Source organism: Arabidopsis lyrata (assembly GCF_000004255.2).
Source record: "Arabidopsis lyrata subsp. lyrata unplaced genomic scaffold ARALYscaffold_5, whole genome shotgun sequence".
In the NCBI taxonomy this organism is placed as follows: Eukaryota; Viridiplantae; Streptophyta; class Magnoliopsida; order Brassicales; family Brassicaceae; genus Arabidopsis; species Arabidopsis lyrata.
The window spans coordinates 2,407,881-2,470,924 of NW_003302551.1; the positions used below are offsets into that span (position 1 = coordinate 2,407,881).

Here is a 63,044-nt window from a genome sequence, read left to right on the forward strand (position 1 = left end):
GCACTTTTTGTGACGGGTGGGTAAAAAAGCTTTCGGATATATCGGATATCCGACCCATTTTAAAAATTCTTTCACAAAAAATTTGTTGGGTCGGGTTATATTTAACCCAACTCATACACCGGATATTCTATATTTAATAATTTAGATTTTTAGAAGATTTGATTAAGATTTATAATTATGATTCTCCTATCATCTTTGTTTGATTTGTTTTTAACTGTTTTGAATCATCATATAATACATAAAGTAAAAAAAAAATCAATTTTTTTTCTGCATATACTGTGATTCGAAATTTTAAAAACGGACATATATTATCCAATTGACGAAAATGTGTGTTCAACGTTCTACATCGATTAAAATATTTAGACAATGATTCAGAATCATATCATAAATAAGAACATTAATAAAATAAATGAGTTTTTTGGCGGGATGGGTTTGGCGGGACGGGTTTTTGAATCAACAATAATAAAAAGATTAAAATATCATTAATCCGCCGCTTCAATGCGGATTTAATCCTTATTTTTTTTAATACAAATCACATGACGGGTTAAGAAATTACGGAACGGGTTATATTTCGGAAATGATTTATATGGCGGACGAATTTGAATCAATATTTATATACCGCTTTAATACGGGTTAAATCCTCAGTATATTAATAATTATCTCGTGGACTCGTGGTATACCGTTACTTAATAACAATTGTAAACTATAATATAAATAAATATGTTATAAGGAGATACAGTTTACAAAATATTTTTATACTAACTTTTAAATTAAATCATTCCGCGGTATACCGCGGGTTAAAATCTAGTTATCATAAATACATGCATGTGTTTATGGAATTGTGTTGAATAATATATTTATCAGTTCAACGGAGGTGCAAGAATAATTATTACCGCAGATTAATTAATGTTATTAATCATAGAGCAGAGATTATTGAAGAAATTTATGTTTATTAGTCGTATTCTTTTTATTAGTCGTATTTAAATATTTAATACATAATCGATGGCACATCTAGAAATTGTTATCTCCCTAATACTCGGTAGAATAACTAAATAACTTTTCAAGCATTTTTTTATCTTTGTTCTCTTGTTTTTTGTAACAATAATTTTTTTGTAAGCAATACTATGAACCAAATGTGGCTTGCAACATAAGTAATTTTTTTATAGCAGGCAACGAGTGCAAAGAATCGTTATGTTGTATGTTGTATGTTATGTTGTATGTTAGTATAGACTTCAGTTTGAAATGATGAGATTTTTTTTTTTTTTTTTTTGATAATCCAGGTATCTGGGCCGAAGCCCAACTAGCATCGGACCGTCCGAGTCCAATGTTTAGTGTGTTTCCTGGAGGCCCGAGGGAGCCAGGTGAAAACCTCGGTGGCCAATGGGAATCGAACTGCGGGTACCATATTAGGATTACTCCCTCAAATACTACTAGCCCAATCCAGGTTAATGATGAGATTTTAGAAAAGACTATTCTAAAATACTTGAATTCAAGCGGAATTGAATCTTTCAGATTCTAGTTTTTGTGGCAAGACAAATTTTGGTCAATTATTTTAATTGTCTCTGTATAGAAAGAAGATCACGAGTTTGTTTGTTTTTTATTTTTCACCTTGTGCACCAGCTCATTTAGGTTAATGGGTTTAAAGCATCAACAGCTAGCGGTAACGGTAAGAAACTCACTCGATACCTTAAATATACTAGTATTTTATTCATTTTTATTATTTATTTAATTTTTAAATCATAAATCACAGCTAAACCAATTAAACAATGACATCTGTCAAATAAGTATATTAAAAACTGAGAAACGTATCTCAAATGAGAAGCGTACCTCAACATCTCTCGTATTTTTTTGATGATTATATTTACTTTTTTTTTTAATTTTAATCATGAGAACTCAACCAAAAAACCTTTGATAGAGATGATCTTACAACAGTAGAAAGAGACAAAGAGTAGTAGTCAATACATTACACTCCTTAGCGCACCATTACAAAAACCTTAGATTATACTTTCATTATTAGTTTTCCTAAGAATAATTTATAGGCCACATTTAAATTTTTTGCCATAGGCCCTCTTGAGTTGTAGGCACGGCATTTACGCATAGAGATTAGAGACTGTAAGTCTGGTTTTTGTTCGCGATAACAATACGTTTTTGAGCTTAAAGAAAGTCAATGGCGTAACACACTGTGATTGCATAAACATGTCGGTCCATTTGTACTGTGTTACGTACATAATGTTCATGTCTGGAAAAATATGTATAGACCTAATATATATAGAGCTCGTTGACGGGGTTGACCTTAAACTTTAGTTTATCATGTGGTGACGCCACTGCGTTCGTCATTATTTATCGATTAGAACATAAATAAGTAAAATAATGGCTACATGTTAGTGGGAGTACAGGTTTTTGATGAGCTCGTTTACAACAGAAAAAATTCCCTAAAGAAATATCTAAAAAGGTAATGATATGCAAGTTGCTAAGTTAAATCAAAAGAAAGAAAGAGTTTGCTAAATTATAGTAATAGCTAGTTGGCTGTATTTCATTCATGGGTGTCATGTCGGCAACGTGAATCTACTTATTACTAATAGTCAAATACTACAGTATTAATCAAAAATTTGTTTATATAATACATTATATTCTTTTCCAAATCTTATTTCAGGGAAATTAGGTCTATTAACCACAAAACATATTTAATTAAAAAAAATCATATAAGTTAAGTGGTTAAAATACACCAAACTTAATTTAAACCATGACATACTGGAAAAAATAGTGTTAAAGAAAATAACATTTCATTTTATAATGGAATATATGAATATATGTCATTCAAAATAACAATTTATTTTATGTGTTTTTTTTTTCTTTTGAAGGTAATATATCATTTTGAAAAGTAAAATTTTAGACCACATGAGTAAATATGATTCAAAATACTCTCTCCGTTTCAGTTTAATTGTCGTTTTATAATTTAAATTTTGTTACATAATAGTTGTCGTTTTAGGTTTTCAATGCAAATATTTGGTGAAAATTCCAGTTTTATCTCTACTGTTTAAATGTTTTGGCCAATGATATTTTTTTATAAAATATATTAGTAAAGGGTAAAACAGAAAATTTAATACTTTTCTTAATTTGTGTGAAAAAAAACTTTAAACGACAACTAAAACGAAACGGAAAAAGTAATAAAAACATATTTTTTTGTCAACAACATACATTATGTGGATAGTTACACAATAACAACGTTACCATAAATTAAACTAGTAAATTACATGATACTCCCTCTGTTTCACAAAGAGTGTCATTTTAGAGTTTTGCACACAGATTAAGAAAACATTAAATTTTTTGTTTTTTCTAAACAAAAACATCATTAACTATATACCTAAACATAATCTGCCCAATAGTAAAACAATATGCAGAATACTAATAGTCATAAAACAGAAAAAAATCATTAAATTTTGCATTGAAAACCTAAAACGACACTCTTTGTAAAACAAAAATAAAACCTTAAAACAACACTCTTTATGAAACAAAGGGAGTATGAGTTTTTAATTCATTCATTTTACATCATCTTTGTAGAAATACATTCAAAAGTATCATGTAAACTTATTTAAAACTTATGACATTAATTACACAAATCAATAAATAAATTTTAAAGAAACGGAAACTTCATTAATTTATGACAATAATGTGGTTCCTTCTAATATCAGCTTCTCAACCAATGGTAATATAAATGAATGGGGTAGTTGATCCCATGGGTTCGACCAATTAGAATTAATTACGGATTTTGTCATTTTTAATAATGGCATTTGTAGATTTTGCTCTTTTTTAAATAATTTGTGCATTTTGCCCTTTTTTATGTTACAAAAATATGATTTAATATGCGTTTCACTCGTTATGTTTGGGTTTAGTCGGTTCCATTTGTTTTTAGGGTTTAGTATTTGGTATAAAGTACTTATTTTTGGGAAAAAAATCCTAAATACATACATTTTTAAGTGTTAAAAAAGGACAAAATCCGTAAACTATTAAAAAAAAAAAAAGACATTTTCGTAAATTTTTCAAAATAAAGAACATTTTAGACAATAATCCCGACCAATTATCTTCTTCTTTTTTTCTCTTTTTCTTTTTGGATTGAAACTAAGTCAACAAAAGCAACTTGGAGTTGGAGTGATAACACGAGGAACTAGTCGTTAATTAATTGATTAAAGTTAAAAGTATAACGAGCTCTTGAACTGAATCAGTCATTAAGTAATTGATTAAATCATTCTTTAATTACTGTTTTTCTTTTCCAATGACTCGATTTGATGACTTGGAATGAGGTGCATGACTACATCTGGACCACTAGTGGCCCATGCTCTAATATAGAATCTTGCAAAATCCGTGACTTGATTGATAATTTTAGTATTAAATTCAACATGAAGTAGTACCTAATTTAATGATGTTGTACAAATAGCGAAATTAGGCAGTTTTCAGGCTTCTCTCGTATTGATCAAAATTTTGATCAACTCATTTTTATGTCGATTTAATAATATAATTTCTTATCTATATATATATTTTAAAATTTTCTTATATTTTTATCTTTGGTACTTTTAATATTTTCACTCAAAATTAAAAAATCCGTTATACTTTTAAAGTTTTCTGATGAGTTTTTTTTTTTTTTGAATGGTTAGGAGTGATTATTCGAAGGAGAAAGAAAATTAGGGTTTTCAACAAAAAAATGGACGAAAATATACGATAAAAGAATGATATCTAAAAAGAAAAAGAAAAAAAGATTCATACTTGGGGATGTGCCTTTAGTCAAGTGGTTAAGTCCATTTGGCTCTGCCTTTCCCACCGGAGTTCGACTCCACTAAGTCGTGTTACTCCGCGTAGTAGGGATTCTATGGATTGGGCCTTGGCGATCCAAAAATGTCAAAAAAAAAAAAAAAAATTCATACTTGTACACGACGATTTTAAACCTGACATTAGATGGTAACTATGATCCAAAATATTAATTAAGCAGTCGTACAAATTTTATTTTTCGAGTCAATCCTTACATAGTTACATGTGAATACTGAAGAGCCTGAAAAAACAAGTTGCCTAATCAAAAACACAAATAGGAATAAAATGCGTGACATTGATATGCCACAAGCCCACAACGTTTCCATTTCTCCAAAAATACTATCTCTTCCCTTTTAAAAAAAAATTAGAAACGAAATTAATTGGCTCGTGAACAAAAAGATAAGATCTCTCCCACAAAGAATATTTAAATTGATTTCTTTTGCTGACAAGAAAACATTATTATTGTTGACAAATAAGAACAAGAAACATTATTATATTTACACCTAACGCTGCCACACCTTTTATAAGATAAATGTTTTCTTTTACAACTATCTGAAGTATCTGTATCTCTATGTAATAATATATGAATGGTGACATTGGCACCATGCACAACATTGTAAACATTTTCATTTTATTGTTCTTTGAACCTTGTATTTGTAAATAAAAACAAAATTCAACCTATGAAATTCATTGTAGTTAATTAATACATCAAAGAATAACATTCTAAACCAAGAAAAAGTTTATCAAGATTATTTTTTCTTATTCTCCCTATTGGGTTGTGAAAACAAGTAAAATAGCTATCCGGGTCTGTTCTTCCTAACAAAATAATCAAGAAAGCTCACTAGATTAGTAGATTATATTGAATTATCTTGATATACATTCACAATGTAAGATCCATACTTAGAATTGCATGTACTTAATTTTTAAAAACAACTAAATAGATAAGGTAACAAATACAAAATAATTTATTTTGTAATCTAATAATCTATATATGTATGTTGCATATATATCATTTTCGATTTATATGTACTGATATATTCATCAATTTTTATTTTCTTTCTAAAAGGTTAATTACTTAAATATTTGACAGGGATGTCAAAAATGAAGTTCAAGATATTATACACGCTACATTTGTGAATGATAGTAATCATCGTTATCTAAACTCTAGAAAAAAAGAGGGGTTATAGGTGATATTTTTAGTAGTTCTTATCCAAAAACTTATCTTAAATACTTCAAAGACACGACATATATACAAAGGACAAAGAACTGATATATATATATATATATACTCTATGTAAATATGTAATGAGATCGACCTTTGATATTCGTATTTGATCTGAGAAAAATGAAACGAGTTAAGAATACGATCGATCCCAAACAAAATAGATGTGTAAATTGGGAGTATAAATATATTACATTTATCTATAACAAAAATAGTATTATTTTAATATACTAAAATCAGATGTACAACTAAATATTTTAGCATATATTACACGGCTGCCGACAGTAGATGTGGGGTATGACTTCACGCAGACATATTAAGTCATCGGAGTGTCATTATATTAAACTGATTATTGGGATTATAGTTGATCTTAAACTGAGCGAGTTTAATGTCGCACCAAAAATAAACTATTGAGTGTTATGCCTAAAAAGAAGTTAAGATAATCTCGAGCGCTGTTAATTTAATCGAAAGAAGACTAATGTGGATAAACATTCCCTTTGCTTTTTTCATCACATTCCATCGATGACATAATTATATTTAAAAGAATAATGTGGATACGTTTTACTTTCGGGTCGGTAATTCACGTTTTTTTCTTATTGAGTTTTCTTATTTAAAAGAATATTTAAATAAATACATCTAACCAAAACGCTACAGAATTTGAAACTAAACTGAATTATTAGGATCATTTGGCCGTTGCTCGATCGACAAACACATGATATTATCAGATTTCGTGGGGGATTAATAAATATCAGCTTTCTCTTTTCCTTTATTAAAATGATTGTTTTTGTAAATTTAAACTGAGAATTGCTTTGACGTTTATGTTGTTTGTCTGATCCTTAGATCAGTTTCAATTATATCAAGACCTTGAATGGAGACATTAAAAGTGCGGATTTCAATAAAGTTTTTCCAAAAACGTTTTATGTCACCAATCATATGAGTTCCATATAATATGCGTTTTCCGAAAAAAGAAGAAAAATACTGTTTGCGTTTTTTAAAACAGGGTATTACACTATAGAACGCATGTACCTACAACAACTTCAAAGTTCAAATCTGCACTGAAAAGCAAAATAATGTTATTTTATTTATTTATTTAAGATTAATAAAGGAGTTTAATAACAACTACATATTTTAACAAATAACATACCTTTACTAAAAAAATGTTTTTAATTTAAGTTGTTAATAATTTCATAAATGATTACTTTTTAGTTTTTAAACATGCCATTTTTGAAAACAAAAATCACTTATGATGTATTTTTTACATTTAAAATGTATTTTCACGATTTTAATGAATAAAATCAGCTTAATTAATTCTAAATAGATTTTGTTTTTTAAAGTTCATAAGTAAGTAGATGAAAATATCATTTCAATAATAATAAATAAACAATTTAAATTTATAATTATATTATTATTTAGTTATAAATTATATATGTATCCCGCAAATTAGTTTTTCACCAATCAAACATTATTCCGCACCGCTTATTTTGTACAAACCGCACTTGTTCCGCAAATACTTTTCTTCCGCACGTATCGCAGTTGAACCATACCGCACTATAATACCGCTGTCCCCGCACAGCAAAAAACGTTGTTACCATTCGGACCCCAAGTTTCGTAGAAGATAATATAAATTACTCTTAAGTTGATGTAATGAGATTAGACTGTACAGTTGTAGACTTGTAGGGAAAACTCACAAGTGTGGATTATCATACTTAATTATACATGAAGAACAATCTGAATTGATTAGTCCTCTGGATAATTTTCACCAATGTTCTAACTTCTATGTGGAAGTTAAAAAAGGTGGTCTACAAATTCTTTGCTTTCATGTTCTGACAATTTTGATAAATAATAAAATTATATCCTCTCATTTAATGGAAATAGTTTTTAGTTTAACCGGAAGCCATAAATTTTAGCATGTAAAAGCGGAATTCAATGTTTTTTTTCTGGAAAGCCGCACTACGTCTCCCAATCAACACATTTTTTCTAAATTGCATTTTTTTTTAAAAAGAAAAAAAAAACGCAAATCAAAACACAGCTCTCAAATTTGTCTTGGACCGCATTTTTAAAGGGACGGAGTTATTTTCAAGCGGTTTTCAACAAAACCGCACATTTATTATTAATCTAGTCTTTTTTTTTTGTCAACTATTATTAATTTTTTCTTTTGAATAGTTTTTTCTCTAGTTTTAATTTTCTTTCAATAGTTTTTATACAAACAACAAAATATACATAACTCATAATATAAATTCAAATATTATAGTTAATTAAATCGATTGAAAGTTTTAATATTAATTTAAAGTCATTTATATTTTAAAATTTTCAAATAATTGTCTTATATATAAACTATATTTATTTAAATTTCACCAAAAATTACTCAATTATTACATTAAATTATTAAAATGGAATAAGTTATATATATACTTAAATCAAAAACAGATTAACTATATTTTTAAAACTTCAACATGTATCCCGCAAATTATTTTTTCACCAATCAAATATTATTTGGTACCGCTTATTCTACAAAAACCGCACTTATCCCGCAAATACATTTTCCTCGCTAGTACCGCAGTTAGACCGTACCGCATAGAAAAACCGCTTTTCTTATAAAGCCAAATATGCTGTCACCATTCGAACCCATATGTTTCTCATAAGGGAAAAAAAAAATAGACATTTCTCATTTCTGTAAGTATATATGAGTATTGACGTATATATGATCGTTATAATCTTTAATAATATTATAACGATCATTAAAGATTGGACATACAAGCGATGACGGATCTAAATAGGGAAAGTCGGAAGACGTAAGCAAATCCTAAAATGATTTTATTTTCGACCTATTACTAGTTAATACTAGTTCTGTTTGTAGATATTTAATGTTGTAGAATTTAAGTTTATTGCACAAAGTTTGATTTTTTAGCTTTTTGTTTTATTTTTATTGATTAAAATTAATATATCGTAAATTTCAGAAGATAATGATTAACTGTTTTCTAATACTTTTGTTTCAAAGTTATTAAAAAATATTTAATATAAAAAAGTAATTGACAAATAATTAAACAATTATTGTTTTTTAATATATGTGAAAACTCTTAAACATCAATTTTCTAGGAAGAGAGGAAGTACTAAAATAGATATTTGTTGTCCCATGCGCTGTAATAAATGGGTGTGACTGGAAGACATTAATAGAAGAAAAGAAAAAAGTAGAATTAATTTTCTTCTACATTTACACCAGTCAAGAAGAAAATGTTTTCTTCTCAATTCTTCTGAAAAAGCCAAAAAGTAGAGAAAACTTTCCCTCTACAAAACTAAAGTAGAAATAATTCTTCTAAAAATTTATTTTCTTCTCTCCTTATAATTCTTCTCAATTCTACTTAAATTTTCACCAGTCACACCCAATATTTTTTTTTGTGTTTTTGTTTTGACATCATCTTTTTTAATAAAGAAGCTAGATCAATTTGAAAAATTTAAGTTGATTATAAATTTAAAAGACTTCATAAATTCCATTACCCAAAATTAAAAAAGTCATGTTTCAATACAAAAAAAATGAGCTTATGAATGCATGGATTTATGGCTGTACTAGTTTTATACAGAAATTTATATATAAATTATTCATACTTTTTTTTTAGAAAAAAACTGAACGTAGGCAAATATTTATTTTCTTTTTATATAGGCACGGACATGATGTTAGGGAATCTTGCAAAATATACCACTTTTTGAAAAGTGACTTTCAAAATCTACCACAATTGGAAAAAGTTTTCAAAATCTACCACATTTCATTGCCACATACAAATTGTAGACGAAATTGTCCTTGATGGTGACAGACTGGTGTGTCAAATAAAGGGATAGACTGCTGTGTCAGATAAAGGAACAAGTTGCAATAAATGTTGCACGTTTACAATTGCATATAATTTTATTTAAATAATATGTTATATGGGGACAAGTTCAGATCGAATGAGTAATATAATTCAATCGCGGACAAATTCAGATAGAATAGGTAATAGAATTAGATCGAGGACAAGTTCAGATCGAATGGGTAATAGAATTAGATCGGGGACAAGTTCAGATCGAATGAGTAATAGAATGAGTAATAGTACTCGGGGACAAGTGGATCATTTTGTTATTTTGCAATAGAAGGAAAAAAAATCAATAATCTGGGTAGGTGAAGACAATAATGCTCAACTAATCGGGAACAAGCTCAGATTGAATGAGTAATAGAATTAGATCGGAGACAAGTTCATATCGAATGAGTAATAGAATTAGATCGGAGACAAGTTCAGATCAAATGAGTAATAGAATTCGATCGGGGAGAAGTTCATATCGAATGAGTAATAGAATGAGTAATAGTACTCGGGGACAACTGGATCATTTTGTTATTTTGCAATAGAAGGAAAAAAATTCAATAATTCGGGTAGGTGAAGACAATAATGCTCAACTAATCTATAGACCAAAATAGATGGTAAAAAATCTAAATAAAATTCGAAACCTTTAAATGAAAACTATTGGTGGACAAGATGTGGGATTCATGATAATAGAAAGATGATGAAATCGGGGACAAACTCTAGACGCAACAGAGAATTTCCAATCGGGGACAAGATTTGGAGACAAAAACGAAAGTTAATTGTTTAGTCTCAAGAGATATAATGTTTTTTGGTTAAAGTGCACATGTTTCGAGTGAGAGAGATAAATAGGGAAGCTAATGTTGTATGAAAGATAAATAGGAAGGAGAGATAAATTGGAAAGATAAATAGGGAGGGCAAATTAGTAATTCAAATACTAAATGTGGTATGAGTTGAAAAAAATGAAAGACTGTGATAGATTTTGAAAAAAATTGGAAATAAGTGGTAAATTTTATAGTTTTTCCATAATGCTATATATATATATATATATATTAAAAACACATAATAATAAAAAGGTATTATCTCAAGAGCATTGAACAATTGCATTTGTATCTACATGAAGGCTTCATGCTTGCAAAAAATATCCTCACGGAACAAAATTCATTGAGATTTGGAAGACAAACATATTAATTAGCATCTCTATAGTACCTAAAAAAGAAAGATTCTTCCATCCTCAACTTTGTAAATTAGCAAATCATAACATCAGGGGAGATGAACTTATCTAAAAAAATATTCTATTTCTCATGTGAATCTCTCTTTTATCTATTATGGTCCATTTGCCGACCCCACTTCCCCATGCAGCCCACAACATATTTATATCACCTTTTTTGGTCGTGAGTATCTATACTATTAATTGGGAATCACTAGAAAATAAAAAAACTTTTTTGTTGTAGAATATTACATGAAATGCCATTGATATTTTGAATTTGAAAAAGGAAAAAAAAATTGCAAAAATGGTATTTGTGTCCATTTGATATTTGTATTTTTTATATAAAAAAATCTGAAATTAAATCAACAAATTTAATAACTACCCAATATTTATGGAAATCGTTTAAAGTAGTTTCTATAAAATCAACAAATTAATAACTACCCAATATTTATGGAAAATTTTAAAGCAGTTTCCACAAAAAATCTAACTATTAATTTCAAAATTGTATATATGTAAACTTATTTAATTTCGTAATATATATTGAGATACTTCCGGAAAAACAAAATAAAAATCAATTTAGTATCATCATATAATTTAGATTTAAATCTATTTTTTAAGAAATTATACTAATAAATTCAGATTAGTATAGATGGAAAGAAAAAAAAGTTGAAATTTTCTATATGTTTACTTATTTAATTTGGCAAAGTAATGTTAGATATTTCCGAAAACGACAGTACAATTTAATATAACTAAAAAATAACAAAGGATAATTTATTTTTGATTTTTAAATTTCCATAATAAAATCATACTAATTAATTTTGATTAGTTTAGATGAAAGAAATAAAAAGCCAATTTGTTCCAATGTTTTAAAAAAAAGAGTTATTATATTTCCCAAAATATAATATAAACCAAATATTTTGTATTTTGAAATATAGAATATTCCTCGAATAAATTACGAATTTTAGATACATCATAATCTCAAAAATATTTTGTGATTTGAATGAAATGCATGAGCCATAGACAATCCAAACTTTCCTCTCATGTTTTGATTTATTTTTAATTAAATATAGTAATGTCAAAATATCAGTAAATATATATTCGGCTAATAAGACTCTATTAGTAGCCCATAAAATGTTGCCCACTACATAATAAAACCTATGTATCATTACACTAAAAGTGTGAGACCATAAAATAATATAATCAGTTTTAAGATTAATTCAGGAAATAATATAATTCAGGAAATTATTATTATTACAATTAAAAAATTATTATGTGTTTTCCCATGGTTAATACACAATTCTCTTAAAACATTTACATAGAACCCTTCACTAACCATAATTTTACCCATTTACATCAAACTATTAATAAAATACCTAAAATAAAATTGTTAATGTGACACTACTTTACATCAATCAAAACTATAATATTTTGACATTTCATATAACTTTTCACTATTTTTCAATTTAAAACTTTTAAGATTTGCAGTTTTATAAATTTTACTCCGCACGAACGTGCAGGTCCAGATCTAGTAATAACTTAACAATGAAATTATTCCTTTTAAATATTTTCTATGTTTTAAATCATCTAAGTAAAGGTTGACAACAACAAAATTTATCTAAAAAAAAAGTTTCGTGATAATTGGTATGTCAAATAGTCAAAGGAATGATATAATAGAGCAATCATAAAATCACAAAAAGAAAAAAAAAACTTAAGATCAAACAAGTTTTGCTGATTAATTATAAAATATAAAATAAATTTAGATTCATTTTTTGAGGATACTTTAAGTTATATATTTAATATGTGCATCATAGATATTAGAATCCTTTTCTTAAACGTAAAATTTTCTGTATACAATGAAGGATTGAGTTATTTTATTTTCTATTTGATACAGAAAACCTAAGATGGAAATGCGAATTTAACTTTTTTTTTTTTTTTTTTAAAGCATTCTTTATCTTTTGCATGAACCTTCCTATGTATTTAAGTTGACCCACAACATATATACACACAAACCCATACTATTCCCATACACCTACCCATATATTATACTTATCTCCTTAAAACACACTACAAATAATAAAAAGGAAGTAAATAAAAAAAAAATTAATAACATACATGCACACTTGATGTTTTCTTATTTCCCTCTTGTCTCTCTATATATACACGCATACATTCACACACGTTCACACATATACATTCACATTTCACATTACTAATCTCTCAAGATTTCACAATTTTCTTGTGATTTTCTCTCAGTTTCTTCTTTCGTTGCATAACATGGATGCCATGAGTAGCGTAGACGAGAGCTCCACAACTACAGATTCGGTTCCGGCGAGAAAGTCATCGTCTCCGGCGAGTTTACTATACAGAATGGGAAGCGGAACAAGTGTGGTTCTTGATTCAGAGAACGGTGTCGAGGCAGAATCAAGAAAGCTTCCTTCTTCAAGATTCAAAGGTGTTGTTCCTCAACCAAATGGAAGATGGGGAGCTCAGATTTACGAGAAACACCAACGCGTATGGCTTGGAACTTTCAACGAAGAAGACGAAGCAGCTCGTGCTTACGACGTCGCGGCTCACCGTTTCCGTGGCCGTGACGCCGTTACAAATTTTAAAGAAACGACGTTAGTTAACGGTAACGACGATGACGAGGTTGATTTCTTAAACGCACATTCGAAATCAGAGATCGTAGATATGTTGAGAAAACACACTTACAAAGAAGAGTTAGAGCAAAGGAAACGTAACCGTAACGGTAACGGAAACAAGACGACGGAGTTTGGTTCCGTTACCGTGGCGGTTATAACGGGGTTTAAAACGTCGGAGTTACTGTTTGAGAAAACGGTAACGCCAAGTGACGTCGGGAAACTAAACCGTTTAGTTATACCAAAACACCAAGCGGAGAAACATTTTCCGTTACCGTTAGGTAATAATAACGTCTCCGTTAAAGGTATACTGTTGAATTTCGAAGACGTTAACGGAAAAGTGTGGAGGTTCCGTTACTCTTACTGGAATAGTAGTCAAAGTTATGTGTTGACTAAAGGTTGGAGTAGATTTGTTAAAGAGAAGAGACTTTGTGCCGGTGATTTGATCAGTTTTAAAAGATCCAACGGTCAGGATCAAAAGTTGTTTATTGGTTGGAAATCGAAATTCGGATCCGGGTCGGATCAAGAAACAGGTCGGGTTGTGAGATTGTTTGGGGTTGACATTTCTTTAAACGACGTCGTTGTACTGAAGGAAGCAACGGAGGTGTTTTCGTCGTTAAGGTGTAATAAGAAGAAGCAACGAGTTTTGTAATAACAATTTTAACAACTCTTTTTTTTTTTTTTTTAATTTCTTGGTAAAAAAAAAAAACTTTTTTATTTTTATTTTAACTTTTTACTTCTTGCTGAGATTATTAATGTTGTAAGTTGTAACAAGTGGGAAAAAATTAATTAGGTGTTAAGCAAATTTGTGTGTTAATATGCAATGTACAATCATGAATCATTTATATGTAGATGAGCTAGTTAATTACTGTAATTTTTAATGGGCCTTACTCGTTATTTTAATGGGCCTCATTTATTTCTAAGTCCATTAAAATGTTTCTTCTTCATATTCTTTGGTCCGTTGCTTATTCACACCAGCGAAAAATGTTGCAGAAGATTTCTCAGTCTCGTTCTTTATTTAACGGCGATAAATTAACGCCGTCGAGATATTTCGCCGGAGCTCCGACTAACTTATTCTCTTTCCCTCTCTCAGGTTTTTCTCTACTTGCTTCTTTTTGTTTCGTCAAATTCATCTTTAGGTTTCGAGAAAATTGATTGAATTCGAGAAATTTTGGGAATCTCTGAATCATGATTCGAATAAGGTTTATGTATTTGTTTTATTGTAGTCAATAAGAAATCATCTTCTCTGAGGATTAAAAGGTATATAACAAAACTGAATTTAAATGAAGGTGAAATTTTAGTATATAGTTTTCAACAAATTTATATATCATAGTTTGATGCATTTTTGTAGGATTCAACAACTTCAAAGTACATTAGAAGATAGAATAAATCCACCTCTAGTATGTGGAAGAGTATCGCCTCGTCTTCGTGTTCCTGATCATATACCAAAGCCTCAATATCTTGAGTCTAGCAAAGTACCAATGATATCAAGTGAGTTACAGATTCCTGACTCTAATGGCATTGTGAAAATGAAGAAAGCGTGCAAGCTCGCGGCTCGTGTGTTAGACTATGCAGGAACTTTGGTTAGAGTAAGTATAAAGATTAGCTTTTGTTCTTGTGGATCTCTAAATTTGGTTTAATGGGTTTGTTTTGTTGCAGCCGTTTGTTACTACAGATGAAATTGACAAGGCAGTGCATCAGATGATTATTGAGTCTGGTGCTTATCCTTCACCTCTTGGTTATGGTGGGTTTCCTAAAAGTGTTTGTACATCGGTTAATGAATGTATGTTTCACGGGATTCCCGATTCTCGTCCATTACAGGTTCGGAGTATGAAACTGCTTTTTAACTATGAGAATTCTCTTTTGTAGTATATATCACTAATCAACAACCCTTGTTTTCAGAATGGAGATATAATAAACATCGATGTCGCAGTTTACTTGGATGTAAGTCTTCTTAGCTTCTTTTGCTAATCTGCAATAAGTTTTGGATGTAAATTTTTGGGGTTTAACATTCTGAATCAGGGATATCATGGAGATACGTCAAAGACTTTCATATGTGGAGACGTCAATGAAAGCCTTAAACAACTTGTGAAGGTTAATGTGTTTTCCTTTGTGCCTCTTACTTTCCAACTCTTATGAAACCATTAGAGGCTGACTTGGTTATTGTTCTAAACAGGTGACAGAAGAATGCTTGGAGAAAGGTATATCGGTTTGTAAAGATGGAGCAAGCTTCAAACAAATTGGGAAGATAATCAGGTAGTAAATAGTACTAACCGGATTCAATAAGATATATAGGGAAGTTAGGAGGATCAGTTTTGATTATTTCCAGTTTCCAACAGTGAGCATGCTGCAAAGTATGGCTATAATATGGAGCGTTTCATCGGTCATGGTGTAGGAACGGTATTACACTCGGAACCTCTTATATATCTTCATAGTAACTGTAAGTAATGAACTGGCTTTTCTGCAAGAACTCTTCCTTATGATGGAATTTTTCTGAAAAAACTCTGTTTTGTGCAGATGATTATGAACTTGAATATATGATTGAAGGTCAAACTTTTACGCTTGGTTAGTATTATTCTCTATATAGAAAATTTGATGAATCACATTATACTTTCTTACAAAATGATTGGTTCCTTTTTGCACAGAACCAATTCTCACAATTGGAACGACCGAGTTTGTAATGTGGCCAGACAAATGGACAATTGTGACAGCAGATGGTGGTCCGGCCGCACAGTTTGAGCATACAATTCTTATTACCACAACTAGTGCAGAAATTCTAACCATTTCATGAACTATATTACATCATTAACCATTTAAAAAGTGTAAAAAAAAGTAATTTATCTGATTAATTATTCTTTTCTTTCTCCGAATTCATGTTATCTATATATACATTTTTGGATGACTTTTAGCAAATAAATCCTGGAGTTGGAATGTATTTACGGATGAATGCCATTGGCATTAATTATTTTGATTAAAAAATTTAAATACAAGATAATGTGCTCAACAAACATTGCAAAAAATATCTCCAAAAATTGTCCACGGTTTCTTTCTAGAAATTTTTAAAAATAACGATTAAAAGAAATAATAAGGAAACCAGAATATATTTAAGCGTCCTAATAAATAGTAGTTACCATAACTACTATAATTAAAAAAACAATTCGAATAGTTGTTGGCATAACAACTAAAATCTTAATTAATTGATCTTAATAGTCATTATCCCTAAAATAATGCTCTGTTGAAATTGGAAATCCGTCAATCTTATATGTAACCATATTCCCTAAAATATTCTACTATCTATATTTACATTTTTGGAGTACACTTAGCAAATAAATCCTAGAGTTACTAAGTATTTACAAAGAATGTCATGGCATTAATTATTTTGATTAGAAAATTCAAATGAAATATATTAATTGCCAAAAAAATCTTAACATAATATCTTAACAATCTTACCAAAACATTTTTGATCCTCAAATATTTTTGGTATGATTTCTCATAATTAAAGATCCATCATTAATTGAAATGTAATAAATTAAAAAAAAAATCTTTTTATTTTAAAAACTTTCTAACGACAAATGTGCTGCAAAATAAATAATTTCTTAAAACAATTACATAACCTAATAATTGTTGGAGAATTTTAAGGAAAATAATCACGTATATATATAACTTAAAGATAACAATTACTCATCAAATCTATGTATTTTTTTAATATTGTATCATAACAAGACCTAAATCAATAAACTATTTATTCTCTATATATATATACATGAGGTTATTTAGTCATCAAATCAATGGGCATGGTTCCACTCTCGCCGTCCTTCAGCTCCTCAAATCATCTCCATGTGGCTTCATTTTGTACATGTCTTGGACTAAGGTTCTTCTCTATTCTTCTTTGATTTGAATCACTTTCATTTTTTTTTTTGTTTTTTTTTTTTGATAAATAACTCACTTTCGTCTTTCTATGGCTTTACATATGTTTGATAGCCTCACGTTGAATTGAGGAGCTTTCCAGTGCATTCAAAAACTGGTCCTTCTACGTTACCTTAATCTACAGGTTTTGGAAAAATTAGAAAAGGGTTTTGATTTTTATTGTCTTGGTAAGATGGCTCATGTTTGAGTGTGAAAATATTGGTAGAGTTAACAATAATCCGTTGTAGCTTCTTAACTTATATCTCTTAGTTACAATAGTAATGGTTGTTTGTTTTGTGTTTAAACAGTCATTTAAAACTAATTGTTGCCTCACTAATTTGGATACACGTCCTCTCGGTGGATCAGAGGATGGATTGGTTTTTTTTTGTGATTTGGTACGTATCAAAATTCCAAGCTCATTATTTAGAGGTAAAGATTCATTTCTTTTCTTTTAAACCTGTTTAGAACCTTTTTTAATTAGTATTGATTTAAAAAATTATTTGGTTTGTTTACAGAAAATATTTAGTGGTTTACCATCAAGTGACAAAATCAATTGTTTTAAGTAATTCATTTTTAAATATATTTATTTTAATGTACATTAATTAAATTATGGTTACTATTCGTTATTTGACAAACTCATTTTGCTATATTACTTATTATAAACCAACCTCATTTTGGCAATAAATAATTTGTTTAGTTATAAATGAGATTAACTCCAAAAAACATTATTACCAAATATATAAATATTATTTATGTCTACTGAATAATATGTTGTTTTAGATTATTATTATTTTATAAGGTTTCAAATATTATAAATATTTTAACTTTTTAAGAATTTTAAATATTATTAATATTAAAGCTTATAAGAAGTTTAAATATTATAAATATGTAAAATTTATAAAACGTTTAAAGTATCTATAATATTTAAATTCTATAAATAGTTTATATATTAATAATATTTGAACTCTATAAAAATTATAAATATATATACTGTAGAAACCATTTAAAAGCAAACTTTTAAATTGACTCGAATTATATGTATTCTAAACAAAAGAAAAATAACATGATGTTTAATTTCACAGAACGATATTATATGGTGTGACGGATTTGTATCGATATTAATACGGAATAATATACTACAAGTGAAATCTTATAGTTAACCATCAAAATACAATTATGAAGTTTTGGTCGATATTAACACTTTTATGAAGTTTCGAATATTATAAATATTTAAACTTTATAAGAATGTATAAACGTTTATAAGTATTTATAATATTTAAATTCTATAAAAAGTTTACAATATTAATGATATTTGAACTCTATAACAATTATATATATATATATATATATATATTATGGGAGCCATTCAAAATAAACTTTTAAATTGACTCAAATTATATATCTTTAAAATTAAAATATTATAAAAAACGATAACAAAATGATGTTTAATTTCACTGGACGGGGTTATATGGTAGGACGGGTTTGAGTCGATATTAATAGGAGGCGGTATACTACGAGTGAAATCCTAGAATTAACTATCAAAATACAATTATAAAATCTTAAATGCTAAACAAAACAAAAAATAATTACCGCGGGTAATATATATAATATATACATATATACGTACATTTAAATCAAACAAAATAATATGTCATATCTATAGATAATTTTCAAATAAAATTATAGTCCCGCGGTGTACCGCGGGTTAGAATCTAGTACATCATACAACTCAATTAATTAACTAGGTAAGAACCCGTACCATCATGTACGTTGAATCTTATAGTAAAATATATACCTTTGATTAGTTTATTATGAGTTTTAATATGTTTCAAAAGTACACAATGGTTGTAAAACCCTTACTTTATTATCTAAAAAGTAATTAACAATTTAGTGTAAGTCATTAATATTTTAAAAAGATGACATTAACAAACTTAATGAACATTAGAATCTTCTATATATTATTTTAGAGTAAAGTAATTAAATTTTGTTTTTTCGTTAAATGATAGAAAATTAGGATAAAAGTGTATGTGACATAGTTTAAAAAATAATGATATGTATAAGTATAACTAACTATAATGAAATTAAATTATGGTATCTTCTTTTGTTAAAAAGTTAAAACTAAATAATAGTATTGGGATAAAACGAAAAAAGCACAAGTCACAAAAAGTAATCAACAATTTAATCTAAACAACTAACATTTAAAAGATAATGACATTAACAAACTTTTAATTAATATTACGATCTTCTATATCTTACTATAGCTTAAACTAATCGAATTTTTTTTTTTAAGTATATCAACATGTTACGTGTCAGTTTCTCATATCATGAGTTTGTTGGAAATCTTGCATATATTTTCAAGTTTCAGTCTTCGGGGCTTTGTTTTGAAGTTGTTTTTCTGAGCAACGATAACAACACAGAGAGAACTCGACGATAAATTCAAAGATGGAGAAAACTGAGTGGTCTGATTTACCTGAAGAACTCCTAGATTTAATTGCAAACCGTTATTCCTCCAACATCGACGTCCTCCGTATCCGTAGCATCTGTAAATACTGGCGTTCTACGGTTACGATGTCTAAAGAGCGTCTTCAGTTTCGCTTTAACCGCTACCTTCCTACCTCCAATAAGAAGATAAAGGCTCATCTCTTTCCCACCACTTTCTTCCGTATAACTCTCCCTTCTTCATGTCCTAACAATGGATGGCTAATAAGAACTAGCCAAGCCTCCAAATATCGTAAGATTACTCTCTTGAGTCCTATCTCTGGCGAGCTCATCATCCATTCCCACCAAACCCTAGACCTTTTGAAGGTTGGCGTTTCAGAGATTCGCCAATCTTACAAGATTAATATATTTGATGGATTGAAGGACGAAAAGATACCATCATATATATTCTCTAATTATGACATGAAGTATGACAAGACACCATCAGATGTATTCTATAGAGTTGCTTTCCTAGACAATATGTTTTTTGCAATCAACCGAGATAAGAAAATATGGTGCTGTAAGACTAGAGACGGAAGTAGAAGTTGGACAAAAATTAATAACCAAGTCGAAGATTTCTCGGACATTATACTTCACATGGGACGTATCTATGCCGTGGACTTAAAAGGAGCAACTTGGTGGATTAGTTTATCACAGCTTAGTGCTGTTCAACAGACACCTTCAACTCCATTGGACTACTATAATTATGATAGTTGCGAAGACACGAGGCTCGTGGAATATTGTGGAGATCTATGCATTGTGCATCAACTTAGCGTTACTAAACATTATATCAGGAGGACCGTTGGTTTTAAGGTTTATAAGATGGACGAGGATTTGGCAAAATGGGTTGAGGTTAGTTCCTTGGGAGACAAGGCACTCATTGTTGCTTGGGACAGTTGTTTTACGGTCGTAGCCTCTGAGTACCATGGATGTTTGAAGAATGCTATCTACTTCTTTTATGATTATGGCGAAAATCTTAAAGTGTTCAAGCTTGATGATGGTAGTATCATCGAGATGACTGATATTTCTTCTCAGAGTTGTTTTCACATGTTCTCACTTTCCTTTCTCTGAAACTGTTAATTATCTTTAATTTCAAAATCATGCTTATTGAATAAAATAAAGAAAATATAAAACAATCTATACATATATAATTAGAGAGTTCTCTTTCTATCTAAAGTGTCCATCTAAGCGTTCATTATAACAACATTCTTTAATATAGGTATATTTAAAATATTTATTTAATACATATTTATCTTACTTATATAATTAACAAAAAATAATTAAATTATAAAAATTAAATTTAAAATCGTGAGAACAATATTGTGAAAATTTTATCACAAATAATACTAGAACGGAACAATATTGTGAAAATTTTATTACCCAATTCATTCACCTCTCTTTAATAACCAATCAAAATTTGCCATGTTATTTAATTAAAAAAATTGAAATAATTAAATTAAATAATTAAATTAAATCACTAAAAACCCAAAACTGAATTAATTTTATGGCCCACTAATATCTCATTCACGTCTCTCTCTCTCTAAATCCAAAAGGAAAAAATAAAACTTACCCTAAATCTGAATTTTTAAGTTATTAACCCTAATTTTTTATTCATAGTTTTTTTCTTTTCTTCTTCTCACTTATAATCAAAAGAGATTAGTTTTACCGGAGAAGATTATTGGTTTATGTAATTCTATTGAATATCATAGAAGTGAGAAATTGTTTGGTTTATGTACGTGACATTTTTTTTTTTTGGTTATTTTTTTTTTTTCTGTTTTTCACTAAAAAAGAAGAAAGACAATGTTTGAAAAAAAAAAACTTTAGAGAGAGACGTGAAAGAGATATTAGTGGCCCATGCAATTAATTTAGTTTTAGGTTTTTAATAATTTAATTTAATTATTTTAATTTGTTTAATTAGATGACGTGGCAAATTCTGACTGGTAATTAAAGAGGGGGTGAACCCAAGAATTGTTCAGAAAGAAATAGCTTTTCACATAAACAAATTTCAAAATGATCATATTTCAAAATTTTGAATGTGTTAATGAGGTTTAGAATGGAAGTAAAAAGTAAATGCATGGTAGAGGAAAAAAACAATTTATGTGACTAGATTTATAAAAATTATAAATCCAAAAATTAAAATTTAATGTGAAACAATAGTTCCTAAGAATAATACACTACAAAGAGTTTATTTATTATTAAATTTTCACTTAACTAAAAATAGAAGATTACCAAAGTCAACTTAAAATTTTAATTTAAAACGAATACATTGTACGGATCAAACTTTTGTTTTATGAAATCATAAAAAATCTTGAAAATTTTAAAACATCTTTATCCATCTTCTAAAAAGGTAAATAATCAATGGTCATATTATTCTTGAGTTATAAAACAAAATATATAAAACGTGATATGTAAGTTGGTAACTGGAACCTAACTCTATAGCATGATCAAAAATAGAAGCATTTATTTTTAATCAAATGTTGAATCAAAGGCTGACTGAAACAAAATATTTAAAAATACACAAAATTGTATCACAAAATTAACATGCCTATGTATTCTTTTTGAAATAACTTGGCAATCTAAAATCTGTTTAAAGTTAAAAGTTGTGTAGTTTGTTGGTGGATAGGTATAAAGAGGAAACTTATATTGGCAAATTAATCTAGAAACTAACTTTTACATTGCAGTGTGAAACAATTAAACCTAGCACCTCTAACGATCAAATATAGAATTGGCAAGTTATGTTTGTTTTCACAATCAAGTAGTTTAGTAGTTAAATATCTTTAATTAATTTGGGGATCTAAAATTTTCCCACAAAATTAAGGTTGTGGATTAGTAAATTAAATAATATTTTACTATTTTTAAAATTCTACGACGCAGTTTTCCATGTAACATTCAAAATCATAACAGACGGTTCTACATGTACGACATCTCTACACACGAGACCACGAATGATGATTATGTTTGCAGCGATTATGGTAAACAATTACATGCCGTATATGAGATTAAAGTGAACAACTCCCACGAACAATGATTCTACGACGTAGTTGTCTCTTAAACATTCAAAATCATAATAGACGATTCTGCATGTACGTCATCCCTACAATGGACATATATTCTCTATAACACACGAGAGACCACGACGACCGATTATGGTAAACAATTACTTGCCGTATATGCGATTATGGTGAACAACTCCAACGAACAATGATTCCCTGTAACATTCAAAATCATAATGGACCTGCATGTACAACATTCCTACAATGGACATATTTCCCCTGTTACACACGAGACCACGAGTGACGATTATGCTTGCGGCGATTATGGTAAACTAAATCCCACGAACAATGATTATGGTGACTAAATCTCACGAACAAAGATTCCACGACGCAGTTTTTCTCGAAACATTCAAAATCATAACGAACGGTTTTGCATGTACGACATCCCTACAATAAACACATTTTTATGTAATACATAAGACCACGATGAACGATTATGACTTTCTAAAATTTTGCATTATCTGAAAATTAAATTCGGCAAACATGGTGTAAAAGATTTTAAAGTTTTGTATACCTTTTGCATGGAATCAGAAACGGATACGCGGAAGCGTTTGGAAACGTGGAAATGGTTTTGCATGTACGACATCCCTACAATAAACACATTTTTATGTAATACATAAGACCACGATGAACGATTATGACTTTCTAAAATTTTGCATTATCTGAAAATTAAATTCGGCAAACATGGTGTAAAAGATTTTAAAGTTTTGTATACCTTTTGCATGGAATCAGAAGCGGATACGCGGAAGCGTTTGGAAACGTGGAAATGATTTTTTTAGAAATTTTAGGAAATAGGTACGTGTTGAAAGCGTATATAGAAATAATGCACTTAACATGCCTATATACTTTTTCCTATATGAAATAATCATTGTACTCTCAACATCTGCAATTTGACGTATTATGCTAAATTTGACGTATTATGCAATAACAAATTACCACAATATCCCCAAATTAATTTCTCCAAAATCAATTTTCAGATAATGCTAAAAATCAAACATGCTAAAGACGACTAAATTGATAACCACAACAAGTTCATGATGATACCAGATTACCATAGATGCATTAAAAATCAGATTTACCAGAAATAAATACTAAAGTATAATTTTTAAGTAAAATCAGATTAAAATCTGTCCGAGCTCGAGCAAGAAATTTCCAAAGTGCGATTGGGAAAATCATAGAACAACCCAAAATCTGTAGTTTTAGAAAAGATAATGATTATATCAGTAAAAGAATATAAATCGTTGACGAGATTTGACTTCTTAAGAACACAACAAACCCTAATTACTATTAGTTTTCTCCACAATCCAATCAAATTCCAGATAATTTTAGAATCAATGATTTAATTACAACAACTAGATTATGAAGAAATACGTACGGAAGAGAAATCGAATACAAATTTTATAAAACTTACAACTTTTTCTTCCACCGTACGTCACCGTCTGTTCCAAAAGCTTCCACAACTTTTGTTTCCGGCATAAAACAAATCGGAGATTAACCCAAAATCTGTAATCACAGCAGACCAATTAATCAGATAATGGAAAAGAATCAACAGTTGTCTTGAAATCAAAACAGAGTATGAGAAAGGAGATTCGATTTTGAAAGATTAGAAAAACGAATCAGATGCGATTGGAATCATCTGATGAGAAAGAAGATTTAGATTTCGAACTTACTTTACATTTTCTTTTTTTTTTTTTTTTTTGGACAAACTTAGCATTTTATATTAAAGATAAGGTTAACCTCAAAAGACGGAGAATACAACGAGGCTACAAGGGGCCCAAACATCTAATACCACGACCAACAAAGTGATCGAGTAAGAAGATAAACTAAGAACAACAACAAATCTCAAACAGAGACTTAGGGATAAGGGTGAACTCAAGAGTTCTACCAACGCAGAATCTAAACAAGGGCCACCGATAAAGCAAACATCTTCAAAACAGTAGTCTTTGCCGAAACCACAAAGAGGAGGAAACAAAGCCTCCAAAGTCAAACAGCCAACAAATGTTGAACGGGAACCATCATGAATAATAATCCGCGCTTCTGCTCCAAGCAAAACAGTCTTGACAACAATGCTCCCTATAACAATACCACTCAACACAAGTGAAGTATTTGGGAGGATAATAAGCTCCATAAAGGAGAGATGAGGACTATAAAAATCCCGATGAACCAGAATAACTGGAACGGAGAAAGAGAGCGAAGATCTCTTTCCAATCTGCCACAAGGAGGCTTCTAACATAGCCAAATTGAAGTAGAATCTGCATACTGCAGTAAAGGTTCGCACTAAGGCGATAATGGTGCCACGAGAGAGCACAAGTGTGGATCCAAAAGAATCCAAAGTAATCAAATTCCACAAAGCCAAAGCTACACTCTCCACAACCATCCAATAACTTCTCAAATTAGAAGAATCAGAGAGTGGAGAAAAGGAGCGTACCTGGGGGAATATGATAGGGGGGATGGTGTGTGAGAAGGAGAGCGAGCAAGCAAATCTGCTGACGACGAGGCGTGGCTTGACGAACTCAGATGGCTTGAGGCGAAGCGAGTCAAGGGATTGTGAGAAAGGGCTCGAAAGAGGAACAAGAGTGGGCTGAATGTTGGGATTGTAAGACCCAATAAAAAGACCCTCATCTTTTGGCCCAATAAGCAACCATGGCCCAATAACAAAACCACCCACATTTGGCCCAAACAGTGAAACCCTAGGTTCACCTTTGAGGAGCGTGGGATGAGGAGTGCGTCGGCGGCGGCTTGAGCGGTGAGGAGCAACAGCGGCAAAAGACAGCGAAACAACCTTTTGGCAAGGAGGAGCAGGTCTCGATGGCGGCTGCGATGGGGGATTGGAAACACTGGGAAATCGTTGAGGATCGGAGAGGTGTTGAAGGAGGAGGAGCTGAGCAAGAGCTTCTTCGGATGAGGGCCAGATCTGGGGATCCGGTGGATCCGGTGGCTGTGGAGGAGTTGGTGAAGACGGAGGCTCCGGTCGTGGTGCTGGAGGAGGTCTCAGACCACGGTAGGGGACCGAACAAATCGGGAAACAGTGAGAGAGACTTGACATCGGGAGAGAAAAGAGAGCCATCTCAGGTAGTAAACTCGCCGGAAAACTGCCATGTCACCGGAAAACGAGGCCCACCTGAGAGATCTAATCTTAGAAGCAAACTCCAATCACAAGAGGAGGCTGCCGGAAGAGGAACGCCGGTGAAAGGAGCTCATTCAGTCAAGCTGTGGGTCTTCTTGGTCTTTGTGCCTGATACATTTTCTTTTCATGAGAATGATTTTGATATGCAAATAATTTAAAAAACACAGAGAAGTAAAATGAAAATTATTTGATTTCTTTGTAAAAGATTTGAGTATATTTATAGTGACGATCGAGGTATTTATTTACAGAATTAGAATTCAAAAATCTAGCCGTTTTAAAATTAAGTTACCGTTGAAAACGGCTAATTTATTCACACAAACTCGCTTAAACACAATGATCTTTTTCAAAATTATGAGATTATTTCTTTTTTCTTTTTTCTTTTCGAAATTAATATACATACGACGTCGTTTAAAATCAAATGGCCGCGTAACACGGCGTCGTTTCTTACGGTGCTGTAAATTGTTGCTTTCTAAGACTTACAGTCTTACGATGTCGTTTTGGCGTTTTTATATGTTTTCTTTGTGGATGCGATTTAGTAGTCTTGGAGAATGGTTCACGAGATCCTAGAAAAAATATTTTTGTTTTTTTGGTATGATTAAAGATTTAAACAAAAAAAAATTAACAAGTTTACCCTATACATATTAAGCATTACAAGAAACCAACCATATGATTAATTACAAGCGAACACATCATTTTATATTGAAAAAAAAACATAGAATAAGCTAATTCGGATTTAAAATTTTTGGTCAATTACACACAATAACATATAGAATAAAAGTAAGAAAATAAAATAAAATCATCATGTCTAACAGAGAGGCATTTTATTATACACATACATAAGATGCCAAATATTTTATTTTCATCTAAAACATGGCTATCTAAAATATTATTTCTTTATAATGTGGGCCAATTAATATGTAGTTAGAATAACGAATTCAAAGCTTCATATGTAGTTAAAATATAGTTGGATACATTTAGCACGTTTTTTATTTCTCTTTTTGTAGTTTAGGGACCGGCCAAAAGTCTATCAACTTAGACCAAAGCTAAGACCCAAAAACTTGGACCATTTCCCACATTTTCTAACACTCAAACCACTTGCCGTCCATGGAAACCAAATCCAAAATCCCCCAAAGCATCGTTCGTTAGTGACCCATTTCTGGGATATTTAGCTTTATCACCATTCACCATTTATCATCATCAATCATTCATCCAATATCTATATATATACACAAACATTTCGTAGAACTCAAATCACTCACCACATAAAACCAAAGTCCCATCTCTTAAAAAATCATTTTAAAGTATCTTCTCTCTAGTCTTTTTTTTTTTCTTTTTCTTTTGAGCAATGTCTTCTTCTGCAATGTCTCTCCAATCTATCTCCATGACAACTCTCAACAATATCTCATGTAATCAACAATTTCATCGAAGCTCTCTTCTTGGTTTCTCTAAATCCTTCCAAAATCTTGGAGTCTCTTCTATCGGTCCAGATTCCTCCACTAGATCAAGTTTCAATCCCAAGAAGAAACTCACTCCTACTCGAGCTCTCACCCAGGACTTAGGAAATACCGAAAACCCCAGACCAAGTAAGTTATTTTCTTCTTGATCATTTTGTGCTAAGATTCGAAAAACTCATATAAACAGAGCTTTTTCAAAAACTATTTTTGATATATTTACAAATTTGTTATACATAGATTAAAATTAATGTCCCATTTTCATAAATTTGCTAACTTCATTAAATTTGCTAAATTCATTAAATTTAACTTTATTAAATCTCAAAATCAAGAACCCAATTCACAAATTGATTCATTTTTTCAGGTAAAGTTCAAGAACTGAGCGTGTACGAAATCAACGATTTAGATAGACACAGCCCAAAAATTCTTAAAAACGCATTCAGCTTAATGTTCGGTCTCGGAGATCTTGTCCCATTCACCAACAAACTATACACCGGCGATCTCAAGAAACGCGTAGGCATCACGGCAGGTCTCTGTGTCGTCATCGAACACGTCCCGAAGAAAGGTGAAAGATTCGAAGCTACTTATAGCTTCTACTTCGGAGACTATGGTCACTTGTCCGTTCAAGGACCGTACTTGACTTACGAGGACTCGTTCCTCGCTATCACTGGTGGCGCTGGAATCTTTGAAGGTGCGTACGGACAAGTTAAGCTTCAACAGATTGTGTATCCGACAAAACTGTTCTACACTTTTTTCCTTAAAGGATTGGCTAATGATTTGCCGTTGGAGCTCACCGGAACGCCGGTACCTCCGTCTAAGGACGCGGAGCCAGCACCGGAAGCTAAGGCGCTTGAGCCTAGTGGAGTTGTAAGCAACTTTACAAATTAGTGAATAAAATTAGTCTTATCTTTCTCTTGTCCAGTATAATAACTTTTTTCATAACGAATTTTTTATATACTCTTATTCTTGTAATCGAATAATATGTATGTATAGTCTGAATGAAGTATGTTTGAGTTGAAAAATACTTCTAATAGAATCTTTAATTTTGAGTTTAGCCTTTTGGGGGACAAAATATCTTCTTCATGTCACATGTTTTTTTTCCTTGTTTTTTGATAAAGGGTCATGTCATTTTGAGAAGATTTGAACTGCTTCACGTGTATCCGATTTAAAGAAAACGTTCTCAAAGTCTAAGCTGCATTTTATAACATCCATATACAAATCTATACACTTGATTACCCATTTTATAATATCCATATACAAATCTAAGCCTGAGGTGACTCTCGACATGGCACATCCTCCAACCAAACGAGTTAGCCCTTGCTAATCCAAATTTGCTAAATTTTTATAGACCTTCCACACACCATCACAAATACATTTATAGGAGTTAATAATGAAAATACCTAGTTTAGATGTGATTTTGGTGCATCGCGATGGCGTTGGAGTTAGGGTTCGGTGTTGTCCATACACATTACCAATAAGAAAATTTCATGGAATGCTACCTTATATTATCAAATTCCAAGAAAACACATCTTCAGAAAAGGCGTACCATGGTCTTAACCTAAGATTGAAGAAAGATGATCATGTTGGTGGATCAAATAAAGCTTCCATCCTCGCCCGATTTCATCAAGGAGGTGATGTACACTCATCTCAAGAACAAGAAAATTATACTAAGAAAAAAAAGCTGGATAGGCACCAAGCTTTGGAAAAAAACCAACAGTTTAACCCGAATATTGTGGATAAATCAGACAACCAACTTTCGAGTTCCTTCTCCAGCCAATTTATAGGTTGCAAAGATACCTTTACATACAAAAGGGATGGTGGGCCTAGTGCTAATATATATTTGGTACAAAAGACTATTCTTTAAATTGTGGAATCTAAAGTCTAACTTTGAGTACTACCTGGAACTTTTATGTTTAACCAAAAAATGTTTTTACATGTAAAAGTCAGACATTAACAAATATTAGTTGAGAGATGATATATTTTCTAGTAATAATGAAAATACCTAGTTTAGATGTGATTTTGGTCCATCGCGATGGCGTTGGAGATGAAGCTCCCGCATTTTCGCATTGGTCAGACTATCGAAGCGTGGTCCAAGCTATCAATTTATCATGGTCTGCCTGAAATTTATGGCATACTACCAGATATCAAAATCAATGTTCTATATACTCTTCATCAAGTTTTTCATTCCAAGAGCATCCAATGTTGAGGGAGATTCTCTTGCTAAGATTATCTTATCAGTGTATGCTGAAAACATCGTTTAATTAATCTAAGTATTGGTGTTTTTTAAAAAAATGTGATTTTGGTGCATAAATCTTTTCACTGGTAATAAAATAATTTAATCAATTTTACATACATGTATCCGGGCCAAATATACAGTTAGATTCATTACATTTAGCACGTTTTTTATCTTTATTTTTTGTAGTTTAGGGACCGGCCAAAAGTATTCAACTTAGATCCAAGACCCAAAGCCTAGATCACGTTCCGACCATGGAAACCAAATCCAAATTCTCCCAAAGCATCTTTAGTTAGAGACCCACTTTTGGAAATTTACGCACGTGCTACTTCATCAATCATCACTCATCTATAAATAAACAGAGACATTTCGTAGAACTCAAATCACTCACCACATAAAGTAAAAGTCCCATCTCTTCATCAAATAGCCTTGATTCAATAAAGTCAAAGTTTCTTCTCTAGTCTTTATTGTTTTGCGCAATGGCTTCTTCTGCAATGTCTCTCCAATCCATCTCTATGACAACTCTCAACAATCTCTCATGTAATCAACAATTTCATCGAAGCTCTCTTCTTGGTTTCTCTAAATCCATTCAGAATCTTGGTATCTCATCTAACGGTCCAAATTCTTCCTCTCCATCAAGTTTCACTCCCAAGAAGAACCTCACTGCTTCTCGAGCTACTCTCTCCCAGAACGGGAATATCGAAAACCCTAGACCAAGTAAGTTAATTGATCCTTTTTTCGTCCTCAAATTTCTTCTTCTAAAAGAATTATATTGAAGCTCACGGAACAACAAAATTAGGTCTTTTTATATCATTTCAAACTTGATTAAATATATAATTTCACAGACCAAACCACAAACCTATTTAATAAATTTGCAAACGTGATCTCAAAATCATGAACCCAACTCACAAATTGAGTTTTTTTTTTCCAGGCAAAGTTCAAGAACTGAGTGTGTATGAAATCAACGAATTAGATCGACACAGCCCCAAGATTCTTAAAAACGCCTTCAGCTTAATGTTCGGTCTCGGAGATCTTGTTCCATTCACCAACAAACTCTACACCGGCGATCTCAAGAAACGCGTGGGCATCACGGCAGGTCTCTGCGTCGTGATTGAACACGTCCCTGAGAAGAACGGTGATAGATTTGAAGCTACTTACAGCTTCTACTTCGGAGACTATGGCCACTTGTCCGTACAAGGACCATACTTGACTTACGAGGACTCGTTCCTCGCCATCACTGGTGGAGCTGGAATCTTTGAAGGTGCGTACGGACAGGTTAAGCTTCAACAGCTTGTGTATCCGACAAAACTGTTCTACACTTTTTACCTTAAAGGGTTGGCTAATGATTTGCCGTTAGAGCTTACCGGAACGCCGGTACCACCGTCTAAGGACGTGGAGCCGGCGCCGGAAGCTAAGGCGCTTGAGCCTAGCGGAGTTATAAGTAACTATACCAACTAATGCATATAATTTGTCCTATATGTTTCTTGTGTCGTTGTGTGATGATAGAATCTTTGGGGAATAATATCTCTAGTATTTTTTTTTTGCCGTCTGAAATAAAATATCAAGAAAATTTGTGAACAGATTATTTTTAGAAGAATGTGATGAAAAGTCTTTGCAATCCCTTCTCAATCTCAATTATTTTGAATTTAAAGTTGTTTAGTTAGAAAAAATGATATTATGTATTGCATTAAAAATTCAAATAAAATAACTTATAAATATTTAAACTATAGTATATCTTAAATGGCAGCTCAACCGTCTCCTATGGAATATCATTTTTAATCATATCTTAACAAATCCAAGAAACAACGAAACGAAAAAATTGTATCATTTTGATCGAGAGAAGATTTTCGGGTGTCAAAAAAATAAAAAGATCTAGATGTCATGCCCCGATAAATGTAAAGGAGTACAATTAATACTGCTACGAAAAATACATGCAATTAAAAAGCAGTTTTAAGGTAAAGTTGACTATAAGAAATTGGTTGATTTTTGATATATAAGTGGTTGACTTACAATCTCCTATAATGTAAAATGTAACATGTAAGTGAATGTTCATCAAATTCTAGAGATGCTTTCTTTGTTGTATTTTTTATTTTGTTTGGTAGTTCTTTTATTTGTATTTTTTTTTTATTTTCCTGTTTTCCTTGTTTTTTCATTAATCCCTGTTACAAATTTAAAAATGATATATAAATACTTTAACATTTTACCAAAAATAAAAAAAAAAATAAAAAAAATTCTAGTGATGCTATTTGATGACAAGGAGGAGAATATGGTTGACATTGATGGCGAAGTTAATGATCTACATGTCACACTCCTCATTTTACAAATAGTTGACAGTGGTTGTGAGTTTTCCATCAAATACCAATTAGGAGTTGCTGATAAAAACTAGAAGAAGACCATAATAGTAAAGTTGACAATGATAATTATTTACGGCGATAGATGATACTAAGAAGAGATTGGCGGAGAAATGGATGGAAGGAAAATAAGTTGAGAAAAAAAAAAAAAAAACCAATTTACACTAAAATGTTAGCGGAATTGACGAGTTTTGTTGGATTTTATTTCTGGACCGTCGCTCCTTTACCCCATCTTTTGGGCCGGACCTGTTCGAAAAGTAACAGTCATACGGTCATACTATTTTGTAGTGCAATTTAAAATACTTTGTGTGTACACGATAATTTGACACAACCGACCATGTTATATATCGGGAAAAATGTCATTTAAATCACCGGTTTACCATTTTCGTTAGTTTAAATCATGAACTCTATACCTCGTGATTTAAATCCTTAATTTTATGTTGATTTTCATTTTAATCATAGATTCTCATTGACAAAACCAATTGAGGCATGCATATCGCTAACTGGCTAAACGAATCAATAAGACGATGTCATCGCATAACTGGTACTTCGAAGCCATCACATAATTTTTCTTCTACACCAACATGGTTTTCATCTTACTCTTCGTCAGATTGTTCTGTTTAGCAAGTTAACGATATGCCTCAATTGACTTAGTTAATGAGAATTCGTGATTAAATTGAAAATCAACATAAAATTAAGGATTTAAATCATCAGGTCCACATAACATTAAGGATTTAAATTACCAGATTCAGAATTTATGCTTTAAACCAACGAAAATGAGAAAATGATTTAAATGACATATTTTCCGTTATATATCTCACTAAAACAATCTTATCAACAAGAGTTTAAAAACATGGGCCACATGGCTACGTTTATATCTTTTGACTATTTTAGTATCTTCCCAGTACTTTGAGATCTATGACTCCTTAATAATGAATGTTACACCGTTTTAAGTCAATAAATAAGAAATACATAAAATTCTCTAGCTAACGCTTTTAGACCATCGAAACCGAGTGGAAACTACACAAAGCATCTTTTGACATATACGCACGTGTAACTTCATCATCGTCCAATATAAAAAGACTCATCACTCAACTCAACAACCATAAAACCAAATCTCAATCTCTTCTTTAATATCAAAGTTTCAAAAGTCTTCTTGATCAATGGCTTCTTCTTCTGCTGCTATGTCTCTCGAATCCATCTCTATGACAACTCTCAACAATCTCTCCCGTAATCATCAATCTCATAGAAGCTCTCTTCTTGGTTTCTCAAGATCTTTCCAAAACCTTGGGATCTCATCTAACGGTCCAGATTTCTTCTCCCGATCAAGATCTACTACTTCCAAGAACCTCAACGTTACTCGAGCTTTCTTCTGGAATTGGGGCAAGAAGACTGAAAACTCCAGACCAAGTAAGTTTATAGATCCCTTTGTCTTTTAGTACACTATGACTAAGTCAACGCCTGTTAATCAGATATTTTTCGTAGATTTTAGACTAATCAAGATCAAATTTTCATGTTAAAGACTAATCTTTTTTATTAGCTCAAAAAAAAAAAAAAATTGTGATCTTAGATCTTTAAATCATAAAATTGATTTATCTAAAGATAATCTCAGATCTTTAAAAACAAAGTTTCTAATTCAAAAATTGTCATTTATCTTCTTTTGAAAATTCATATATAGTTTTCATTTTTATGAAATATTTACATTCTTAGCAAAAAAAAAAAAAAAAAAAAATTCATATATTCAAGAAACAGAGGTCAAATTTCTTTGTAAAAAGAGCTCCCAAAAAAAACAACTTAAAATTGACATTAATTCTTCTGAAAATACATAAATTTAAGAAACCAAGATCAAATTTCTCTGTAAAAAGAGCTCAAAAAAAAAAAAACCAACTCAAAAGTTGACATTAATTCTTATAAAAATACATAAATATAGGAAACCAAGATCAAATTTCTTGTAAAAACTGACGTATAAGTTAAAAATTGTATACCAAATTCATAAATTCGAGTTTTATTCAGGTAAGATCCAAGAACTAAACGTGTACGAGCTAAACGAAGGAGATAGAAACAGTCCAGCAGTTCTTAAACTCGGCAAAAAACCAACAGAGCTCTGTCTCGGCGATCTTGTACCATTCACCAACAAACTCTACACCGGCGATCTCAAGAAACGCGTCGGAATCACCGCCGGTCTCTGCGTCTTGATCCAACACGTTCCGGAGAAGAACGGTGACAGATTCGAAGCTAACTACAGCTTCTACTTCGGAGACTATGGTCACTTGTCTGTACAAGGACAGTACTTGACTTACGAAGACACGTTTCTCGCTATCACTGGCGGCTCAGGAATCTTTGAAGGTGCGTACGGACAGGTTAAGCTTCGTCAGCTTGTGTATCCGACAAAACTGTTCTACACTTTTTACCTTAAAGGGTTGGCTAATGATTTGCCGCTGGAGCTAACTGGAACGGCGGTTACGCCGTCGAAGGATGTGAAACCGGCCCCGGAAGCTAAGGCAACGGAGCCTAGCGGAGTTATTAGTAACTTTACTAATTAAGTAAATTAGTTGTGTGTTTTTCTCGTGGCCGTTTAATAATTGTTTTGTAATCGAATCTTTTGATGAGTTGTGTGAGGGAATAAAGTATTTATTTTGACGTGACTTTGTTGATTACGACTGGTCTTTCTACAACGTGGAATTGTTGTACTCGATTTCACAGTAAAATGTTTTACATTAGTTTTGGTATTTTAAAATGGTACTCATATACGTACTGATATACACAGTTAGGGTAGTGGAGTTAATGCTAGTAAGTAACACGATATTTTTTGTTTGGTTACGGTTTTGGTGTTAATTGTGTTGTTAATGTCATAATGCTTTAATTTAACGCTAATTTGTTGTTGGCACAAAAATTTGAAACTAAAAAAAAAAACCCTAGTTATTGCTGGCTATCAATCTATCATTAAATTGAGAAGTAATGTAAAGTAGCGCAAGTTAACATCTTATCGTGTGAATCGTGTAATATTGTTATACTCTAAAAGATATTATTGTGTCTACCACTCAAAACATATGTTTCGGAGTAACGGAGGGAAATTTCATTTGTAGGCTCATCTACTGAAAGCCAAATATTTTTTTGCAAATAATATGCTATAAGTCATGACAGGAACATTATTGTCGTGTTTCTGAAAGCTTTCTGACATTTAAGTTCAGATTTTGACCATAAGATTTGATCAGAAATGAGAAAAGAACGAAAATAAACAAAGTTAAGTTTAGTTTTGCGAATGTTGAAAAGAAAATCTTGGTTTACAACTTTTGAATTATTTACCAAATATAAAAAAGAGATTATGTCTTTTTTGTAATACTGAAAACAGAGGGAGTTTTAGCTACGAGAGAATGCAAAATTCGGATTTGTGATCTCTTTTATTATAAAAGATTTGAGTTTCATAGAACATATTTCAACTAGGCAAAGACTTGCATCCTGGGGCTTACAAATTTCTACCGATTGCTGCCTCTGCTCTAGCTTCGTCGAATCAAGGGACCACCTCATCATCTCGTGCGCTTTCTCTTCCGCCATTTGGAGACTGGTTCTTTCTAGGATTGACCCTATCCATCGTGGGATCATCACTTGGGCTGAGCTCCTCTCCTAGACGCGAATGCAATCTGCAGGTGCCCCAACAATTTTCCGAAAGATTGTCGCCCAAGCAACGGTGTTTCATCTTTGGAAGCAGCGAAACAATTTCCTCCACAATCGACTCAAGCTCACTCATCACACTATTTTCAAGATGATTGACAAAGAGCTCTGTAACTCTATCTCTGCTCGAAGACTAAGGAAGCATTTTGGTAACTTAATGCAACATTGGATTAGATGACTTCACGATGCTGTGATTTCACTTTGTTTTGTCGCCTTGTTTTTTTATTATTTTTTGGCAAGGTTTCAAAAAACAATAATGTTTATTTTTATAATTCCTAAACTATTCATTTCTAATGATATTTACAGTTATATAAAAAAAAAAAACATATATCAAGTGAAGTCATGATCAGTATACAAATTAAAAAATAAGGTCTGATAGATCCGAGACACTTGGGTATTATCACCTAACTTTTAAGGGTATCTATACAAGGTAACCATAGAAGAATCGATAATTAACTGACACATATTCTATACTATTCAGTTTTTACTGTACCCAACAAATTGACCATTAAACCCCTATAGTCGTATTTGTTATTAAGAGAGAGATAGTAAGGAGCAGATGTTGTGTGTGTCAGAATTGAGATATGAGATCTTATCTTCCTCAAGATTTCAGTTTTGAAATTTCGTTGGAAATAAAATGATTTTTTTTTTGAAATAGCAATGAATCATGTGAAACCGATCGAAGAGTTAAGTTGTGTCTAATAGGCTATATATCAATCGCTTTATTTTTCTCTACCAAAAGGCATCATATTTACGATTATACAAAGTTCTCATCTTCTCCGAATATATATCATCTCTCTTATATATTTTTTTTCAGTCGCCGTTTAAGTGTTAGTTCGTCAGAGTAAGTTTCACCACTCCCTCTCTTTTGTTTTCAATCATTTTGCTTTTGTTAAGCTTTAATTGATTTTTTTTCTCGCAGATGGAAGATCTGGATCTTCTTCATCGGCTTATTGCTGCTGATAAACAACCACTTGGGGAGAGGGTTAATGTGTACCATAAGATAAAAACCTTCAAAGACATCACCGACTCGCTAGATGAGGACAAAATTCAGTTAGTCAGAGATTCGTCACTCGGAGATTTGTTAGATTTTTCGAACAAATCCGCTTGGTCCGCCAGTGACCTAATTACGATAAATCTTCCAGTGAACTTCCTAACAAACTGTTCCCTTCAACCATGTCTACACTACTAATTTTGTTACCCTAATATCTTTGTTATCATGCTATCATTGTTACCATGCTATCATTGTTACCTTGTTCTCATTTATAGACATCTATCATTGTTACCCTGTTAACTTTGTTACCAAGCTATAATTGTTACTTTGTTTATTTTGTCTCCTATATTAATTACCCATCCAATAACTTGTTCTATACATAGTATCCACTTAATCCATTAATCTTACCAGGTTCATGTTACATTTAAGATGGTTGGTGTATATGATTTATCAATTTTACATTACTTACCTTATTCGATAACTAATGTATTATGCCAATAATTATATACATTTTCCGTAAACAACTGGTATCGTGCTAACATATTACTATTACAACTTCATTTGGTCCATATGTCATATTATTTTTTCTATTTATAATATTCGGTAACTAATACCGACAATCAATAACTATTTTCTTTTGCGCTAATAACATTCTTACCTTAACATTGTGATTAACAGTATTAACCCAGTTTAGATGCCCCTCTTACTCTATTATAGAATTGTTATTGTATATGTGATTAGTCTCGTGTATTAATAACACCCAGATAACTTGTTAACTTAATCTTTTCATAGTATCATTTTTCACATTGATCTTACCAGCTACTTAATATATTTACTAGGTAACATTTCTGAATGTTGGATAACTATATTATTACCTTCATAGTTGGTTGTTGTATATGATTATATCAATTTTGATGTACTTAATTATTGATTAATAATTAAACATTAACTGGATGGGTAATTGCTTCTATAATTATACATATTTTGGCACTAGATTTCACATTCTATACAACAAAATCCACCTACTACCATCTTCTTCTTTATTTATAATACATCCAGTTGAGCTATTTTTCTTTGCCCATTGCCTTCTATCTGTCGTGTCAACCACCGGAAAACTTGTCTTCTCATTCACTCCACGGTTCGTGAATTGTGAAATCATTTTTATCCCATTGCTCCCAATTATAACATATTTTAGACTACTATGTTAATGCATTTACCGTTATTAGCTCCCTGCACATTGCTCGATTGCGGTCTAGTGAACAGTAACGACTGCAACGCTTCCCAGATGTCTGCTAAGAAATAGAATATCGCCTACATGTTTAGTTACGCTCGCTAACGTTATAATTATCGGACGTTCGAAAAGCAATCTAATATATGTGTAATTATTTTCTTTACGTTAAATCTTTCGTTTCCCCATAATGCTGGCGCAATCTTTCGTTATCTTTGCCACAGAAATATCGCAAGCATTTAATGCTCAGATTTTGTTTCGCTAAACTTTTATTTTGTTAGATATAGAGGTGATAGGGGTGATTTGGTCCTTTTCCAAAACTAAAGAAGAGAGAGAATTAAATATGTAATTATGCATCCCAGATCTTATAATATCTATTCTTCTATGGTTTTATATTTCGTTCACCCAACTTTTAATCATTTGTGCGGTTGTGCCAGTTTTTCGACAAACGAATCGCGAAGTATTTGAGGATAAATACGGCCTTTGCTTATGTTTTTCATCTTTTTTGAGGATGATGAGTTCATTGGTTTGATCTTAAACAATTGAAAATTTATAGGTTGACGACACTAATTTTGAGATTTTTTTTTCTTCTACCATTTATATTTAAGTTTATATATAGACTAGATTTTAACCCGCGGTACACCGCGGGGCTATATTTTCTTAAAAAAATCAAAATGTAATTTGTTTGATAGATTATTTTGATTGTTAATTTTAGGATTTCACCCGTGGTATACTATCTTTTATAAATATCAACCCAAACCCGTCCCATCATATTACCCGTCCCGTGAAATTAAACATCATTTAGTTATTTTTCTTTTTAATAATACTTTTATTTAAAAGCTATATAATTCAAGTCAATTTAAAAATTTCTTTTAAATGGTTCCCATAAGATATATATACATATATATTAAATTTGTATAGAGTTGAAATAATATTAATATTACAAACATTTTATATAATTTAAATATTATAAATATTTTTAAAAATATGCAATATATATTTTTGTTATTGAATAAGAGGATATTATGTGTAAGAAATGTAGAAAATAAGAGTTTAATATTTTTACTATGGAGTCGCAAGAAAAATCTTTTATTTCTATACATGTTATTCGTTTATTAATAATAAAAGAAAACAAATCCTTTAAATTAGATATTAACTAAAATAAACGCACCATAATTACTTATTAAGTAACAACCAATAAATTTCACCAAAAAATAGGTAACAACAATAAATTCTAAACGCAGTAATTAAAGAATGAGATATTAAAAAAAAATATCAAATAAGATATAAGAATCTTAAAATAATTGAATATCTAAATAATTTAATTGTTAGTGTCAATTTTAATGCCTTCATTAATGTGGATTTTTTTTTTACAGAGAAATATTTCCTAAAGATTATCACATTAATGACTCAGAAAATTAAGGAAGATATGAATTTATGATTCTCGAAATCGTGTTGGTAATATCTTTAATTAATATTTTTCAAATTTAAATAATTAATGCCAATGGCATTCATCCGTAAATACATTCCAACTCCAGGATTTATTTGCTAAAAGTCATCCAAAAATGTATATATAGATATTTTTTGTTGGTATAGTAAGTAACTAATCAATATGGAAAGCACACAAAATTTGGGGAATTGAGCCCAAGTAGGAAACATACATAAGGCCGTATATAAAGTTGGCCTGTTGGGTTCAATACATAAGGCCGTCTTTTTGTTCGGCCGCGAACAGTGGTGAACACTGAATATGGCCTTTTGAAACTCCGAGGGGACAATTATAATCCAACACTAATATACATCTAAACTCTATTTGCCAACTAATTTATTAATTTAAAATACATTTCAATCTAATCAAAACAGATAAGCCCGTTAAACACAATTTTGATTTCTAGAGACGACCAAAATTTCAACTAAAGCAAACTGCTAAGTCTTTTATTTAATTTCATAAGAAAAAAATAGATGGATCTATTAGTATCATAACATATAAATCGATATTTAAAAGTGTTTAGAGTAATAATTTGATGTTGGTCTCTAACAATTTGCGGTTAATTTCCTAATATTTTAGACATCATCCAAACATATTAGCTCATTAGTCATTACACACCAATTTTTATAGAGGCAACATATTTTTTCGTTATCATTAAAGTTGACAGCTATTAGAGCCCTTAATCACATTTGATTTCATATATATAATTCCAAATAATATGGATATAACAACAGCATAGCATATAAATTGATATTTATAGCATTAGTTTATGTCTTTGATTGGGAAATTCATTGGCAGGCCATTATACTGGGAAGATACATTCGCATATATAGTTGTTGTACTTGGTAATCGTCTACTTGACATAATTAAAATTACCGGTCAAAACATACGAGATATATAGGAACTTATATTGTGATTTGTGTGGATATACATACACATAAAAACTAATATAGTTTATGTGTATTTATGGATAAGGTTATAACGAATTCAACAAAGTCTCAAGGTCCTATGACATATCAACAAGTATATTACAGGTTTTTTTTTTATGTATGGCTTTTCTTCTCCCATGTTTCGGCTGTCTACGAAGAGACATTTGGCTTTTCATGTTGGGATATTGAAAATACATTTTCAACGTTTGATATAAGATTTTGTGTGGGTGAAATTAATACTTACAGAACAAAAGAGCTAGCTCATGCACGGTTAGTTCTTTTTTGCCGGCTGTTTTAAGGATTTGCATATTCTTTCCCACGTATTGAATTCTATAAATGACATAATAATAATCAAACTTGTAGAAGAATAGATAAAGAAGCGGAGTTGTATATGTGTAAATAATATTAGAGAATGTATAATTCATAGTCTTCCAAAAATTCGATTTCTGTTGTATTCGACTCGTTGACATGTTGTAACTTATGAAGGTTGTTATATAGGATCACTTCACTAAACCTTGGTTGGATATACCCAAATAAATATTATAAAGTTCATACGAGAAAAACTTGGAATCACATCGGCGAATATTCACCACTGGATCCATACTAACTACTACACAACAAGGGAAAAAAAAAATCTCCTTCATATTCTAATTTGGCAATCATATATAAAATATTAATTTGGGAAGGTATATACTTATTATATACACAAAAGCAAGATTCGCTTTGTAATGCGACGGCCCGACTTATCTCTTTCAAATAATGATCCTTGAGAAACAATATAGAGCCATATATATGTTGTCTTTATAAAGAGACATAACCCATATATCTCTTCTTGACTAACTTTATAGTTAAAGTTGTTTATTCAGAAACAAAGCTGGATTTGTAATTTGTCCCTTAAACTACCATGATTAAGAACTTAAGTACTATGAAGAATTACAATCAGAAACGTGAAAGATGTTGCGAGTTCATCGAAGCCCTTGAAGAAGAACGCCGCAAGATCAATGTCTTCCAACGCGAGTTTCCTCTTTGCTTAGAGCTCGTGACACAAGGTACATATATATGCATTTACATTTCATTTAAAATATGATGAGATTTATATATATGTACTATTGTTAGATCTAAAGATTCTTAAAACCTATTTTATGGAATGGGGAATTTAGCGATTGAGGCGTATAAGAGGGAGATATCAGGGACGACGACGAATAACTTATACGGACAATCGGAGTGCTCAGAGCAGACAACCGGAGAATGTGGGCGCATCTTGGATCTGTTCATACCAATCAAACACTCTTCGACCTCCATAGAAGAGGTTGATGACAAAGATCATGATGATGAAGAACACGAATCTCATGAAACCGACATAGATTTTGATGACAAGAACATGAAATCTGAATGGCTTAAGTCTGTTCAGCTCTGGAACCAATCCGACATTGTTGTTTCTAATAGACAGGTAAGCTTTTTTAATTATGGGTTAATTCTTGATATATATTTTTTAATCAATAATGTGTTTGAATTTACAATTTGAAAGTTATTTGATAAATAAATCGACACATATGTTTTTGGAAAAACATAAACATAATACTTTTTTACTTTTAAAAGAAAAGATAAAATATTTGCAAAAGTTCTGACTGCGAAACTTCGTTTTCTTTTGAATCTATTCAATTGTTTTGGACGCAGTTTGTGCGTTTGCGTTTACATGAAAAAAAAAATCATGTTTTTGATATAGAAACAAATTTCAGTTTTGATTTTTTTTTTTTTTGTTAAAGAATTTCAGTTTTGAATTATTAGCTACTATGCATTGATTTTTTTCTCTGTTTACATTTGTGTTTGAATTGCGTTTAATTACATTTACTCTATATTTTTTCCAAACCAGCCTTTAACGTTGTTGATTGTTAACGTGAAGACTAAACGCATAAGCTTCTGTTAATTACTTTATGCGTTTGTGTTTGTAACTTACAAAAATACTTCACAAATAGATTAAATTTTTTTTTTTATCGTGCAAACAAAAAAAAAATTTGTGGGAGTTTATAATTTAAGTTTCTAATAGCATTTGCTTTTTCAGGATTGCTCACAAGAAAAGACAGAGACGCTGGTAGAGTTGATAAATATAAACGATGAAGCAGCGGAGAAAAACAACAACATAGAATCACCGGCGACTACTAGCGGTGGCAGTGGCCGTGGCAGTGGCAGAAGAGGGCAGAGAAAGCATAGGCGGTGTTGGTCGCAAGAGTTACACACACACTTCTTGAGCGCTCTTAAACAACTTGGTGGCCCTCATGGTGCGTTTCTTAGTTTTTACTTAAAACATATCAGTAGTCATATTTTCTTTATTAGGGCTCGTCAAAATTAACTAATTCGTATTGATTTACTAAATTTTGAAGTAGCTACGCCGAAACAGATAAGAGAGCTAATGAAGGTTGATGGGTTAACAAATGATGAAGTCAAAAGTCATTTACAGGTTAGTAAATCATAGTCCATGAAAAATACATATGTAACTAATAATTTGCAGAATTGGTAGAAGTATGTAATCTATGATTTTTGCCAAATTAGGACACTTGCTTCACGTGAATCTTGAAGAGTGCAGTAAAAGTTTGTCGGTATAAACCCCATTTAAAAAACTAATATTGATTTTTTTTTTAAGAATCTATATAGGTAAATAAAAGTACTCTTCATTTCATTTTACAAATGATATAGAAATTTTTGTAAATATTTATTTGTCTTTTCAAATTTTATACCAAAAAATATTTATTTGATATTTTGTGACAATTTATATTCTGCAATATCTTATATTATTGGTTGCATTGTTTTTGATTATATAATATTCTTTTTTTGTCAAATTTTTTATATAATATTATATAACTAAAATGATTATATAATATTCATATGTAAAAGTTTATCAAATATATAGATATATATATATATAGATATATTCTAATATTCATCATTTTAGTTACAAATTTTTGATAAATCAGAAGGAAAAGAAAATTTATTGCTTCATATTGTTTTTTAATGATAAATAGAAATATAGGCTGCATGCAAGACGGCCTAGCCAAACAACACCTAACAACAAAAACTCTCAAACGCAACATTTCGTGGTGGTTGGTGGAATATGGATCCCACAGACTAACCACTCCACGGCCAACGCAGTCAACGCCCTCGCATCGGGTGAGACCACCACCGGGATTTACGGGCCTATGGTCAGTCCGTTACCGTCCGAGTGGCCGAGCCATTCCAATTTTGGTGGGACGATTTTGGATGATAGATCAAGATGCTCTAACAAAGGAATTTTTCGGTGTAGCTCACCAGCTATGTCTTCTTCTACTCGTACAAAGACGAAAGATGCAAAAGTATCATAACTTTTAAATTTTTTTTTTATTATTATTTATTAAGGAAAAAAAGTTATATATAGACATTAATATTGTGGTTTGACAAAAAAAAAATGACATTAATATTGTGATGAAAGAGTGTGTATATATAGATGTTAGAGCGAGCGAGAGACTATAAAATTTTTGTTTTATGATTTTTTTTCTAATAGCCGAGGATGATCAAAAGATCCATATTAACTTTTTGAATCCACAATTAAGCTAATGTATATTTTTGCGCAAAACTATTTGACCACATTTACTCTTCCATGAGTTTAACATCCCTTATATATTAATTGAAAAATATTTTTTAAAAATAACCTTACTTTCTGTGTGATTAACCAAAATGTCATGTTGAGATGTCGTTCTCACAAAGTTTCTCAATCCATTTAATTAAAGACCAACATTTGTTAGGATATTTACATTTTGCCATTAGTTTTACTTAAGTTTATTTTTTCCAATTAATTTATGCTTTTTATTTTATTCAATTAATTAAAACAAAAATATAATTAAAATATACAATTACGAGATACAAATCTATACAAAATGGAGTGTCTAATATTTTTGTATCTATTAATATAACTATATATATATATATAAATAAATCATGATAAACATAAACATTAATACATAAATAAAATTTCACTAACCTTAATAATTATTAATACACCATCGTTTATCTAATATATAATTAATATCACTTATATATTAATTGAGATGCATTTTTAAAAAATAATTTTACCTTTATGTGTGATTAACCAAAATGTCATGCTGACGTGTCGTTCTCACAAAACTTCTCAATCCATTTAATTAAAGATCAACATCGATTAGGATATTTATAGATTTTACCATTAGTTTTACTTAAGTTTATTTTTCCAATTAATTTATGCTTTTTATTTTATTCAATTAATTAAAACAAATATACAGTTAAAATATACAATTAAGAGATACAAATCTATACAAAATTAAGTACCTAATATTTTTTGTATCTATTATTATAACTATATATATATATAAATCATGATAAACATAAATATTAATACATAAATAAAATTTTACTAACCTTGATAATCATTGATACACTACCATTTATCTAATACTCCTTCAACAACATCAATACATGAAAATAGGAGTAATATAAAAATCGAACACCTTCAATATCATCAATACATGAAAATATATTTAATAATTGTTTTGTCCCGCACATAGTGCGGGTTGTTATCTAGCAATAATATTAAAGTGTTTATTATTTAGAGGTGGAGGTCACTAAACCTAACTGTAAATATCATAAATTTTTTTTGGGTTATTCAATATGCATATTTGAATTTGATTAGTGACAAATCGATGATATTAACACAGATTATTAGATAACTATTTTAAGAATCGTATATATAGAGAATCGTAATTATATGTAGAATGATATATTAATATTATCAACATATACTTTTATAGAGGAAGCTGTAGCCACCAAAATTAATAAATGTCACTCACAAACTCAAACTAATTCGTCCTTAACATATGTATGTCGGCCACGGTTCTAGGCTTCTAGCTAATATAGTAATATAAGATACGCAGAAACATTATAGAAAATGTAAATGTCTTCGAAAAAACAAGAAAAAATACATAACTTTTTTAAAATGAAAATAAAATAACTTATGCCATACAGATGGACCGGAACTCGTTAGAATATGCCGGAATCTGAAGATCATAATCTGTAAAATATGTATATATAAAATATGTATGTTTTCAAGGTTAAACTTTATTCTCTTGTTGCTTGTATATTAACAAATGTGCACGTTGGGCTCCTTCTCGTGGAGTGTATATTATTCTTTATTTGCTGCTTTTACTTCTGTAAATACAATTTTTTTCCCCTATAACTGCGTAAATCTTAAACCTAAATATGTTAAAAGACAAGTTTTTTGTGTGACTAAAGTGCAATTTGAAACAAGGCCTAAAGCCACATGAAAACTGCTGACCATTCAAACTCCCAAGACTAGTAGACCAATATCTCTTGACTTATACACATTCTCTTTAACAAAAACAATTGTTGGGTTTTAATTTCTTGTTTGCGCTCACTGTTGTTTATTATATGTTGTTCGTGTAGAACGTCATTTTGCGAGGTTTTCTGAATCAACAATCCAAATGATTTCGATCAATTAATAAGTTGAGATCATTTTCTTACCCTTAAATCAAAATTTCTTGGTTCCTATGGACTATGGTTTCATCACCTCGATATCTAAACATCTAAACAAGTTATTAAATATCTAAACATGTAACGGTCCGCAAATTTAGGGATCCTTTCATGTGCCTCTATGAGCCATGTGAGTATGTGACCTATTTCTACTAGCTTGTCCAAATTATAACAAATGGGACTATGTACAGGTTGTTTAATTTTAATATTTTAACTAATACTTTTATTTGAATAGGAAGACCATCGAGAAACTTGAACATTGAGAAAGGCTATTGGCGTTCCCGATATGGCGGTTTGATTTTTAAAATCTTCAATAGTAATATTTTAAATATTTCTTTGATTCTATTGATGTGTAATATTAATAATTTAATAATTGGACGACAGATCCAAAAGAACAGGAAGATTAGGGTTTCCATATGATATGATTATTAATTAATTGATTGGGATTGGTTAAACTCTTAAAAGCAGGGATCTTATGTGCAGGGATCTTATGTGACCTTTCAGAGTCATTAAAAGCCTAAATAGCTCTTGATACTTACTTTAGGACCATTATGAGATCAAAACATGGGAAAATAAACAAAGGGAATATCTAAGCAACAACAAATACTTTTTCTTGGTCTATACTTCTCATATTAACTAATGTTATATCCATATGGAATATTCGACTAGCTAGACTTCATTACTAATTGTATAATGTTATTAGTTCGTACTAAATTTATCAACATTTGTCCATAAACAATGAAACATATCTCTGATGAACAATAATAAAATATAGTACGTGCTAATCTTGTTTTAATCTTCTCTTATATGAGATTAGGATTGATCAACCAAGTTTGACATGGTGTCTTAGTCTTATAGGATTGAAATATTAAATCAAGCTTTAATAATTTCACGATTCTTTCTTCTATATCCACGATGACGTTTAAGTTGAAATGGAAACAGTTTTATTTCAATATTACATGTTTGATTGCTTTTTATTAATAATTAAAATAATTATAAGTTAAACTACTTAAACAGTCTCAGAGCTATAAAATGTAATAAAGTAACACTGTTAAATATTTATTTACGGAGTAATTTTCAAATAGCGACAGGATGTTTCATTATGTTACGTACAGACTAACAAAACCTATATAATACTCTCTCCATTTTGAATTACATGTCGTTTAAGGTTTTCTCACACGATTAAGAAAATTATTAAATTTAATGTTTTATTTTTTATTAATATATGTTATAATTTTTTCATTGGCCAAAACATTAAAACAATAGGGACAAAACTGTAATTTTCACCAAACATCTGCATTGAAAACCTAAAACGACAACTATTATGAAACAAATTTAAATTTTAAAACGACAACTAAACTAAAACAGATGGAGTATATACTTTATTATTTCTCCAAAAAAATATCAATTTGGAATTCAGGCAAGGATGAAAACATCGTTATTCTAACGTTGAGTGCTGCTCTAACATTTGCACACAATTTTGGGCTAATGAGCCCGAAAAGTTTCCGAAGATGGACCAAGCCCGTTTATTCCCAAAAACTTAATAGTTTTGACGATTCTAAATTTTGATTCTAATGAATGAAAATAGTAAATGACCAGAAATAAAACGATCAACTAGATAATCTACAATGTTAAAAAAGTATTTCATGATTTGCGGACAATTTTGGACGATAAAACGTTGATGGTTGATTGGTTGGAGGTAAAATTTGGTTAGAGGTGAACAGGCCCGGCTCGGCGGCTCTAGGGTAGTGGTAGTGCCATGGGTGCCAAGGCACAGGGTTCTCATATTTTTCTTAATTTTTAGTGTTTTAATTTGTAGATTTTTTTTTTGTTTAGAAAAAAACTAGAGAAGACGGCGAGCAAAATAATAGGTTTAAAAGAAGAATATAGTAAACACATGTCAAGTGAGGTTATTTTTTTTTAGATTTAAAGATTTAAAAAGGATCATTTTCGTTTGTAGCACATGATCCAATAAAATATTGAGCCGGGCCTGGAGGTGAACAGTATAATAACATTTCTCACATGATAATTTTAAGTTCATCTCATATATATATATATATATATATATATATATATATATATATATATATATATATATATATATATTTGTGTTAATTCCATCAGCTATTTGATCAAAGATATTATCTTTTATTTGGTATCGTAAGTCTAACATATTCTGTATTTCAGAAAAAATATTCAATTGCCATAATTTTATTTTATTTTTATTAAAAAAATTGTTTACACATATAACAAATTAACTTCATTGAAAAAAATAATGTATATTAATTTGAAGTCATAACTATTTACATGTAAAAATAATTATACATAGATCATAACTATTTTATAACTATCAATGTAAATGAAAAAAAAATATTTTCTAGACCTGCATTCTTTACATTAATTTATTCATAATTGACAATGAGATTCAAACTATGTTTTAAATAACGAGGTGAAGGATCGAGGTCGAGGCACGATCGATATAGATTCAGCTCGTCTTTCACCTCTACAATTTCATGCCAACATCTTGCTCAAATGAGTATTCCATGGAGAGTGATTGATAACCTTCGAAAGAAAAAGAAACACACAAAATTATTTAGGCACATGAAAAGCATTTGATACAACTAAAGAGTAACTATACCAGTGCACTATCTTCATTAACCGTACTAGTTTAGCTTGATAACTAGTTCTTAATTTCCTCTTTTCGTTTTAGCCTCTGTTGAGTTTTTGATATCTTATAAGATGTTGTTAAGTTAATATATTTATCGTCACTAAATAGATATTAACTATTTCGTTCGTGTAAATATTTATGCTTATTTTATTCGAAATAAAATTATGCTTTAATAACCAAATATTACTTTAACGTATATATCAGCTTCTTACAAAAAATGACCAAAAGCTTACGTTGAGTGTTCTTTTTTTTTAATAAGTTTTCTTAGAAAGATTTTCTAACACCAAGGTTTGATGTAAGTTCTTTTATATTCTGATAAGTTTTTATATTTCTTATTCATAACGATTTTTCTTTTGTATTACTAGTTACCAACTTAGTAACTTACTACTATACAAAGTCTCTTTATTGTATATATGAGCATGAAAGATTAGTCATTAGATTTTATTATTTAAAGTGAAATGAGCCCTAAATAAACTAGTGATGGTAAGTTAACCAATAATACGAAGGTATGAAACATCAGCACAAACCCGAGTTCAAGTTTTACGTATTGCAGACGTTAAAGATAATAGAGTGAAAGACAAATTATTTCATGTTACAAAATAGAGAAAATAAATTAGTTAAGAAAAATAGGTCAAATTTTCTGTTGGTAAAAATAACCTAAACCCAAAATAAGGATATAAGAATTATTTGTTGAAATTTTTTTACTGATACTAATCAATACATACGAGATATATATTTTATTCCAGCAAAAGAGAAAGTTAAACTTTAAAAAAAGAAAAAAAAAAGAAGAGAAATGTTAAACGTTAACATAATTAAACTAAAAAAATAGTAATCGAGTAATTAAAGGGTAATATTTACCAATCTAATATGATCGATTCTTTCCACACTTGTTTTTGTCTCGCTCTCTTTCTCGGAATATGAATGAAAGGCATCATATTTTTTTTCTTATCAAAAGAAATCTTTTTTTTTTTATCAAAAGAAATCTTTGGAAGAACTTATATAAAAAATGATCAAGTAGACTCTACTTAAATAGACAAAGTAAAGCTTACATACATGTGTGTATATGTATATACGTGTTTGGTAGGAAATTACAATTGGGGTAAAACTAAGGTAGTATATAAAAGCCTTTTATTTGTTTTGGTGGTTGGGATATATATGCTCTAACCTCCAACATTTTTTTAATACTAAATTGCCAATATACCTTAGGGCATACACATTGGTGCACTTTTTACAAGAGTGTGACTAATATTAAAACGAAAAATATTGAAAAAGTTGGAGAAGATATGCAAGTGGGATGTAGGATAACACCCGAGTGTTGGTATTATAAAAAAAAAAAAAAATTTCTTTTGTCTATCTCTCTCTTTTTTCTTCTGATGCTTCCACTACAGTTTAATAATTAAAAAATGTTTAACAAGTAATCTCATGAGTGTAGCGCTGTGTATGCTCTTATACAGTTATACTCATTGTATTGTCAGGTTATGTCTAATCACAATCATATATAACATAGTATGATCTCATGCTATATAAATTCACAATTGCTATGTACATAAATCAACTTTGCTTTGATGATTTATATCAGTGTTGAAATGTTGTTCGTTTGTAGGTTTATTCCTAAGAATTTTTATTTATTTTTTAATTCGTCAAACAAAATATCACATGTATTAAACAATAGAATGTACGTATATATATGTAACTTTTGATCCAGTTTGATATTTTCATTTATAAAAAATCTTTTTAAGTTTGGGCTTGTGGTTTTAAGTTTGGTTATTACATGTTCTTGGGTTTTTGTATCTTTTGAGTCATGAAAATATTTCACCCAAAATAAAACTTTTGAATTATATATGGATATATACATGCGCGCGCACACACACATATGTATATATATAAACAAATTTCATGCATACGTATCAAGTTTAGACTAGTCGAAAAATTAATAACGCCACCCAATTCATAAAATTCGATATAAAGACCCCCACAATCCCATAGTATATGCTTAATTCGTCTTGTGTGATACTTTGACGGGTTATTATGTAAAACGTGCATGTGATGATCAGTGCTTACTTAGCAGTCTTGAGAGTCTACACGTGTGTATGTGCGCGTATGCATGCAGGCAGCATATATATACACGTGTATGTAGATGTGAAATGCATGCACACATATAATATATATGTATTAAGTATAACCATAACGATACTGTTTCTTAAGTTTGGTGACGTACGTAAGTTTGGTTCTACTACATATCAAATGGGTTGTTCACACCAAACCAAAACCTAACTCGAATGGAGTTATCAATACATGGTTTAAATTCAAAAATAAATTTGTAATTATTGTTTGTGATTTCGAATGTTGTAATAATTAACTAGTAATTATACGGCCAAATAATAATATAAGAAGTCATCATTTAAATAAGGATCCGCATATCGTGAAAATCAATCACATGTATCAATTATCAAACAATAAAACGAATTCACGCCGGAACATCTACCTGATTTAGTTTTGATTTGATTTAAAAACTAAACCGAACCAAACATATTAAAAATTGAATTAAACTGACCAAAAACCAAAACCTTATCCCTAATTTCAAGACCCATTTATGATTTATCTATATCTACACGTCCATTATCATAGTGAGCAACATGCTTGTGTTAAGTAGCTTTTGAAACTCCATATTGTTCCATTTTACCAATACGTTATGAAATGAACAAGACGAAATATGGGTTCCACTTACACGTACAAAAAAAGAGTTGTAGAAGCATCATAACTATGACAACACCCCTTCAAAGTTCAAAGTTTTGAATTATTAAATTGATCAAGTTTCACGTGGAGTGGTGGATATACTCACCATTTAATATCTCAACTCTTTCTATATATATATAAAGAATTTAAATGCAATTTAAAATAGACTGCATCATGGAGCTTTTTTGCTTGATTGGTGGTTGTTGGGGATCTCAACGCAATCACTTCGCTATCAGATGCTTCCATTCCAAATGTCACGCATTACTCTCCAGCCATGGAAATATCTTTCACTTGTGCTTTTTGAATACTGATTTATTTAATTTTGGACTATTTAAGGTCCCACTTGATCAAATAGAAAACCTAATTGCGGCACTCATTTATTCACTAAACAGTGGATATCAAATCGTAAATAACTTAGTTCATTTATCAAATATATTTTTAAATAACTCTCAAATGACATTACACTATTTATTTAAATTACACGAAATATGTATCATTTATTTACGGTTTTGTCGCCTTTTTTATACCAATTTTTTTTTTTTGGTTATTTAGCTAATATACATAATATTTTATGTTACCAAAGTGCATGTTGTTGCAACTTAATCAAACCGAATTAATTGCACAATTAGTTTTGGAGTTTCAATATTCCTACTCCTAAACAAATGTCTTGAAGAGTTGGAGAAGATTTGTGCTATTCCTATAGAATGAAATTCCCCCGTCCTATGCGCATGGAGCTAAAAATGCCTTACGATCGATTCTAATCAATTGCTTTAAAAAATAATGTGGATATCTTTGCATGAAAAGCTTAATCCATTGGAATTTTTTTTTGGGGTTAAAGTTGATTCGACTCTTGTTTTCGGAGAAAGTTCGCTTTGTTTTACCATAAATTATCAAGAATTTGGTGCGAACTCTATTTTTCAAGGTTTTAAACTACGAAAACATAGGTAGCTGGATCAATTTTGGTATTCAGTTGACTGCTCCTAACAGAAGAGACATATTATTGGATCCCTACTATCACTTTCTCAGCCATATATCTCTCAGACGATCATAGCCAAACTCGCTTCAACTCCACGCATTAGCATTCTCTCATACAGTGGAATTTACTTTATTAAATGAATACAATGTGCTAAGACAATTTAATTACTAATTTTGATTTCTCGCATGACTGTTACAGCCAATAATATAAAAATATTTAGATGCAATCAAATTTTTTTTGCTATAAATAATTACAATTTTGAGTTTCTATTTGTATCCAATTATGAGTTTTTGACTTTATCTTGATTTGAAAATAATAGAGTGTTACCATTTACGTCGACCATGTTTATCATTTTTTTTTTTACCTCAATAGTGTATCTTTTTGAAGAAATTTTGTAAAGGGTGGGAATCTATGTTAGTGATATAATTTAATTTAACCCTAATTCATACTATATAACAAACAAATTTTTTTGGCCGGTGGAGCAAAAACAAAATAAACAACTCTGTTTGATTGCAACTACCAATGAAAGTTCTAACCAAAAAGGGTATGTAAAATGATTTTTTTTTATCTTGGGAATAAATCTAACAAATATTAAAAAATTTGAATGTTGATGGCAACGGATCCATCCACGCGGCAATGAGCATGGCCTTTCGAAAGTTAGGTTCTTTTTTTTTTTCTTCTGAAAATTAGTTTTAAATATAGTAAAAATACTATAACATTTCATAATATATAATTATATAACATAGACGACTTTTTTCTTTTCAAAATGTTGATAGGTAGGTTTTATCAATTTACGACTAGTGTGGTATACCGGTGCTAAACGTAATTTGTAATTTTAAATGAAATGAATACTAAGGTGTTACATAATTTATTAACAGATAATACCAATCTTAAAAAAAAAAAAATTAGTTGATTGTGGAAAGAGAGGACTCCAGTGTGATCATCTGTGTTAAGAATATGTTTATGTGCCCTCTCATATTTGATCACGTTATTGGAAAATAATCCAATGTGAAATGCTGTAAAGAAATAAAACGAATTCCGATAAATTTGTTTGGTTATATCATATGAACTAGATAACAACCCGCACTATGTACGGGATGAAGTAATTTAAGTAAAATTATTATGATTAAAATTATTATCTGAGATCCAAGATCCGTTTGTGTAAAACGAAACATGTAATAATTTTTTTTAATTCAAATTTGGCACTATTTTGTATAAGAATACGTTTTACCCGTGAAATATTCGAACCTGAAATAAAGCTTCAATGTGATAAAAAAAAGTATTGACGAAATATTACCATTTATGACAATATGCCTTTTTGTATGTTTACAAGATGTCAAAAATGATGAAAAAAAAAGAATATCGAGATTTAAGTATAAGAAATCCAAAAATTTATCAAAGATGAGATTTGATAGTTTCCAAGTTAAGATTTTGTAGTATTCCAAATTAAGATTCTTAGATTATGAATAGATTACTACGAAATGGTTATAATGTGACCAGATTTTGGTTTATATATAAATGTGGTTAGTTTTTCTTCGAAAAGTTAGAATCCCTCCAAAAAAATCGGATTTGAAGTATTCCTAACATATATAAAAAAAAGATTATCTTATTTATTTAAGTACAGTAGATATAAAAATTTATGAAAGATGTAGAGATTTTCTAGTTTTGAATTCGAGATTCTTGAACCAAATTTATATATTTTATCATTTAAATATAAATATAAATACAAAGATTATGTACCCATCGGCTATGTTGCATGGAAACGGAAACGGAAACGTGGAAACGAAACGTTTCGGAAACGGGAAACGAGTTTTTTCTAAAGTTAAAGAATGGAAACGTTTTGGAAACGTATATATATATATATATATATATATATATATATATATATATATATATATAACCAAACATAAAAGAATTTAAAAGAAAAATATGTTTTAAACAACACAAATCCAAAACATAAACTATTAAATAGTTTAACTAAAATTCTAAAAAATTAAGATTAAAAGGCTCGAATTCAAATATTTAGACCAATATTTTCATTCTCATTTTCATTAGTTCCATCAAAGATTATATAAAACTGTTTCTAACTCTGGTTCGTCGAGAAAAAGATCTTAAAACTCGAATCTCCCAAAATTATTTATATGTACTAGATTTTAACCCGCGGTACACCGCGGGGCTATATTTTCTTAAAAAAATCAAAATATAATTTGTTTGATAGATTATTTTGATTGTTAATTTTAGGATTTCACCCGTGGTATACTATCTTTTATAAATATCAACCCAAACCCGTCCCATCATATTACCCGTCCCATCATATTACCCATCCCGTGAAATTAAACATCATTTAGTTATTTTTCTTTTTAATAATACTTTTATTTAAAAGCTATATAATTCAAGTCAATTTAAAAATTTCTTTTAAATGGTTCCCATAAGATATATATACATATATATTAAATTTGTATAGAGTTGAAATAATATTAATATTACAAACTTTTTATATAATTTAAATATTATAAATATTTTTAAAAATATGCAATATATATTTTTTGTTATTGAATAAGAGGATATTATGTGTAAGAAATGTAGAAAATAAGAGTTTAATATTTTTATTATGGAGTCGCAAGAAAAATCTTTTATTTCTATACATGTTATTCGTTTATTAATAATAAAAGAAAACAAATCCTTTAAATTAGATATTAACTAAAATAAACGCACCATAATTACTTATTAAGTAACAACCAATAAATTTCACCAAAAAATAGGTAACAACCAATAAATTCTAAACGCAGTAATTAAAGAATGAGATATTAAAAAAAATATCAAATAAGATATAAGAATCTTAAAATAATTGAATATCTAAATAATTTAATTGTTAGTGTCGATTTTAATGCCTTCATTAATGTGGATTTTTTTTTTAGAGAGAAATATTTCCTAAAGATTATCATATTAATGACTCAGAAAATTAAGGAAGATATGAATTTATGATTCTCGAAATCGTGTTGGTAATATCTTTAATTAATATTTTTCAAATTTAAATAATTAATGCCAATGGCATTCATCCGTAAATACATTCTAACTCCAGGATTTATTTGCTAAAAGTCATCCAAAAATGTATATATAGATTATAAATCTTAATATTCTCATGCTATTTATTAAATATAAGTTTCCAAATTAAAAAGAAAAAATATTTGTCATGTTTCCAAAACGGAAACGTGAGTTTCCATCGTGTTTCCAAACAGAGATTTTTAAGAAACGTGTTTCCGTGACGTTTCTTGGTGTTTCCGAGAGTTTCTGTTTCCAAAACGGGAAACGGACCTCGGAGAAAGTTTCCATGCAACATAGCCCATCGGCTTGAGAAGATTTATATAAATGTATATAAAGAAAAATAAAGATTTATTAATATAAGATAAGCAAAAAGTGTATGTTTTTTAATTACTAAAAAATAGATCATTAATATAAATAAACAAAGCTCTCATTTGCTTTTTATTTATAATTTCGCTTTTTTTTTATTTGTGTGATATATATATGTATTAAGACTAATGGCAAAATCTGTAAATAGTCTAGTAAAATTTGGGTAATAATTTAAATGGGTGGAAAATCATTCTGAAAGCGACACGTCAGCATGACAGTTTAGTTAATAACACGTCAAAGGAAGGTTTATTTTAAAAAATGCTTCTCTATTAATATCTAAGGGATAGTACGAGAAAAAACTTGCTTGCTTGTATAAATTTAGTAGGGGACACAATATAGAAGATATAGGTTAAAACTTAAAAGCGTGAAACATTTTTACTCTTAATGAATTTTTTTTTCTTTGGTTCATTTAATGAAAATTTTGTAAAATTTAACATTTTTGAAATCTTTTTTCTCAATGTACTTCTCAAATAATATTAGTAGAATATTACCACAAAATCACTAAGATCAACACGTTTTATTCGTAGTAAGTTTGGCTTAAAACAGTATTTAGTAGAATTCGCAGCACGAAGAAAAATACATGATCTACGAAAAATGTTTGTTGAACGAAACGAGAAGTTATCAACATAGAGTTTACACACATTAGTAGCAGCAAGACACTGGACAAAAACCGTACCGAGTCACTCTAGTTTGCGTGTAATAAAAACAGAAGATAAGAATCCACTACTACGTTACAAAAGTCTTGAGATTTGATTTCTTTTTGCATCAAATAGAAACGATTTTAAGCAGAGAGACAAGATCTAATGTTTTTAGCTAGACATCATCACATTGTCAATAGATTGAAGAGCTTGGTTTGCGAAAAACCTGACATCAACGTCTGGATCCTCGCTTAGCTCCACAAGCCCAGGACGAATCGTCTTTTCCACAACCTTTTTTTATTCCACCACAAAACCAAAAATCAAAACAGAGCCGTTTTCATAACAAAGCAGCAAACCAAATGGAGTTTGCAATACACTTACCGATTGATCGACTATTGGAATGAGGGATTGAAGCACTTTCGCTACATTGAATTTGATGTTTGGAACTCTGTAGTAGTGAAAAGAATTGTTTATTTACTTGAACATGTTTGAAGTAAAATGATTTGAGTATTAACTATTTTACAGTGAGAACTTGCCTGTCTTTAGATGCAGTCATTACTACAGGCAAGAGCTTAGAGCATGTGATTTCTGAGCCCATTACTGGTGCAAGAAGAGAAACCGCGCGCAAAATGGTCATTCGGTAGAGATAGTGAGGGTTGTTAATCATCTCAAGAACCTACGGATTAATAGAAAAACGATTGATTTAACTCCAAGAAGAGAAACACTGTTTTTTTTTTAAAGATGCAAAGATTCTAAACAGACCTGAGGAACTATATGTTGCATTGCCCATTCAGGACCAAATTCCTCAGCAAGCCGCTTGAGATTGTTAGCAGCAGCATCGCGGATTGAGTGAACCTAATGAGAGCATCGCCAAAAAAGGTTTCAGTTTTTATAAAGAAAAAGCGATTTGTCGTATAATCTGATCATTCCCAGTAAAGGTAAGAGAGAGAAAGTAATACCTTGTCTTGTAACCATTGCATGCAAAGAGCACCAAGCTTATCGTCAAAGAAGCCAACACCTAACTGACTTGCCAACAAAGGGATATACTCAATTATAGCAAGTCTTACTCTCCAGTGTCTATCTTCAGCAAGTTCTACAATAGCTGGCAGCAAGGATTGTGATAGTAGATCAATCCCAATAACCTACCACATATAAAATATAGAAGTCATCAACTGAAAATGGATGGGCCAAAAAAGCAAGTTAAAAGAGTGTTAAGTCTTTTGACCAAAACATGATATCATGAAGCCATTGGCATGATTTGGTTCCTTTTAATCTGGGTATTTAAAAGATTGCGTAATTCGGTTGTAACAAACCTGATTCACTTGGTCGAGTTTGCTGATAATGTTCAAGCGTACATCCGGGAACTCATCTTTCAATAGAGAAAGAAAGATTGGAAGGAGATGCTCAATTGTTGCATCCTGCAATGAAAAAAAAAAAGCAACGTGAAGTTAAAATCTGCAACATACACAATCCAACCAAAACATCTCGTATAAGAAACCCACTTCAATTTAAACTCAATTTTGTACAATTGATCAGGGTTATGGGCACATAAACAACTTAAAGTATATTTATTCTTAAAGATGAACGTGCACATGAGATGCTTCAAACATCAGGATGAAAAAGGGTTGGACAGAGTTATAATCATTATGAACCAATACATCTCCATTTGCAAACTCTCTTACCTTACCCAAGACAGGAGCCATTCCCATTATAACTGAGGCCAATGCAGATCTGACATGCTGAGAAGAGTCCGATGATAGCTCCTACAGGTAGCATTGAGAGTAACTATCAGTAATACGCAACAACTACACGTTGATTCTCTGTAAGGAACGTGAAAACAATTGAATTTGCTAAAGCATGTACCTTCACACAGGGGAGAATGTGCTGGATAGCAATTTCAGGGTTTAGAATCCGACAAAACTTTGTAACTTTTCCTGCAGCTGCTATGCGAACTTCAGCCTCATTATCACGAAGTAGACGCACATATGCAGGCACCAGCTCCGTCCTTAAAATAGAAGAAACAGTAAATAGTATCAAGAGAAAGTAAAGGGGATCATCAAGTTCCTTAAGCCTATTGGATGATATGCATTTCTATATTGAACATTAGATAATCCCTTCAAAGGTATCAAAACATGCTGCGTTAGGTTAATGTGAAACGTTCTTACCTAGTAGGCTCAGGTCCCACAGCTTCACAAAGCTCGTAGAGTTGATTTGCAACCATATAGCGCACACGCCAAGACTTATCCTGCTCAGTGAAAATGTACAAAGATTAAGCATTTCTTAAGTGTAGATCATCAGCATAAAGGCCTATATAATTTACAGACATAATCACCTGCGAGAAATTAACAATCACGGGAAGAATGTGTTGGACACAGTCCTGGGGCTCCAACAATTTCCCAAGAGCAGCACAACCCTCAACGGCCAATAATCTAACAGAATCTTGATCTGATTTGAAAGTCAAGATGGAAAATGAAAAACCGTAAGATGAAAATAAGATAAATACATTGATGTATGTATGGACTTCAGCTAATTCGACACCTGCAAAAACAAAGTTAACAAAAATTCGACAAATACATGCTCTTGGGTAAATAAGAAAATACCATCTTGAGTAAGATCATCAAACATGGACATAATGTCTGTCTTCAAATGCGCTGATTCAATTGTAGCAGCAAATTTCCCCAGATTGGTAGCTGCAGCTCTCCGCACCATTGGCATATCATCCTGACAGAGCTGGGTATATAACGATCTTAACTCAGTCTTCAACATATCCGGCGCGCTTGGGTATGCAATATGGAAAACCCCACAAGCTGATACTCTAGCTGTAAACCACTCACCAGCCGCAAGTCGCTTAACTAATGGTATGAAATGATCAACCAAGTCACTCTCCTTCATCTGAGAACCAACTCTACAAAGCGACTCAACAGCTTTCTCCCTCACACAAGTTTCTTCAACACTCGAAAGAGTTTCCAACGGCGGAAGCAAAACATGTGCATACTCAACACCTCCAACATAAGGAATAAACACACCCAATTCTTCAGCCATTGCCAACAAAACCTCATCATCATCGTCATTGTTTTCACTAAGAAAAGGAATCAACTCCTTCCTAGTCCGCTCTTCACCAAGAGCACGAGCAATTGTAGAAAGTCTTCTAATGGAATTCAATCTAAGCTGAATATCATCGTTTTTTAACTCGTCTATAAGCACAGCGATTGGATACAACGGCTCATCGATCATAGACATCTTCAACAAACCCTATTACCAACCAAAAAAAATCTGAATAAATTGAGTGATTCAGAGTTATTGCTCATGCAATTTCACAAATTCGCTACATGATTAGATAGAGATCGTGTAACACAACACTAAAAATCAAAATTTCGAGAACTCAGGTCTCAGATTCCGAAATTCTCTTATACGTTTGAAATTTCTTCGGAATTGAATGAAAATGGTTATAGATTTACCAATTATGGCGTCTTCACAGAGGCTATTGCAAATTCGTCGAGCGCGATCTACCGATCAAGAAGAACGAGAACGCGAAGAAGACACAGAGACAGAGAGAGAGAGAGAGAGAGAGAGAGAGAGAGAGAGAGAGAGAGAGAGTTTTCCCGAAGCTTTTTCCTAGCAAGAAGCATCTTCAAGCGTTCATGGAATTGGGCCTAAAACGAAGAAGATTTGATAAATGGGCTTATTTTACTTGTGGGCCAAAGAGAAAAGTATGGCCCATTAGCGTTTTTTTATTTATTAATTACTAGTTCCGATTCATATTATTTGTAAGTGACAAACTAAATTTGTTTCCTTATTAACTTCAATCTAAAGATTTTTTTAAAACAAATCCAAGGATAACTTCATTTTTTAAAAATTTTAATTTCTCTCATCAATTTAAATTCTAGTGCTAGATAATACTAATAGTTTCATCTTTAATTATAGGGTTTAATAAAAAAAAAATTCTAGTTTTGTTTTTCTGTATTGTACTCCACTAGAATTTAACCCGCGGTATACCGCGGGGCTATATTTTTTTTAAAAATGTAATGTTATTTTTTAAAAGACTAACTGAAGATATATCATATTAATTTGTATTTTAAAATGTAGATATCTATTTATCAATTTTTGAAGTATAAATACGAAAACATACATTTTTTTTAAGTAACGATGTATGGTGGATTTTAAAATTTTGAATATTTTACTCTGCAGTATACCGTGGGTCGGGTTTTTTATAACTGAAAATTTTAAATTTAAGTTGGATTTGTTTTGTTAATATTGTTTCTTTTGTTTTGTGTTTAAGATTGTATAATTGTATTTTGATTGTTAATTTTAGGATTTCATCCGTGATATACCGTTATTTATTAATATTGACCCAAACCCGACATCCCATATAAACCCGTCTATATTATCTCGTTAGCTAAATTATTAGTATTATAAAATCCAAGAAAATAAATTATTATTGTTATAAAATCTAATAATTTTAGGATCTCACCCGTAGTATACCGTTATTTGAACGATTTTAAATTTATACTACTAATATATATTTTAAATTTATCATATAAAGTATATGATTTCAAGTTTTTTGTGTTTTTTTTTTATTTAAATAAAACAACGGCTTAAATGATGATAGATATAGTTCTTTTCCTGTATGTGTATTTGATTTTTCTATGTGAATATTTTGATTATTATAAAATAGTATTTTTATTGCTATGCAAAATGTTAATATAAATATTTGCTATAAATTTTTTTGAAGATATATAGAAAGATTGTGTAAATATTTTTAGAAACAAATTAGGCAAGATATTGTTTGGTTAATATCTTTTATTTAAATTTTGTAAAATTAATAATAAATGCCAATGGCATTCTTTGTAAATACTGCCCAACCCTAGGATTTATTTGCTAAAAGTCATCCAAAAATGTATATATAGATTTAAGTATGAGTGCTAGGTTTCATTCTAATAATTTTATTCTAATTAAATTTAATTTTCATGAAACATATGATTTTATTTTTTAAAAATCTTAAGGACCAATATTTTTTAATGAAGCTTTTTATTTTCAAAAAAATACATACATATAAAATAAACATTATAACGATCTTTATATAATGGATCAGAAAAAGCTAAATATAATTATACATATATTAAAAATGAATTAAAAAAAATTATTTGAGATCATAAAGAGGTAAGAAATAATTATTTGATATATGCACTACAATAATTTATTTATTAAATATTGGATAATTAAAAAAAATACATGAATATGTTAGAAAATAATCAAACATCTAAAGTAGAAAATAGAGATAGATCTTCTTAACATTATTTTTCTTGTTGTGTGAATGATTAGAATTGATATTCTTAATTCTCTATACCAATAAACTTGAAAGTTTTGTTATAATCATCAAATTTTTATTTTGCTTCTGAAAATTAAAGAAGAAATATTATAATATAGTATGGTGTCGAAAAAAAAAAAACAATGTTAGATATATGGCACACTTTCTAAAATAAATTTAGAATCAAATCTTTACAATGATGTTTTCTTTGATATTAACCCATATAGCAACATAAAATAGATACATGGATATAGTGAAAAAGATGAGAAAATGACTATTTATAAGATGATAATTTAAAATAGACAATGAATATTAATCTTTAAAAAATCAAAAAATAATGTAAGATATTTATCATATAGTCTCTAAAACTAAAATTTAGAACTACGCTTTTACAATGGTATTAAATTTGATTTTCTTAAATCCATACAACAACAACGAACCAAAAAAAAAACTTAATTTTTTTTTTAAGATTTGGGATATAGTGGAAGAGGATGAGAGAATGAGAAAATGATTATTTATAGGATGAGAACTAACCTTTTTTTTATCCTTTTTTTTATCAGTTAAAAGTTGAAAAGATTGTAACGTTTATACATTTTATTTTGGTGGAAAAAATCAAAGGAGGTAGATACAATCTATCGTAAGATATGTGTTTTAATATCTGTTCATGGATAGCAAAATATGTTGTATTTGTGTTATGATTCTCATGGAATGCGGATTAGAAACATGCGTTCGCACGTCTAACACTACTTATTTATGTGATTATATATAGTCAGTTATTCGACAAACAAATTTTCGGACGCATGGGAGGGCATGCGGTTATTTGCAGCGGTCGTTTAGCAGCTGGTCATTAACGGAACAATAACATCGTTTAACGATTTGTGGGTTTAGTCTGGATTTGTTTTCTTCATGTAGGAAATTCAAATTTTATGTTAGTTCATGTGGGTTTAGGCATGAGATAATATTACAGCGATGAATTAGCCAAAACAACTTAGTTTATGGGGGAATAGGCCGTTTTACCCTCAAAACACAGTCGCTTAGATCGATGATGTGGCATCCTAGTCAGATGTTCGTTAACGGAACAATAACGACGTTTAACGATTTGTGGGTTTAGTCCGGATTTGTTTTGTTCAGGGAGGAAATTCAAACTCTAT

The 63,044-nt window shown here is 30.4% G+C and overlaps 9 protein-coding genes and 2 long non-coding RNA genes across 16 annotated transcripts; 7 read left to right on the forward strand and 4 right to left on the reverse strand.

Annotated features, from left to right (window-relative positions):
* Positions 1–13,085: 13,085 nt before the first annotated feature.
* LOC9312996 (AP2/ERF and B3 domain-containing transcription factor ARF14) lies at positions 13,086–14,563 on the forward strand. The gene has a single exon (XM_021026392.1). It carries the CDS (start codon positions 13,334–13,336, stop codon positions 14,345–14,347), a length of 1,014 nt encoding a protein of 337 aa, XP_020882051.1. The 5' UTR covers positions 13,086–13,333; the 3' UTR covers positions 14,348–14,563.
* A 56-nt stretch (positions 14,564–14,619) lies between these two features.
* On the forward strand, positions 14,620–16,565 carry LOC9311342 (methionine aminopeptidase 1C, chloroplastic/mitochondrial). Of its 4 annotated transcripts, none has more exons than XM_021026388.1 (10): positions 14,620–14,788; positions 14,922–14,955; positions 15,047–15,284; positions 15,355–15,516; positions 15,598–15,639; positions 15,718–15,789; positions 15,872–15,951; positions 16,032–16,135; positions 16,213–16,260; positions 16,341–16,565. In XM_021026388.1, exons 1-10 carry the CDS (start codon positions 14,629–14,631, stop codon positions 16,484–16,486), a joined length of 1,086 nt encoding a protein of 361 aa, XP_020882047.1. In that variant the 5' UTR covers positions 14,620–14,628; the 3' UTR covers positions 16,487–16,565. The 4 variants fall into 4 exon arrangements, with proteins under 4 accessions (XP_020882047.1, XP_002875274.2, XP_020882048.1 ...); XM_002875228.2 differs by having other exon boundaries at positions 16,035–16,135; XM_021026389.1 differs by having other exon boundaries at positions 16,032–16,095; positions 16,341–16,438.
* Positions 16,566–19,884: 3,319 nt separating this feature from the next.
* LOC9311343 (putative F-box protein At3g25750) lies at positions 19,885–21,158 on the forward strand. Its single transcript, XM_021026543.1, has one exon. It carries the CDS (start codon positions 20,044–20,046, stop codon positions 21,148–21,150), a length of 1,107 nt encoding a protein of 368 aa, XP_020882202.1. The 5' UTR covers positions 19,885–20,043; the 3' UTR covers positions 21,151–21,158.
* A 1,849-nt stretch (positions 21,159–23,007) lies between these two features.
* On the reverse strand, positions 23,008–24,814 carry LOC110228754. 2 transcript variants are annotated; one of them, XR_002332291.1, is made up of 4 exons: positions 24,803–24,814; positions 24,544–24,635; positions 23,647–23,720; positions 23,008–23,519 (listed from the first exon to the last, which is right to left on the reverse strand). It is a non-coding gene; the product is annotated as an uncharacterized LOC110228754 (long non-coding RNA). The 2 variants fall into 2 exon arrangements; XR_002332290.1 differs by lacking the exon at positions 24,803–24,814 and having other exon boundaries at positions 24,544–24,730.
* Positions 24,815–24,833: 19 nt separating this feature from the next.
* Positions 24,834–26,199, reverse strand: LOC9311344 (ENHANCER OF AG-4 protein 2). Its single transcript, XM_002876882.2, has 2 exons — positions 25,561–26,199; positions 24,834–25,205 (listed from the first exon to the last, which is right to left on the reverse strand). Exons 1-2 carry the CDS (start codon positions 26,197–26,199, stop codon positions 25,116–25,118), a joined length of 729 nt encoding a protein of 242 aa, XP_002876928.2. The 3' UTR covers positions 24,834–25,115.
* Positions 26,200–27,404: 1,205 nt separating this feature from the next.
* LOC9311345 (allene oxide cyclase 1, chloroplastic) lies at positions 27,405–28,764 on the forward strand. The gene is made up of 2 exons (XM_002875231.2): positions 27,405–27,842; positions 28,075–28,764. The coding sequence occupies exons 1-2, from the start codon at positions 27,605–27,607 to the stop codon at positions 28,596–28,598; spliced, it is 762 nt and encodes a 253-aa protein (XP_002875277.1). The 5' UTR covers positions 27,405–27,604; the 3' UTR covers positions 28,599–28,764.
* Positions 28,765–30,310: 1,546 nt separating this feature from the next.
* Positions 30,311–31,563, forward strand: LOC9311346 (allene oxide cyclase 2, chloroplastic). The gene is made up of 2 exons (XM_021024648.1): positions 30,311–30,660; positions 30,875–31,563. Exons 1-2 carry the CDS (start codon positions 30,423–30,425, stop codon positions 31,399–31,401), a joined length of 765 nt encoding a protein of 254 aa, XP_020880307.1. The 5' UTR covers positions 30,311–30,422; the 3' UTR covers positions 31,402–31,563.
* A 1,820-nt stretch (positions 31,564–33,383) lies between these two features.
* On the forward strand, positions 33,384–34,948 carry LOC9311347 (allene oxide cyclase 3, chloroplastic). The gene is made up of 2 exons (XM_021026035.1): positions 33,384–33,704; positions 34,308–34,948. The coding sequence occupies exons 1-2, from the start codon at positions 33,458–33,460 to the stop codon at positions 34,835–34,837; spliced, it is 777 nt and encodes a 258-aa protein (XP_020881694.1). The 5' UTR covers positions 33,384–33,457; the 3' UTR covers positions 34,838–34,948.
* A 5,671-nt stretch (positions 34,949–40,619) lies between these two features.
* On the forward strand, positions 40,620–44,024 carry LOC9311348 (transcription factor HHO1). 2 transcript variants are annotated; one of them, XM_002875234.2, is made up of 5 exons: positions 40,620–41,652; positions 41,764–42,053; positions 42,666–42,882; positions 42,985–43,061; positions 43,624–44,024. In XM_002875234.2, exons 1-5 carry the CDS (start codon positions 41,508–41,510, stop codon positions 43,957–43,959), a joined length of 1,065 nt encoding a protein of 354 aa, XP_002875280.1. In that variant the 5' UTR covers positions 40,620–41,507; the 3' UTR covers positions 43,960–44,024. The 2 variants fall into 2 exon arrangements, with proteins under 2 accessions (XP_002875280.1, XP_020881607.1); XM_021025948.1 differs by having other exon boundaries at positions 42,988–43,061; positions 43,624–44,000.
* Positions 44,025–48,419: 4,395 nt separating this feature from the next.
* On the reverse strand, positions 48,420–49,784 carry LOC110228640. Its single transcript, XR_002332115.1, has 2 exons — positions 49,683–49,784; positions 48,420–48,718 (listed from the first exon to the last, which is right to left on the reverse strand). It is a non-coding gene; the product is annotated as an uncharacterized LOC110228640 (long non-coding RNA).
* Positions 49,785–56,528: 6,744 nt separating this feature from the next.
* On the reverse strand, positions 56,529–60,161 carry LOC9311349 (serine/threonine-protein phosphatase 2A 65 kDa regulatory subunit A beta isoform). The gene is made up of 12 exons (XM_002876883.2): positions 60,044–60,161; positions 59,186–59,837; positions 58,918–59,030; positions 58,751–58,830; positions 58,449–58,590; positions 58,268–58,348; positions 57,899–58,003; positions 57,545–57,727; positions 57,348–57,440; positions 57,122–57,261; positions 56,967–57,033; positions 56,529–56,876 (listed from the first exon to the last, which is right to left on the reverse strand). The coding sequence occupies exons 2-12, from the start codon at positions 59,823–59,825 to the stop codon at positions 56,757–56,759; spliced, it is 1,764 nt and encodes a 587-aa protein (XP_002876929.1). The 5' UTR covers positions 59,826–59,837; positions 60,044–60,161; the 3' UTR covers positions 56,529–56,756.
* Between the last annotated feature and the right edge of the window lie 2,883 nt (positions 60,162–63,044).

Bases quoted from the DNA above. Each gene is read 5' to 3' on its own strand.
- LOC9312996 (XM_021026392.1), top strand. From the start codon at position 13,334: ATGGATGCCATGAGTAGCGTAGACGAGAGCTCCACAACTACAGATTCG.
- LOC9311342 (XM_021026388.1), top strand. From the start codon at position 14,629: ATGTTTCTTCTTCATATTCTTTGGTCCGTTGCTTATTCACACCAGCGA. The intron at 14,789-14,921 runs GTTTTTCTCTAC...GTTTTATTGTAG, and splicing joins ATTCTCTTTCCCTCTCTCAG to TCAATAAGAAATCATCTTCT. The intron at 15,952-16,031 runs GTAGTAAATAGT...TCCAGTTTCCAA, and splicing joins CAAATTGGGAAGATAATCAG to CAGTGAGCATGCTGCAAAGT.
- LOC9311343 (XM_021026543.1), top strand. From the start codon at position 20,044: ATGGAGAAAACTGAGTGGTCTGATTTACCTGAAGAACTCCTAGATTTA.
- LOC9311344 (XM_002876882.2), bottom strand. From the start codon at position 26,199: ATGGCTCTCTTTTCTCTCCCGATGTCAAGTCTCTCTCACTGTTTCCCG. The intron at 25,206-25,560 runs GTACGCTCCTTT...GTATTGTTATAG, and splicing joins CCCCTATCATATTCCCCCAG to GGAGCATTGTTGTCAAGACT.
- LOC9311345 (XM_002875231.2), top strand. From the start codon at position 27,605: ATGTCTTCTTCTGCAATGTCTCTCCAATCTATCTCCATGACAACTCTC. The intron at 27,843-28,074 runs GTAAGTTATTTT...TCATTTTTTCAG, and splicing joins TACCGAAAACCCCAGACCAA to GTAAAGTTCAAGAACTGAGC.
- LOC9311346 (XM_021024648.1), top strand. From the start codon at position 30,423: ATGGCTTCTTCTGCAATGTCTCTCCAATCCATCTCTATGACAACTCTC. The intron at 30,661-30,874 runs GTAAGTTAATTG...TTTTTTTTCCAG, and splicing joins TATCGAAAACCCTAGACCAA to GCAAAGTTCAAGAACTGAGT.
- LOC9311347 (XM_021026035.1), top strand. From the start codon at position 33,458: ATGGCTTCTTCTTCTGCTGCTATGTCTCTCGAATCCATCTCTATGACA. The intron at 33,705-34,307 runs GTAAGTTTATAG...AGTTTTATTCAG, and splicing joins GACTGAAAACTCCAGACCAA to GTAAGATCCAAGAACTAAAC.
- LOC9311348 (XM_002875234.2), top strand. From the start codon at position 41,508: ATGATTAAGAACTTAAGTACTATGAAGAATTACAATCAGAAACGTGAA. The intron at 42,883-42,984 runs GTGCGTTTCTTA...TAAATTTTGAAG, and splicing joins ACAACTTGGTGGCCCTCATG to TAGCTACGCCGAAACAGATA. The intron at 43,062-43,623 runs GTTAGTAAATCA...AATGATAAATAG, and splicing joins AAGTCAAAAGTCATTTACAG to AAATATAGGCTGCATGCAAG.
- LOC9311349 (XM_002876883.2), bottom strand. From the start codon at position 59,825: ATGTCTATGATCGATGAGCCGTTGTATCCAATCGCTGTGCTTATAGAC. The intron at 57,441-57,544 runs GTATTACTTTCT...TGCTCTCATTAG, and splicing joins TGCAATGGTTACAAGACAAG to GTTCACTCAATCCGCGATGC. The intron at 57,034-57,121 runs GCAAGTTCTCAC...TCACTACTACAG, and splicing joins ATGACTGCATCTAAAGACAG to AGTTCCAAACATCAAATTCA.